This window comes from Saimiri boliviensis, chromosome 2, assembly GCF_048565385.1.
Source record: "Saimiri boliviensis isolate mSaiBol1 chromosome 2, mSaiBol1.pri, whole genome shotgun sequence".
Lineage (NCBI taxonomy): Eukaryota > Metazoa > Chordata > Mammalia > Primates > Cebidae > Saimiri > Saimiri boliviensis.
In genome coordinates this window covers 16497375-16569463 of record NC_133450.1, presented here as the reverse complement: position 1 = coordinate 16569463, position 72089 = coordinate 16497375, and the positions used below count along the sequence as shown (strand labels likewise).

Here is a 72089-nt window from a genome sequence, read left to right as displayed (position 1 = left end):
GATTCTTATTCTGGAAAGTGAATATCCTGCCTAAAGACATTCAGAGGCATCTGTAAGATAGAAGTGCTCTGTTGGAAGACATGTGCTTCAGTATATTTCAGCTTCATGGAAATTTCCCAGTTTCATATTCAAGTTTCTATCCTGCTTCATAGACAACACCTTAAATGTTTACATTGATGAAAATAGTGGAAATAGAGAAATAAGATTAGGCAGTATAGATTTTAGGCACCTAGACTGCCAACAGAGCTTCACAATACTTTGCTCTTTTAATCATAATAAAAAGTAAATCTTAGAAAGGGAAACAGCATTTATTTTGTCAAGAGCAGAGCATGAGAGAGAGAGAAAGAGAGAGAGAGAGAGAGAGACAGACAGACAGACAGACTGACTGACTGACTTGGTCTGTGTCCCAAAGTCCAAGAATTGGGAACACCAATGTTTGAAGGCATGAGGAGACAGGTGTCCCAGCTCAAGCAGAGAGAGCAAATGTACCTTAATCTACAGTTTTATTCTATTTGGTCCTCAAGGGATTGCATGGTGCCCAGCCACATTGTCAAGTGCAGATCTTATTTATTCAGTCTACTGATTCAAATTTGAATCTCCTCTGGAAATGTCCTCCCAGACTCCCAGAAATAATGTTTTACCAGCTATCAGGGTTTCCCTTAGCCCAATCAAGTTCATATATGAAATTCACCATCAAAGGAACCTTCTCGGAAAATGTATTTTATGTAATGACCTGCCATCCTCTTTGATATGTATCATTTCTAAAAGGCCATTTACTACATGGGATATTAATAAGAACCATTAGAAGTTCTGACACATATTTTTATACTTGGAAAAAAGAAAGATTTTGTTAACATTTTTTCTCATAACACAGTTAGTTAACCTCACACAAGATACTAGTGTTCACAGAACACCATTAGAAATTTGGTGGATTGGACAAAGGTTTTGTCTCTCTGGAAGCTGTGAGCATCATTAATCTCTTATTAATTAAATAATTCTTCTTCTTTATAAAGCTTAGTTGGGAAGGAGAGCATTGCAGCCCAAGGTCCATATCTTACTCTCTACAAAGACCCAGGAACACTGTCCCCTCCTGGGACCAGGCCTAGACTACACTCTTCATGTACACGATGGTCATCTGGGGAAAAATTTCTCCTATGTCACCCACTTAATCTTCCAAATTCTTTCCATTAAACTCTCTCACATAATCATGTAATGTAAAAATGTCTTATTGTCATTTATTATTAATAATTAAAATCAATATTTGTGTAGTACCATATAATTTACACAGCATTTTAAGAGAATGCTTTTAGATTTCTTTAACTTTGACAACCTGTGAGAGTAAAGTGGATACAGAAATATTCCCTGACTTTCAGATGTCTGTGTTCCTTGAACCCAACACAGAGCCAAGTACATCATAGGGTACTTTATTTAGCACCTATTTGTAGAAGTCTAACGTGTTTATCTCCCATCTAGAACTTTCCTCTGAGATCTACTTAATAATCTCAGATAGTCCCAACAGGTTTGATGGGGACCGTATTGTCCCAAACACAGTTTTAGTCCCCACCAAACCTGTTGCCCCACAAGTTTTCCTTAGTTGGGGAATGACATGAACAGGAATCATTATTGCTGCCTTTCTTTTCTTCAATCTCATATCCAATCTATCGTTGAGTTCTGTTGATTTTGCCTCCTAAATATTTTTTAATTCTATTTACTTCTTTTCTTTCCAACTCCCACCATATGCTCTAAGATATGATCATCTATTTTCTGGACCACCAAAATTGTCTCCATATTGCTCTACCCATATCAACATAGACTCCAAAGTACTGAAATTACTTGTAGTTGCATGACTTGTTATCACCCCAGTTCGTGTAGAAATAGTGAAACCTGGCAGTTACTAAGGGTGGTACCTCCCGTGAGAGCTTTGTAGGACTGAAATGCAAGACATGGGGCTTACATATTGTCTTTTTGGAGGTGCAGGTATGAACTTCTTATCCTTCACTCCCCATCATATTCTACCCCAAATCCATTTATTTTTAGGATGTTGATGTCTGCAATTAACCACGAGTAGTCCATTTCTTTGGCTTCAGAATAAATAAGCCAAAGAAATGGACTACTGGTTGTTAATTGTAGACATCAGCATCCTAAAAACAAGTCTTTTAAAGAATGAATACATTCAGGAAAAAAAGGAGTAATTCAGCTTTTGTTAGTAACTGATTCTTCAGAATCTACTTGTTAATAACATTGTATATTTTTTAATTACTTTGATTTCAATCTAGATCCCCCACTTGTCTTTGTGACTGTGATTACATCTTGCAATCATGCTAAGCCTCGGTTTTCTCAACTGAAAAACAGAGGCAATATTAGAACCTGCATTTTAGCTTGTTGAAAACTTTACAACGTTAAGAAAATATATTTAAAGCACTAAACAGAGTGCCTGGTACATAGTAACATGCCCAGTTAATTCCATATTGGGCAAAACGTGTTTTCTATTTGACTCACTTTTGTTTGTCACCCTTGAATACTGCCTGATACAAAAAAGGCACTCCAAAATAATATGAGAATGGCTACATGACTAAATTATATTATTATAAAGTCTCCCGACGCTAGTTTTACATAGAAAAAAAATGATAATAAAGAAAACAGTGAAGTTGATTGCAACTGGAGAGTGTGCAAAGGAAACAAGGAGCAGAACCAAAAGCGTGAGCCCGTGCACACCTGGGTAAGAAATGTCACTGGGAATGCAGTGTCCTGTGTTGACTCTGGACATGATCTGTTCCTGTCATTTTCTCCTGTGCTGGATTTTTCTCTCATTGTTTATTTGTTTTGACACAAACAGGAGCAATATTGCAAGACAAATATTGTGCCATACAGACAGAAGGCTGTCAAATTTTAAAAACGGCCCTAAAGAATCCGGAGCCACCAACTCCGCGGCTCTGCAGAACAGGCAGCTTGATCATCACGCTACTCTCTGCACTCTCTGCATGCCTTTCTAATTTTGTAGTCGTTTACCTTAAGGGGAGAGAAAAGGAAGGCCATATCGTGTGTTGCAGCACCATGATTAATATTGAGTGTCAATTTGACTGGATCAAAGGATGCAAAGTATTGATCCTGGGTGTGTCTGTGAGAGTGCCGCCCAAGGAGATAAACATTTGAATCAGTGGACTGGGAAAGGCAGACCCACCCCCAATCTGGGTGGGTACCATCTAATCAGCTGCCAGCACAGCTGAAATAAAAACAGACAGAGGAACATAGAAGACTTGACTGGTTTAGTCTTCTGGCCTCCATCTTTCTCCTGTGCTGCATGCTTCCAGCCTCAAACATCAGACTCCAAGTTCTTTGGCTTTGAGACTCAGACTGACTTCCTTGCTCCTCAACTTCCTGACGGTCTATTGTGAGACCTCACCTTGTGATTGTGTGAATCAGTACTCATTAATAAACTCCCCTTTATATATACATCTATCCTATTAGTTCTGTTCTTCTAGAGAACCCTAATAAATGCAGGAAGTGACTAATATGCTGAGCATACAGTGATAACCCTCTTGTAATCTGCTAGCCATGTTGTCTCAGTCAGGGCTTATGGGTCAATAGCAGGGTTCAGGGTTTATATATTGTACAATCAAAACAATACAAGTGATTTTTTTTTTCATTACCATGGCTTACAAGCATGACACATTGGAAAACTTTTATGCAGTGTGTTGGAATCAACAAGGTTAGGTGTTTCTCACATTAAATGGGAAATAGAAAACAAAATAGGGTAGGAGAAAGTACATCTAAAATACAGAGCTGCTTTTAAACAGTTTTAAAATTCTAAAACAAACCCATTCCTCAGTGTGGCCCATGGACCACCAGAATCCGTGGGATGGTTGACTTTAGGTATCATCTTAACTGAGCCACATGGTGCCCACATATGTAGTTAAACATTACTCGTGAGTAAGACATAAGTTGTGATTCATCCTGAGTAAAATTCCTCTCTAGCTGTGAAACCAGAAGAGATTTTTGCTTCCAAAATACAAGGCTGGAACAGGCATAGGAGACAGATGCCCACTCCAAAACAGAGAAATGAGAAAGGAGGGAGAGATGATGTGTGTCAGGTCAAGAACCCAGCAAACATTTTCTTCAGCTCCCTTCTTTTCTTCCTGCACCCTCACCAGAATCACCACTTACATTCATGTTTCTAGCATGTAATTTAACACTCTTCAGGGCTCTACCCATTGCCCAGTTTCAGAGCTGTCTCCACATTTTTATATACTTTGCAGCATCCCATTTCTCTGTATCAGAATCTGTATGAGTCTGCTCTGGCTTCTATAACAAAATACCACCAGACGTGCCATTTAGTTATAGAAAATAGCACTGATAACAGAAAATAGCACCAATAACAGTCTGAAGTCTGGCTGCTTTAGACTTTCGGTGTTATTGGGATAGAAAAAATATATTTTTATATCAGAAAAACATGACTTTTGGGGGGGGGGGGCAGGTGTGGAGTGCTATGAAATGAATTGTGTCTTCTCCAGATTCATACATTGAAGCCCTAACCCCCCAATACGACTATATTTGAAGTGAAGCCTGTAGGAGATAATTAGGTTTGAATAGACTCTTGATGGCAGGGCCCTAATTCAATAGGTCTGGTGTCCTTACATGAACCAGAGATTTTTTTTTTCTACTTGCACGTAGACAAAAAGCCACGTGAGGACACAGCAAAAAGGCAGTCATCAGCAAGTCACGAAGAAAACCCTCACAGGGAAACCAAATAGAGGTGTAGTTGAACTTGAACTTCCCAGCCTCCAGAACTGTGAGAAATAAATGCCCATTGTTTAAGCCACTCAGTTTTGAGTATTCTGTTATGACAGCCTGACAAACAGACTGACAATCAAGTTACTTTATTTTGTTGTTAACATACAAATTCCTGGGTTCCATTCCAGAAATATTATATCTTTACCTATGGAAATTGAATTCAGAACTCTATATTCTAACACTATCCCCAGGGGATTCTTTTATATTCTAAAATTTAAAAATTTATTAACACAGAATACCTGTGACTTTAAAAAATGGAATAAGAAGAGAAACACTGTAAGGCAGAGGTTGCCTGAAAATTTCTTCAGTTTAGTGTCCCAGAAAATTTTTCATGATCAAAAGAAACACCTCAGGGTCTTATTTAGATACAAACAACCTAATAGGAATTTAATATCCTAAGAGCTTAGTAGCAGTTTGATAAAGTAGTTTAAAAAAATCTGTTTCCTTCTTATTCACAATTACTGCCTAATGGTATATGTGTACCTGGGGACACTAGACAATCTTTCAACCTTGGAATCAGATTGGATGCCACCACTCTCTCATTTCCTGTTACATGCTAATTTTCACGTGGCACTTGCTTTATAATCGCTGCCACCACCAAAAGCACAGCTTCAGAGAAATGATGTCACTGAAAGAATTTAATGTATGCTAACATTGAAAGTATGTACTACCTTGAGCCGGTGTTTTACATAGTGTCTGACCAATGTCACGTATCACTATTTTCCTTAAATATTTAAACTATGCCAGCAACAACCCTGTGAGTTCACTGGCACATCAGCGTGCCTTGATACACAGCTTGGGAACCCACACTACAAGCATTAAGTTGAGTTTTAGTCAATGAGAAGCCTTGTATGGCCTTTACAAAGTATAGTAAAGATATATGCTCAGAGGGCAATTCTTTAATTCTATGAAACCAACAGTGAACATTAACTGTCACAGCTCTCAACTTTTCTGTCACAGTTTTATAGGAATAGCCTCAATTCACTGGGCAGTACTTCAGAGGTCGGTGCTAGAGGACTCTGAAACTAGAGTCATAGCTGATTGACATGGACTTAAGGCAATTCGATTTCTATTCTTCTCAATTTACAGATGAAAATCATTACAGATTGAAGTGTTAAGGGAATTGGGGCAGTCATTTTTCTCATAGTCATAATATATAGATGAAGGTGAAGGAGCTGAATGGATGAAAGTAAGAGAGTAAGAGAGGAACCTCTCCTGGTTATACCTAACAAACTGCTTTTTTTTTTTTTTTTTTTTTTTTTTTTTTTTTTTTTTTTTGAGATAGAGTCTCGATCTGTCACCCAGGGCTGGAGTGCAGTTGCATGATCTCAGCTCACTGCAACCTCCGCCTCCCAGGTTTATGCAATCATCCTGCCTCAGCCACCCTAATACCTGGGATTACAGGTATATGCTACCATACCTGGCTAGTTTTTGTATTTTTGGTAGAGATGGGGTTTCGCCACGTTGGCCAGGCTGGTCTCGAACTCCTGACCTCAGGTGATTCACCCACCTCGGCCTCCCAGTACTGGGATTCATGCCTCCCAAAGGTATGAACAAACTGCTTTCTGAAGTTTCACTTTCCATTGTGATAATGTGATCTCATTTAGAAGTGCTAGTATATACCAGAAGAATGCTTTTACCTTTTTAGCACGATAAAGATTCCACTAAGTTAGAAACTGGTTATTCAGGCCACTGTGAAATGTTGACTGTCAACTCCCTACAAAGGTTTACCAAAGAAACCTGTGAATCACGGAAAGCAAAGTTTTAAACTCACAGCAGCAAAGGATAAAGTCACCTTGACAAATTCTCTATAGAGATACAGAAGGAAGAATTTAGAGAATAATGTATATAGGGTTTTTGGTTTGGGCCAAAGTGGTTTAAGGCAGATCTTTCAAAGAGGAAGACTGGTTGGAATTGGGCAAAATTCATGACCTAATAGTTTAAAATTCCTAAGCACAATGAGGTAAAGAATTGGAGACAATTCTTGATAAGCAAACTGTTGTCTGATAAGGAAGTTGTTTGACCAGATGAGTAAGCTGTTTGCCCAGATAATTTGGTTTGCAAGAATTTCCTGAAGCAGTGTGGTTATTTGTTAGTATGCAGCTTTATCTTTTTATTTGTTAGTATACAGCTTTATCTTTCTTGGCAAGAATTTCCTAGTAAAACAGTTAAGACATGTTGACACAAGTGTCCCCAATCCTCAAAACTAGGCTTAAGAAAACAGTATTTCACAAAATGGGCTGAGGTGATAGATCTTGTGTTAGGGACTGAATTGTGTCCCCCTGTCAGATTCACATGCTGAAGCTGTAACCCCCCAATGCAACTGTGTTTGGAGATAGGGCCTTCAAGAGAATAATTAAGGTTGATTAAAGTCCAAAAGATGGGGTCCTAATCTGCTAGGACCGGTGTCCTTATAAAAAAGAAAAGATACCAGAGAACTCTCTTTCTCAGGGGTATACAGAGAAAAAGCCATTTGAGAACACAGGGAGAGGGTGGCTGTCTACAAGCCAGGAATAGAGAAGCCAGAATCCAATGGAGGGAGCATTGAGCTTGGACTTACAGCCACCAGAAATAATATTTGTTATTTAAACCACCCATGACTTGGTATTCTGTTATGGCAGCCTAAGCAGACTAATGCACTCTGAGGATCAAAGGCAGATAATGTTACTACTATGAAATAGAGAGGAAGGAGTATGAATAGAACTCAGCATGAAGTCTTGTTATAATAAGCACTTAGGCAAAGCCTAGCAAAAATTGTCATCATTCTGACAGACAGATCTACCAGGAACCACTTAAAAAGAAATGTTAAGGGCTTTCTTACTAAGCAAGACTCACAAACCAGTGCATTACCCATCAAAATAAGAGAAGAAAAAAATAGGTGGGAGATAAAGAACACCATTAATTGGCTGCAAGAATAAGAATGATACCCTATGTTCTATTCTTGCTTGTTATATTACTTGGTCAAGTAAGTCTTCTCAAAAACTCATCTTGTTTTAATGTGATCTCATTACGTAATGTTATTTAACTGTAGATTCTACTTCATTATATCGAGGGTTGAGATGTATACTTCCATTGCAGTATAAATCCTTGAGAAATGCTTAGAAGTTTTCAGCTGAAAGAAAACTTTATGCATAGACAGCCAAACATTCCAGAGTATTCTTGGGTTTCCGAGAATGTCGTGACATCTTATGTGGAACCTGCTGTGATTTTGCATATTGCCTTATAATAATCCTCACCAAATGACCGGAGACTCTGAATGGCTCCCTGTCTCAGGCTCTTCAGAATACTGCACCCAGAATAGTCAACTCATAACAACAGGAATAAAAATAAACTGACTACTCCCCTGGGCACGTATTTGTAGCAGATTCCAGTAATACAATGACAAGAACATTCTTTAAACTCTAATGTCCTGCCTTTGTATGCTTTTATAGGTTCTGCTATTGATTTGTTTATATTCTATTTGCTTGTTAATGGTTTAGAAATACACTGTACAGTATCTAAAACACCATCATCATACTTAACTCCTCTCCTTTTTCTCTTTTATTTGTAGCAATATCTGGTATTTCTCATGAAGAATAAAATGGGAATACAAGTAGTTTATCTTCAGTAGTGATGAAGACAGATATTTACTAGAATATATAAATGGACAAACAGGGAAACTAGAATGTTGAAATAAACTAAGATTTAATCCATTGCCTCAGAGAGACTATAAAAATGTTATTAAGGATTTGATAAAGAAACAAAAGAAAACTGCTGTTTTTAATTCTTTCTTGGCTTAATCATCCAAAAGTCTAATAAGCTGTGTACCTAAATGGGAGACGGATTGTACAATTTTGGAATAACAGTATGTTTATAAATTTCTTTTGTACCTCCTCTGCCGCTGAAACTAGAGATCTGTCATTTTAATTGGGGCTTCAGATAGACAGCATTCTTACTTTCCTTACAAATCGACATTTTTAAAGAACCAAGTGAAACAGTCACTATGATTCATAGATGCATTTTTATTTACTCAAGGATTTATAATATTAAGGAGTGAAACCATGTCTTATTTATCTTTTTATTCTTCACTGGTCCAACCATGATGCCTTCACCAAAGTTGGGGAATAGTAACTGAACGCTCAGAAATGTGTTCCCCTCTTTGCTCAGTGCTAAGCTATATGTATTTTCATATTTTAACATTGTTTAAACTGAATATCTACCTGTAATTATCATAAGGTTTTTTCTCCCCGAAATACGTTAATGTATCAATTATTTCTTCTGACTGATAATGTCTTAAATTGGGGAAGGAAGGATAAGTATAAAAATTCTTTCAGATATCACTCTACAATCTCAGGACCAATACAATCCAATAAAAGTTATATTTATTGAGGCTTTTCCACCTACTGGGCACTGTCCCAGATTTGTTCTTGATCGAGAATTTTATTTCATTCAATTAAAATAGAAGGCTTGGGTTATTTCGTTGCTATTGTTTATTTTGTTTAAGCAAAGTGAAAAACCACTTCTCAGGGACTAGTTTCTTCTCTAAAAAGGAACATTCTTTAGAATAAAGCAGAGCAAACCCATTCAGTGATGGTGTTCCTTGACCCTTGATTTGTGCCAGTCCAACCTAAAAGCACTCACTGGGAAGCTGCAGTGGCATGGCAGGGAAAATCACAGGACACAGAGCTAGTCATTAGTGAAGCATGACAAATGAAGGCGGAAGGTCTCTGCCTTGCAAGGACAAGGAGACTGCTTACCCGTATCTCTGAGCTCTGGATTTCCTGGCGTCTTATACTGCCTCAAATAGGAAGCAACCAGCAAGCAGCTCTGAAATTTGCAAGCAATAGTCTGAAATATCTGCATTTATCATTAAGTGTTTTGAGTATTTACCTCCCTTTGCCCCTTTCTCTCCTCCACCCCTGCCTTGTGGTTGTCTATATTCTCTTAGCCTTGCTGCCTTCTTGTTGTCTATATTCTCTTGCCTTCAAATGTGATGAGAAAAATGGGCTAGAAAGTAGAAATAGAGACATCTCAAAGGCATGTGTCTGTATGCCCTGATATCCTAGCAAAGATACGAAACTACCATGATATTGCACTTCTAAGTTATTACTCCAGAATCAGGGTACTAAAGTCTGCACCCCAGCTATACTGCTTATGAACTGTGACCATGGGCAAGTTTCTCCGTTACTCAAACTCCCTGTATCTCAGGTTTTAGTATTTAAGGAATTGCACAGCAATTCCTTTTTGATACCGTCGTTGGGAGGATTAGGTAAGATGATGCAATGTGAAGTGTTTTAACACGATGCCTGACACGTAGCACAGGATCAATAATGTGATCGCTATTCTTAATGTTGAGCTTTAATTAATCTAATGAATCTCTTTCTACTAAATCTCCATGTCAGAAAGTTACTAGCCAAAAGTAGCCTAAACTAAGGACAGCTCAACCGATAGAAGAGTGATTTTCTTTAGCTGATAGCAGGATTAAGTTGTCTCAAAAATGTCCTGATAGATAAAGAAATAGATTATAACAGCACCTAAATTAAAATTTCAATTGGTAATTAAATACAATTCATCAAAATTATATTCAAAACTATTAGTCTACTGCATTATAATTAGACATTTTATAAGTAGTTCACGTGCCTTTGAATTTTGGCACTGCCTGAAATTCCCCTGCTTCCATATCTATTCCTCTGCCCGTTATTTCATCTAACCCACTAATTCCTACATAAATTATTTATGCATTCACTTATTCATTCAAATATTGTCATAGTATGTGGTTTTTTTCCTCCCATGCAATTTTTAAGTTTACACTGATTTTTTAAAATTCTATATAATTTTTCCTTGCTGATTGTAGTCTAATACTTAGTTTTTATCATTATCATATTTTTAGGCAAGGTTTGCATTGCAATTTTTTTGCATACAAAGAAATCATAATGTCCTATACATTCATGCAATACTAGTCTAATTGATATTCCTGAACTTCAATGTGATTAAAGACAATAATTTTTCAGGATTCTTTCTTCTGCCAATTCTTATTATTCATTAAGTGCTTCTTATTGCCTCTCTGCATTAAGGATACTTCTGAAGAATTCTAAGTGCCAGGTAACTTGAATTATCTGAAAGTCCTGTTCAGATGTGGATGGACTGTCCTTAGATTTATAATATGATCTTCTAGAGAATATCTTACAAACATATTAGAAAGTAATATATTTTGGCTTAGTATTAGAATGTCATAGAGTGCTGAATTGCACTAGAATGAATTTTTTAAGATGACAAAGTCCCTCCTAATGAACAGAATAAGAACAGCCTGTGATATTATTAATCAGAGGCACTGCAGGTGAATTTGACAGAATAATTAAACTAGGCAACAGCTCTAGCTAAGGTACTGTCTTACTCAAATATTTTGTTGTTTAAATTATTTCAAGATATAGAAACATGGTAGGTGGGGAATCTGGTTAGAACAAGATCTGGATCTCAGACGAGTATTAATTTGTGGTCAGAGAGAAGAAAAAAGCATTTTTGGTTGGAAGCAGGGACTTGACATTCATTTAAGCTAGGGAGCAAGTGGCAGGTAAGGACAATGACAATCCCAGGCCAAGGTCAGAATGGCTCAAGATAGAGGAAGCTAATATTATGCTTCCTCTCTACTGCATTTCACTGCAGTAAGCAACCAACAGGTATGCCAAGCTAAGAACTTTAAACAGAGCTGCTTTAGGGTATATCATGTCCTGAAGCATAAACCTCAGTGAAACAACAGAAGTGAAATATTTTGACATGGAAATTAATGAATTTTTTTAAAAGAGAGAGAGAGAGAAATATTTTGAGTTTCCTCATGTTCACCAAATAATCAGCTTCATTTTTCTTTTCCTGAATAAAATGTATTCTGAGGTTGTCTTGTATCCTATCGTCACTCTTTCAGGTGAAATTTGATCATTCATTTGGACAACATTCATAGATCCCCAACAATGTGCCAAGCACATCTCTAGATGCTTGGGATAAAAAGATCAATTAGATTTGGTCTCTGATTTCCAGAAGCAACCTCTCAGACTTATGAAAGAGTTAGTCATGTAAAATAAAAGATGAATAGCCATACAGCATGATGAGTGCTGTACCTAAACTATAGAGAAAAATGGAACTTCTAAGGAATCAATTATTCCCCAAATTGCAATTTCCCAAGAAAACGTTACTCTAAATAGATATTTAAATTGTCTGACTTCCTGAAGAAGTTCTGGGGGCCAGGGAATATAAAATCATCTAACGTTGTTGGAATAACCCAAATTGTTTACTGTTAAAATGCTTTTATGTATTTTTAAAATAGAATCACCTTATCATTAATGACTTTTTAAAGATAAAGCATCATACCTAATTGAAGCTAAATTGAGTTTGTTCTCTGAACAGTACAGAGATTCCTAAAAGAACTAAAAGTAGAACTACCATTCAATCTAGCAATCCTACTACTGGGTATCTACCCAAAGGAAAATAAGTCATTTATGAAAAAGACTCACACCCACATGTTTATAGCAGCACAATTAGCACAAGCAAATATACAGAACCTACCAAAATGTCTGTTAACCAGTGAGTGGATAAAGAAAATGTGGTGTATATACACCATGGAATACTACTCAGCCATAAAAAGGAACAAAATATTGGCATTCTCAACAACCTGGATGAATGGGAGACCATTATTCTGAGTGAAGTAACTCAGGCATGGAAAACCAAACATCGTTATGCTCTCACTTTTAAGTGGCAGCTAAGCTGTGAGGACACAAAGGCCTAAGAATGGTATAGTGGACTCTGGGGACTCATAGGGAAAAGGTGGGAGGCAGGTGAGGGATAAAAGACTGCATACTGGGTACAGTGAACACTGCTCGGGTGATGGGTGCACCAAAATCTCAGAAATCACCACTAGAGAACTTATCCATGTAACCAAAAATCACCTGTTCCCCCAAAAACTATTGAAATAATTTTTAGATTGAGTTTCTTTTCTCAGATAAATTCATAATTATCATTTATTATTAGTTTAGCCATATAAAATGAAACTAATGACTTTTAAGCATTCTCTATTGGATATATTTCCTCTAATAACTTATAAATAATATAGAAGTATTTTACTGTGGAAGTTAGTTCTCCAAATTCCAGGGTTCATGTTTTCTAAATTCCTAAAAATGATAGTGAGAAGTACAAAGGTAGTTTAAATGTAAAGGTCAAACTCAGTTAAAGATATTTTTTAAAAACCCATATATTCAGTAATTTCAAAGGAGAAGCAAGCATATATTAACACTAGTAAAGCAAATTAGGAATATACTTCTCAAATATTCCACCTTAGAATACATATGGTTAGATTTCACACACACAAAAAATATTACTTGGTTGTTTAAGGAAAGTAAATCTGAAATTTTGAAAATTTAGACAATCTCTAGCAGTTACCATCTGATCAGAGTTCTAACATTGATGATTTGAAGACTCATTTATGATGGATTTGAGGACAAAACTTTCTGAGTGATGTGAATGCTTCTGCAACTTCTTTGAGTCCTTGCAACTGGAGGTCAATACCAGGATGCTTTTTGCAAATGCAAACAACAACAACAAAAAAACTGTTTTTTAAATGATATACCCCAAAATCTTATCTGGTGGAATTTTTGTTTAAGTTTAAGTAATGGATGCTTTATTTAGATTAATTAGCAAGAAGATCACAGTAGTCAATAGATAACTGAAAGACACCATCTGTTCCCTTTCCCAATTGTGTCTATGAGCTTTGCATGGGTGTACCAGGGAACATGGGAGAATTAATTAGGCAGCAAATGAAATCTTCTAACAGATGGCACCCACTTACATCTTGCAAATGCATACCAGCAAATTTGTGTGCTTTCCCTTTCATCGTGTTTACCTCCTAGAAAGTTTTGAAGAATCACTGGGGTCTGACCATCGATTGCCCGTTTGAAAAAAAAAGGACAAAAATGTAGAAAAATTGTGTGGGACTTAGCTTCAAGAGAAAGTGGCTGGTAGGAAATAACATCATGAGAACTTTATAAAGACTTGAAATCTTAATTTGATAGCAGTTTAAATCAAGTTGGTTTTAATTCCAAGGTGGTTGTTGCTTCCCTTTTCTATTGTGTGGCTTTTAGCGTACACTAGGAATTCTTGTTTTAATGTCTTTGCATATCAATGCAGAGCTCTCCTTTGTTTTACAAAAGCTGTCTTCCAAAGTTTGTATTGATATAGTTTACATAATACAGTTCTAAATGTGGCTCTAGATATTTCTGAATTGTTGAAGGAAATAATATAGCAAGACCTCTAGGCCGTTTCATTTTATGAGCTGCATCTTCAGAGGAGCAAGTTTCTGGTTTGAAGAAAAACGTATTGTTCCAAAAATTATCCCCACCAAAGAGCATTGCCACTTAACCATTTTTCTTTTATTTTCTTATCAGTCTGCTGAAGTAGTACTCTAAATATTCCTGCTCAATTTCATAATATGCAAATCATCCTTAACCTACTAAAATCAGGCTTTTAACCATACCATTCTTTTGAAATTGCTTTTTCAAAAGTCATGACTGACATCTTAATTTTCAAATCCCGTAATTTCCTCTCTGTAGCATTTTGACAAGATCCACTCGCTCTTTCTCTAACTGTAAGACAGTATTATCTTCTATTGTGTCTCTTACCAAACCTAATGACATTTTTACATTTCTATTGGTCCTACATTGTTCTGCAGTTCCTTTATTTTTCCTATCATAAAACTTAGAAGAGAAACAGTTGCTTAAATGCCTATACTTCTAAGAAATTTTAACCTTCCCTGTGACAGGCAGAATTTTGAATATGTCTCCCAAAAATTCCTGTCTGCTCGTTACTCAATCAAACCCTGTAATTTGGGTCATTAATCAGCTGACCTTAAAATGGAGAGATTATTCTAGATTATCTGAGTGGCCCAGTGTAATCTCATGGGCCCTTAAAAAGTAATCTTAGATTTCCAAGATTTCTCTTTCCAAGGAGGAGAGAAGATTCCGTTAAAGAGATGTGGTACAAGAGTAGGCAAGGGAGATGCTGCCATGGAAGGAAAGTCAGAGAGAGAGTCCAAGAAAGAGAAAGGAATCAATGTACCATTGCTTACTTGGAGACACAGGGGTCCAGGTGCCAAGACTTCTTCCTTTTTCCTTTCTTTCCTTGTTTTTTGTCAACCAGATAACCTAAAGAGAGGTCTTTAGGAGCTAGACAGCATCTCTTGGTTGGCAGATAACAGGGAAAGGAAGAACTGTTGGCCAGGCACGGTGGCTTATGCCTGTAATCCCAGCGCTTCGGGAGGCTGAGGCAGGTGGATCACTTGAGGTGAGGAGCTCGAGACCAGCCTGGCCAACATGGTGAAACCTTTCTCTACTAGCAATACAAAAGTTAGCCGGGTGTGGTGACAGTGGTGATGGAGTGAGATTTCATCTAAAACAAAACAAAACAAAACAAAACTGCGAAGAAATGGATTCTGCCAACAATTTGAATGAGTTGCAAAATGGATTCTTTCAGTCTCTCTCTCTCTCTCAAGAAGAGTCCAGAGAACAAATGCCTTGATTTTTGTCTTGTACAACCCCAAACCAATCAAAATAGTTCAGATTTGTGACTTCCAGAGTTGTAAGTTTAAAAAGTTTAGGCCGCTAAGTCTGTGGTAACTTGTTATTGAAAATAAACACAGTCTCCATTAGCTGAGCCATGTACTTCATGACTTTGTTGATGTATGCCAACAATTCTAAATCCACATCTCTATCGTCTCTGCTCTAATGAGCTCCAGGAATACATGTGCAGTCTGTACCAAAAGTCCTCAGAAACTCCAGACTCATGAAGCCTAAAATAACAAGTCATTTTCTCTCTACAATCGCCTCATTTGATATTTCTTATCTGGATCAATGTATCACCAGACACCCGTTTTGTGAACTATTCTCTATTCCAGAATCTTCCCCACAACTCTCCTCTCATCCAATTGGTCACAGTTCATTAATCACCAAGGTGCTGGAGTTAGAGACAGACAAATTTGTTTTAACGAAGCTTTTGCTTCATTAAAATACTTGTTTTACAAAGTTAAAATACTGGTAAAAATACTTGTAAATACTTGTTTTAACGAAGCTTTTGCTCTAATAAAGTCATGAAAATTGATAAAATAATTTCAGATGTTGTTTCCCAGCAATAATTATAATTGTTAGAGATACGTTATTTTAAAATTACATAATATAAAATAACTGGAGAAAAGAACTTTTGAGGAGGTTAAAGAAGGTCTTTTTGCAGAAATGACATTGGGATTATGACTTCAAAAATAAGACTAAACCAACACTCAAAAAATAAGAAAAAATCTATTTCAGGCAGAGGAAGCTGAACATATAAAAACATTGAAGGAAGAAGAGCTAGGTATGCTTAAGGACGAAAAGAAAACTGTGTATTTGTAGAGTAGAAAGCAAGAATTCTAAGGCATGAAACAAGATCATGGAGAGGTAAACAAGAATTAGAGCATGCTGAGCTTGTAGGTCACAGTAATGAGCAAAATAGATTTCCAAGAGGTATATAAATAGGAAGCTATTAAATATTTGTAGCAGAGAAGTAACATTAACTGATTTGTCTCTTCAGAAGTTTGGAGTATAGACAAGAAAAATGAGGGGTAGGGGCAAATCCAAATACCATAACATTTATTTATTCAACATACATTTTCTGGAAGACCTATTATATTCCAGCCACTTTTTCCAAACTGGCTTGGACTACAGTGGTGGCAGAGGAGCTAGAGGGAACTGGAAAGATACAAACTACATTTTGAAGCTTGAGCAGTCAGAAAAGCAAAATGAGTTATAATGAAAGGAAAGAAAAGAAAAGAGAAAGAATGAAGGAATGAAAGAGAAAGAAAAAAGAAGAAAATAGAGAAAGGAAAGAAGAAAGAGAAGAGAGAAGGAAGGAAAGAGAAAGAAAATAAAAAGAAAGCAGGAAAAAAGGAAGAAGGAAGGAAAGAAAAAGAGAAAGAAAAAGAGAGAAAGAAAAAGAAGAAGAAAGAGAGAAGAAAAAAGATAAAGGAAAAGCAAGCAGAAAGAAAAGGAAGGAAGGAGAAAAGAAGGAGAAAGAAAAGAAGAGAGAGAGAGAGAGAAGAAAGCAAAAGAAAAGGAAAAAGAAAGGAGAAACGCTTCTGGGTTCTTGCCGTGAGTAACAAGGCGTAGCTTTTCCACATGGAGAGGATAAGGTAAGAGTCTGGAGCAAAGAATCAAAAACTCTGTTTTGGATATCACAGCTGGAAGAAGCATATGCATCGCCTAAGTTCAGATTTAGTGTCTAGCTTTTCCAGGATGGGACCTGAGGATGGTCTTGGAGCTGGAAAACTAGGAGCAAGCCATTGATACCGAGCGAATATGTCCATCCTATCTCAGCTTCCTGCTCCCATTTCCCCAGAGCATTCAAGGACACTTCAATGTTGATTTTGGTCAGACTTAGGTTTTCTTCCTAGAAATCCTGGGCCTTCTTGAGTCAAGTCCTGCCTAGTCATTGCCAAAACTCTCTCTCCCTAGAGCCATGAACTGTGTCCCCTTCCAACTGAGTCAGCTACTATGCTCTAAACTCTTTTAATGAAGTCTCTTTTTTCCAGGCTTACCTTGAGCGACATGAAAAGCTGAAGCAGACTGGAAAAGTGATACCACTAAAATCATATTCCTGAAAGGGTTTTAAACATTTTAATAAGCTCATCAACCTATGTCATTTCCTTCTCCTCCTCCTCCTCCTCCTCTTCCACTTCTTGTGAGGTTGTAATTAATTATTATGAACAGGATATAATGGTTTATAAATAATGTTCAAGTTTCTTGATTTAGGACTTTTTATAGCACCAAAACCAAAATAGTCTTTAATGTCTCCATTAAAGAAGAAAGCATATATTTTATAATTTCTTAACACTACATACTTCTCAACATCATTGTCACCTCAAATGAAAGATAAACTAAATTGTGTTTTCAATATTTTGTAATATCATTACTAAAATACAGTACACTAAAAAAGAAAAAAAATAAAATTCCTAAAGGCATGCTTTATAATATAGTGATGTGTACTATTTAATTAAGGCCATTGACCAGTTCATTATCAAAGATATTTTTTTCCTTTTGATTTGAGGATTGTTCAACATTTTTTCTAATCCCATTACTAACTTGTCTCATCCATTAACCTATGTAAATGGAGTATGAAAAATGCATTCATAAATTTAAGTTAGTTTTTGTAAATTACATCATGTGAAATCTACTTACTAAATTCACACTAATTCCACAAGGCATTGGGGCAATTAATAAAGAATACATATGATAAAAAATTTATAATCAATGAGAATTTAATAAGTTGCAGAAATATTTTTCAGGGAAAGTAAAGATTTTCTAAGCTTTATGTTTTAAAATAACTGCTTTATGTGGAATTATATACATAAGACTGAGTGATGTAATACTCAAAAACTACATCGTTGTATTTTTTGCATATAATAAATAACATAAAAAAGTCTAAGCTAGATATGTATTACAACATAATACCACCAAACATGCTTATTAAGCTGTCCTTTTGACATCTGGTATTAATTTGTAGACACTTTAACTTCTATGGGAAAGAAAAAAAATTACACTAAGAATAATGTATTTTGAATTATTACCAAAACAATGTCTCACTTTGTGAGCACATTCTTTTCATATATTTATATCTGTCTCTCCTCTAAGCTGGAAATTTTAATGTGTAGCCCAATTGTGTTATATATTTTAAAGAACTTATAAGCAATTATATAATTTCAATACATTTGTTTTTCTTTACAATCTTACACTTAGAAAAAGAATATTAATTTGCTCTTTGCCACCAAACTAAGCAAAAGTAGAAATGACCCTGCTAACTCTACTTCTGCAATTTTATTTATAATAGCATTTAAAAACTCATTTATTTATATGCATTTCCATATTCGAATTTGAAATAGTCACATAACAAAGCATACATTGAGTGCCCATATTTAAAAACAAATAAATAGTTTAAAATGTATTCCCTGAACTCACTGAGAATTCTTTCAAACCCACATTATTCAAGAGAATGCATGGAGCTGTTTAAATTGATATTCTTATCTCTTTCTCCAGGATGGCAGATCTGTGGTCTTCTTATTTACTATTGCATTAAGCACAGAGCCTAGTACCTAATAGAGTTCAATAAATACATGTTGCATGGATAATAATTAAATCAGCGTTTTAAATTATCATGTGCTGATAACTTTCTATATTAATGCATTAATTGTCTTGAGAGTCATAGGAGTTTTTGACGATTGTCTCCTTCACTAGGCTGGAATGAGGGTCCTTGAGGACAGGTACTCCCATTTCATTTTCCTTTAGATTCTCAGTGCTTTGTTAATGGAAATTAGTCAATACCTATTTGTTAAGTGGATAGCGATTTTAAACAAACATAGCTTACAGAATAATGACAGACATAATCAACAGATTTGACAGAAGAAAAATGAGAAAAAATCATGGTTGTGGCATCTCTAGATTTTATATGAGACCTACACACACATATGTATTGTATATATATATATGTCAATGTGCTTAACATATTACTGTTTTAATAAGTGGATCAGTATCTTTACTGGTTTGTTCACTCACACTCTTGTCAAACAAGCAAGTTGGAATCAGGAATTTAACCTGTTCAAATAGGTACCATTGTGATTCTGAAAAACATAAGACAACTTTACCACATTATGCCATTGTATATTTAAAAAAAAATGAACCTTATTGAATATCTGTATGCCCATTATAGTGTAACCTTTTTGAGAAGAGATGTTATCTTACTCATTTGTGAAACTCCAGCTCCAAATTTAGAGTACACCATATATTTTACAAATAAACTTAGAGAATTTGCATTACTGTGGAGGAATAACTCTCTTGGGGGCTGAATTGATGACTTGTTAACTATTGAAAATACAATAATGTATGTTACTTCATTACACAAATAAGACCTGCTTACTAAAAAAGCAAAATGGCACGTGTCAATTGCCTTAAACTGCCTGATTCAATCTACCAATATCAATCAAAGGTCTCTACATTGTACGCATTCTTTGAGTACCAACTTTACTTAGAGAATTTTCTCTTTGAAAATGCTTAATGATTTGTGATTGGATTTAGCTACAGATGTTTTCTCGTAGCATTATTATACTAAATACCTGTAAGTAACTGAAGTAGCCAACATTACATCATGGCTACAAAAAAAAAAAAAAAACTAAGATAATATGCATAACGAAATAAAACTTCAATGCATATTATGTTATAAATGAATGTATTTACATGGGTATATGCTCATGAAACAGTGACACGTAAAAGGTCAGACACACACACACGCACATACACACATGCACAGTATGTAGCATAATCTTACCTCTACCAAATATAAAGTAATAAAAATATCTATAATAACATATGTAAAACTATTAAATAGTAATTGCCACTAGCTGATTTTCTTTATTTTAAAAATATTTCTACAATAAGTATATCTTGTGTGATAAAATATGATTATTTTAATGGTAAAATATGGCACATTTTTAGAGAATATTGGGAGTATTTTGAAAAACATATATAAGAAAATAAAAAGCCATCATGTAATTACCCAGAGATAAACACCATAACATTTCATATACATCCCTCTGGCTATTATTAAACATATTTTAAACATAATTGAAATCATACTGTATGCTAGATGATATCTAGTTTGTAAACATTATAATTTGAACAATGCCCCAGAGTGTTTTGTGCACATGATTTTTACTGAATGCATAGTATTTCATCATATCATTTCATAAATCTTTAAGTAATATTAATACTTTAGGGTTGGACATTTTTATTACTTCCAGGTTTCTACCATCATAAATAACATTAAAATGGGCTGATAGTATATCACAGTCAGTGTACAGAAGATGTTTTGCTGGGTTAAAGAATCAACACATTTTAAGGTCTCCGATATATATTACCAAATAATTTAACAGAGCTTTCAGTGTGCAACATGGGAATAGGAGAATAACTGATCCTCTGCATTAAAAAATAGAAAACCACCATTTCCTAAAAATTATTTCAATGAACACAATGATTAGCTTGATTTAAAAGATAACAATGTAATGAGGCTTCCACCCAATTCATGTCTGGAATCACTGTCAACAATTTTAAGCATTTCTTTAGTAATTTGCCATGCAAATGTATGCATATATTTATGCATACACACAATAGCATATACTTTTGTGTATGTGTGCCTGTGTTCTTTTAAGTAAGAAATAAGCATGATATTTCCTATTCTGAATTTTTTTCACTTAATAGTACATGTGGCCTACCTTTGTATGTCAATGTCAGCATATATGTTTATTTCATTCTCTTTAATGGCTTTTTAATGTTGCATAGTATATTAATTTTTTATGCTACAAAGAATTTTATAATGAGATCTGCTTACTAAAAATAGCAAATCTGGCACAGATTTAACATTTTTTTATTTAACAGTTTCTTATTTTTAAGCATTCAAGATGATGGACATAATTTAACAATTTCTTATTTTTGAGCATTGAAGATGCTTCTAGAAGTCACTATTTTTTAAAGTTTTAGAATATGATACTCAAAACAGGAGGGACACAATTAATTTACTTGACTTGACAGTGGAAAGTGTTCATCTCAGTTGGTCATCTGCCTTCTTTTGTGAGTATTAATTACATGTCTTTCATGTAACTATTTTTATTGTTTTTTTCCCTGATTTTTATGAATTCACCCAATATTTAGAATAACATTTTGCCACACAACTAAAATATATTTTGTCATTCATCTTTTTATTTTTATTTTAATGTAGATTTTGAATTTTTATTTCGCTAGATATCAGTCTCTTTCAGTCAAATGTTACCATTTGCATTGTATTCACCAAGATCCATAAGCTTATATAATCATCTACATTTTCTTCAAGTTCTATTATAAATTATTTAAACAATTAAATTTTATTGTTATGTCACTTTTCTGGACTTCTCATATCATCACATAGCATTAGCTTGAATATTACAGTGGCACATCAATGAAAATAAATGGTAGATTTCACCCTATAATAGAGGCCAAAAGGATGGTACCATATTTTTGTATGCATAGAGACTTCCCCTCATCTGCTCTTCACTGCTGACGTTAAAAAATAAAAATATAAAAGTGGCCATAGTCATTGAAAGGGTCATGTAATTTTTAATGGGGTAGCCTAGAGTCATGTCCAAATGCCAGCTGAAGTAATTACACTCTGCTTATAAGGAGTAGCAGTATAATTTCAATCAGAATAGTACCAAATGGACTCCTATAAACCTAGGGGCTTGAAATCCAGTCAGGTCACCAGAAGATAAATGAGACATGCGACTGGAGATATGCCCAGAGATAAAATTAATTTTTAGGCTATTTCTGATGGCTTAGAATCAATGGCCTATTTCCAAGACAGACAGGTGTGGACAGAAAGGGAAGTGAGAGGAGAAAGTGTGGTAAGAAATGGGGGAGAGGAAGGAGTGGCAGACCATCAAAAATATTATAGAAGTGCTTAGGTCTACTCTGTGTCAAATCATTGAGTACTCATAACAACCCTTGAGGTCCTTACATTGCAGATTTTAAAAAAGGAGACAATTGAGTGATCAGAAAAATCAAGTGATCACCCAAATAACATAGTTATTAAGTGGGGGGAGTGGCATGTGAACTCAGGCATTCTGGCTTCTGGGACTGTCGCTCTCCTCCGATCTGTATTATCCTGGAAGTCCCACTTGTCCTCATCCTCCTGAAAAGCATCGTCAAAAGGAAGTGTTGGGAGTTGATCTGTAATTTTCCAACCGACTCCTTGTTTACTGTATTTTACACTCAAAAAGTAAGCGAGCTATTTATAAAGGGTTTAAAACAATCCTTGACACATACTAAGCAACACCTAAATTTTAGTAATGAATAAAATAAATAAGCTCAATTATATTTGTTCAGTGTTTATTATGTTGCAGGCACTCCGCCAAGTATTGGAAACACAACACTGAGCACAAGAGAGGAAGTCACTATTCCTTTTAACCCACAGTTGAGTAGGGAGAAAAACATACATGTGAAGTAAAATTTCACAATTATTATTTCATAACTCTTGCAAAAAATTGTGATATAAATAAATGCAATGTATCTTGAGGGCAAAAGGCAGAGAGACCCAGACCAGGTTATGAGCCCACACAAGATCTGAAGGTGCTGAGAATTCATTTAAGCACCAAGAGATGAGACAGAGGTAGGCAAAAAGAAAGTTTGGTGAGAGCCTTCTAGGTAGAGTGGAAACTCAGACACAGAGGCCCCGAGGTAGAAGGGCGAATGGCCAGCTGAAATGTCCAGGAATAGGACTATTGTGTTTAGTCTTTATAAACAAAAGCAAAAGAGGCATCCAAGCAAGTTTCAGGTGAGACCTCTACTCTCTCCAAGGCCTGTCTCTGCACGTACCTCAGCTTTTGTTTCGGCTCACTTCTTCACCATACCGAATGTTGTGGACAACTCGCTATCTTTTTTATCAGTCTTCCTTGACAATGATCTTTCCCGGTGCTGTAGGTAGAGTTCTGACTACGCCTTCTCCTCACTTGTTAAAAGTTGCACAACTCAAACTTCCATTCCCAACCTCTTTCTCTTACGCGATGTACGTTACCTGGGTGAGCTCATCTGCTGTTGTACCTTTACTGCATCTGCTCCCTGGTGACACCCAAATCTGCTCAGGCAGTTCGATTTCTGCACTGAATTCATAAGCTCCCTACTGAATAGCATCATCTGAGTGTGTGTGCAGCCTCTCACCTTCAACATGTTCACACCTGAACTCCTTTATTCTGTGCCGGACTTTCTTCTGTTTCAATTTTTAGTTGACGGCATATCTTTTCATCCAGTTTTCCCAGACAGAATCCCAGGAACCATCCCTTACTCCTCTTCTGAATGTTCAATCGGTAACTAAATGCCATTGCATCTACCTTCTCATTATCTCCTGAATCTCTTTGCTTCCGTCTGTGTCCCTTTAGGTCCTCTCTTTGTCACCAGTATTTGTGTAGCAGTCACCTAAATGCTTCCCTGGTCACCAGCCTTGGTTCCCTCCATACGTCTCCTGCAACACTTACCAGAGTGATCTTCTATGTCTAAAATATGTTCACCTCCCTCTCTTTGCTTCAGGTTGTTTTATGATTCCATTGCCTGCAAAATCAAATCAAAACACAAGGCCTTCATGGTGGGAGTCCTGTGTTTGTTTAACTCTCCATCCACATTCCTTGTTACTCTTCCCCTTTATGTCAACTGTCTTTTCATTCAGAACTAGATGTTGCTGCTGGACCCAAGCATGATCTTCCTCTTCAAGTCTTCTGGAAATGCTCTCTTCCCTTCCTCTCAATATTTATCAGTCCAATCTCTGCCATCTCAATAAACCTACTGTGAGCCAGTCTTGGAGCAGAACTTCATACTTCACTTAAGTAACATGCGTCCAGCTTCACTCTGCTAGTGGTGCCATGATGATGCCTTGGGTCCTCAAGTATGAAAGTCAACTAAGACCCATACTTAACAGTAATAGAGTGATGGGGGTGGGGGGGTGTTCCCTTTTCCCCGGTATACCAATCTAGGTATTCATACTTATCCTTAGGACAGAAACATTGTGGAAATCATAACTATTACACTTGACATTATGTTGCAGGATTTTTTCCTCATGGATACTGACTTCTCCTGTCAATGGGTTCTAAGCCAGAAAGCTGTCTTAGAAATATATGTATATAGTTTCTCTACATGCATTGCCTTTTCTTTTCTTTTTTTTTTTTTTTTTGAGAAGGAGTCTCACTCTTTCACGTAGCCTGGAGTGCAACGGTGCGATCTCGGCTCACTGCAAACTTCATCTTAATGTTTTCTTAGCCTTCTTTCTATATTACTCCACAGTTCATGCAATTCTCTCTCCCTCAACCTTTCAAGAAGCTTGGATTATAGGTGCCAGCTACCACGCCTGGTTTCGTATATTTAGCAGAGACAGGGTTTCGCCAGGTTGGCCAGCCTGGTCTCAAACTACTGACCTCAGGTGATCCCTAAGGTCAGTACAGATTACTCCTGTAATCCCAGCACTTTGGGATGCCTAGGCCACCCACCTAGGTCACCCACCTAGGCCTCCCAAAGTGCTAAGATTATATGAGTGAGCCACTGCACCTGGCCCATGCATTACCTTTAATATTTCAAAATATAGAAGTATTATAAACATATGCATTATGAATTAGAAAATCAAGACTCAACAAAGTTAAGTAATTAGCCCATGCAAAGCTTAAGTGTAGTGGCGTGATCTGGGCTCATCACAGCCCCCTGCCTCCTGAGTTCAAGTGATTCTCCTGCCTCAGCCTCCTGAGTAGCTGAGACTACAAATGCATGCCACCATGACTGGCTAGTTTTTGTGTTTGTTTGTTTTTTTTTTGGTAGAGACAGGGTTTCACTATGTTGGCCAGGCTAGTTTTGAACTCCTGACCTCGTGATTCACCCCCTTTGGCCTCCCAAAGTGCTGGGATTACAAGCATGAGCCACCGCACCCAGCTAAATATTTTAGTTTTTATATTTTCAAATGTTTTAGTTCATTTTTCACTATACTGCCTCAACTAATAATTACAAAATAACTTACTACTATATTTTTGAATCTAAAATAGTGTTGATTATAATAAGTAGCAACACTTTACACATTTCTGAAAAGAAAAATGTGGCCAATTAACTATGGCACATCATTGGTCAAATGCCACATTCCAATTTCAGCAATAAGTGTGTCTCTTAGGATATAAAAAAAAATTTCTAGAATTGCTAAAGTACACAGCTAGGCATGGTGGCTCACACTTAACACAGCACTTTGAAAGGCCAAGTTGAGAGAACTGCTTGTGTTCAGGAGTTTGAAACCAGCCTGGACAACAAAGCAAGATCCTAGCTCAACAACAACAAGAAAAATAAAAAATCAGCTGGTTATGGCAGCGCGTGCCTATGGTCCCAGCTTCCCAGCTCCTCAGAAGGCTCAGGAGGTAGGATCACATGAGCCCTTGAGGTTGAGGCTGCAGTGAACTGTGATCACGCCGCTGCACTCCAGCCTAGGCGACAGAACAAGAACCTGTCTCAAAAAAAAAAAAAAAAAAAAAAAAAAGGAATTGATAAAATATGGTTAATGCCACTTAAAAATATAAGTTAAATCTATAATTAGGTAACTCAAGTATTTTTGGATTTTTCATCATGAACACAAGCTTGCAACTGATTTCAACTCAAAATAAGTCTAAATCAATCCTGCGATTTAACTTGGAGATAACAGATGAAGCCAAATTCAGTCAAAATTTAAAATTCAAGTGTACAGTGTTGTTTTTGACACACATTTTTAAAAATTACACTTCAGTTTTGTGTTGCTTACAATAGGTGTCTTAAATTTGGTAAAATATAGTGTTGTCTCAAGTATCTGCAATGTACCCTGCCCCTTGCTCCCTAATACGCTTTCACTACTCCAAGGTTTGGATACTCATGAATCCATTACGTTTGTTTTGTGTTTTTAAAATCATGTTGATAAACTTATATGCCTGTCTTCTCATTATATGAACTCCCTTAGGACAAAGACCAACCTTTATATTTGAGTTATCATGTTAAAGCTATATAATCGATGTTTAATACATATTCCTTCTTTCATTTTTAAAATGTTTTGGCACCTGCTATGTGTCAGGCCCTATGGTAAATACTGAGGATAAAATGCCAGATTTGCCCTGACTTCCAGGGGCTTACAGTTTAGTAAGAAAGCAGTGGGTGCTGTGTGTGAACATACCTGAGATGCCAAATTAGAGGGAAGTGCTGATGTGAAGGAGTGACATAGGGGTGAGGAAAATATTCTGAATATAGCATTTAAAGTTTCCATGTGTGTTAATTTCATGAAGGTATCAGTGGAATGCTTATCAAGGACATCCTCCTATGTTAGCAAAAATTAAATCAGATACTTTTAAATAAATCTATAGTCCTAAATTTATGAACAAACATAAGATATAATCTAATTTAGAGTCTTTATCATTAAAAGTATAATTGAGGAAAAAGGCAGCACTTGTGGAGGATGAAGTTGCAGAAAATGAGGCATAGACTTCAGTTTAGATGATTCGTGGAGGTAATTAGCTTTGAAAAAAAGATCCTCAAGAGAATCAGAGTTACCCCTCACAGTGTTGGTTTGTTTTGGTAGGAGTGAAGAAGACAATAGCACAAGAAATTGAGAAAATGATGGCAACGGAAAAAAAAAAAAATACAGTTTAGAGAACAATTCAGAACTTCATCCTAAAAGAAAATGCTTTCACTTTCTATTTGGCTAAAATATCTGTTAGAGCTAGAGTCTGCAAAGCCGCCATGTCCTTTCCTCTGACTCTCAATGTGTGGTTTCAGTTGGAGAGGGAAGGCTCCCAGAAGCCCGGTGCATTTGCGGAATTTGTACAGCAGGGATACATTCCCACCTCAACCGAAGGTAGAGGAGTGGGTACTTGAAATGTTGGGTATGCCACTCAACAGTTTTAGGGTCTTTCATGCCAATCAGCAGCTGAAGTTGTATTAGGCCATTCGGGGACAGATAAGATGCTCCAGAATAAACATCTGTGCTATCTGGGCTGCTGCTTTTTTTTTTTTTTTTCATTTATCTATTCATGTGTTAATTCAAAAATATTTATGAAGATCTTACCGTGTGCCAAGTGCTTTTGCAGGTCCTGTCGATGTAATGTTGAGAAAGACATTATCCCCAATGCACAGTCTAATGAGATGCAGACATGCAACCAATTGAAATAAAATTATATCATCAACCGAAGAGAGATAGATATAGCTAGAGTGAGGTGGACAAATATAGGAATATTCCACTGGGTCCATAGCCATTTAATATCAGTTTAAATGTTAAATGGGAGAGAAAACTTGGAAAAATAGAGTTTATTAACAAGCCCCTATTTCTTGTGGTTTCTTCAATTATTTTTGGCTTTAAAAATGTTCTGTTTCCCATCATGCTTTTAAAGGGCATTGCTCTTCAAAGTGTGATTTGAGGAGTTCCAGTGGTTTCCTAAAAGCCTCTCAGCAATCCCAACTCAGGGATAGGCGCAAGTGGCAAATATATCAGAAGAGACTCATTTTAAAGCTATTATTTCCTTAGGTTTTATTGTAATGTTTTATTTGGACAAATAGTTCCATGACAAAAAATATAAGAATAAAAATTTTAACATAAATTATTATACATATTGATCCTTACTACTACTAATAAGCTATGTCTTTAATCTAGGAAATAATGAGAAATAGCACGAGGTTTCTATTTACTTACATTTGGTCTATGGTAACTACTGAATTCATTTCCAAATAATTTCATAAATCATAATGAAGATCAAGGAATTTTTATATTCAGAAAAACTGATGTGAAGAGATCTTACAATGCTAGAAAAATAATTTTATTGATAGCAGAAGGAAAAATAAATTTCATAGACATAGAAAAACAAAACAATTTTGAAGGATTTTTCTGTTTTCATAACTTTTACAAGAGAAGAGAAGGAATAAGATAAGGTTGGCAACTGTTGCATCCAGAGCCCTATTCATTAATACAACTAGCTAAATATGAACATCAAACAGATAAGGCAGGGGAAGTCACACTAGATTTGTAGAGAGGAAAAAACAATAAATAAGTGACAACATGTCTGCACGTTAAAATTTAAAGAGCAAATAGAGTTAAGAAAGTGCTTTAAAAATAGCCACCGATAAATAGTTAAACTTAACAGTGACCTATACTACCTTGCTCTTTCTCAGAACTGATAGCCAGTTTCTTTATTTTGCAGCTCTGATTAATGCAACATTCATAATACATGGAGAAATAGTGGAAGTACAGCACTATAATGAGCTGAGGTGCCTAAATCTTGTAAAGATTCTGTAACCAGCAGCTAGAAACTAAAATTAGGATGAAATCATTTTAAGTCCAAAGAATGTAACTTCCCCTAACATCTGTCAAAAGCTTGGCTCTTAATCTTATGATTAGAAATGGTTATTGCTGCTTAAACAGAATCTTCCTGGTTAATTCAGTCTTTGTCAGTATTTAAATACATTTTATGGTGATTTTATGGTAGAATTTCAGTCCATTCTCTGAGTATTCCACCACCCAGGGACAGAGGAGAACCCTGAAAAACATGATTTTTTGCTTTGTTTTATTTTTGTGCTACTTGCTATCATCTTTGATGAGTTTTCTGAAGGTGGAGAAGTTATTTCTGCATTTGCATGGTGCTATTGAGATCTCTGTGCTAAAGAAGTCAGAGAGTTTCTCTGAGATCCAGCGTGTCATCATGAAGATCCTTACCTTAATTCTTGAATGCTACTAACCTTATTCTTTTCTAAGTATTCTACATCTCCTAAAAATCTTCTGGAAGATTGGTGTGGACCAGTTAGATGGAGGCACATTAAACATGTATTTCTAAATTTGTGAGATTAAATACAGAATGTATAGCTCTACATATAGATTGCAATAAACAACAAATAACTTTTTTGCGTAAGTATGTTACATCCAGTGTTAGAAATATGCTACACTAAACAGTGAATTGTTATTTTTCTGAAATCCAAAGTTAACTGAGTGTCCTATAATTTTGCTTGCTAAATATGGCAACCCTACTGGCCACATAAAGTGTGTTTACGCATTTGGTGAAATGATATTCAGAGGCAGGTGCCGTACCTGATTGCATCACTATGATAAATAGAAATAGAGTGAATTCAGACAAGCTATAAATAATTTTTTTTGAGACTAAATCTCATTCCGTTGCCCGGGCTGGAGTGCAGTGGTGCAACCTCGGCTCACTGCAGCCTCTGCCTTCTGGGTTCAAGTGATTTTCTTGCCTCAGCCTTCCGAGTAGCTGGGATTACAGGCGTGCACCACCACAGCTGGCCATTTTTTTTTTTTATTTTTAGTTGAGATGGGGTTTTGCCATGTTGGCCAGGCTGGTCATGAACTCCTGATCTCAGGTGACCACCTGCCTCAGCCTCCCAAAGTGCTCGGATTACAACCGTGAGCCACTGTACCTGAACTGATTTTTATTGTTCATTTTTATATTATTCATATAATTTCTCCCTCTATTCAGAAAATAAGTAGTTTAGTTCTATCTTATTGCTTTGGATGACATGACTTGATAAGACTGGAAATAAAACACTGACAATTAATGATTCACTGAAATTATAGCTGATATTTGTGAATAACTTCAAGATTCATAGATAAGAAACATTCCAAAAACTGCCAGTATTTTTATTATAACTTTTCTATTGCCTTACAAATGTCATCATCATCTTAGCTCAGAGAGAAAGATGATATTCTCTAGCTTGGGGGCCGTAAAACTTTCATTTTTCAATACAATGTGCAGCTATAAATCATTTATTAAACTTTAATAAATCTCTGTTTCACAGGTACACACCACTCCGCAGGGTATCAAAATCTTGTAACAGTTAATTATGGAATGTGAAGGTTGCATATTTTTCAGCCCAATAACTTTAAGATGCAAAACAAAAGATCAAAAGATTAGTCTTAATAAAACTCAGTAAACCAAAGAGTGTAAATGATAAGGGCGAAGAATCTTTGAAATGTCAATTTGGTTTTTATATGAGATTTTGCTTCTGTTGTAAGTAAACAAGGAAAAGAATTTAGGCAAAACCAATTTGTACTAGTATTCACTGAAAACTTTTCTTCAATTGAAATGATGGCATATATTATATGCTACTAAGACAGTTCAAAAAACTAGAACCTATTCAAGATAATGTTGCATAACTTTGGAGGTTCCTAGATGGTTGTCCTTATTGAAAAAGAAAGTGTTTCAAATATATAATTTAAAATACATAAAATTTTGATTTCCCCATTTTAGCTGATAAGCAAAAGATAAATAAATTAGAAAAATGTTATAATAAATGAATGCAGGTAAGGTGATTTATAAAAATCTAGCTGAATTTTGCTTTCTAATTACAGAACCAGAACGTAAGGAGAAAATATTTTCTGTTAGAACTTAAATAGACTGGCCACAAATAACCCGTAATTCTCTATAAATGGACTGTCATGCTGAGAGCAGCATTATGCCATGCTGATCCTAGCTCCACAAGAGCCGGCTAAGCTACCCTTATCCAGTAGCAGGTCACACTTCAGAGCCCGCTGGATTCTTGCTGACATAATAAGTACACTTCCAGCTGGGGCCAAGAACAATCTGGACTCAGGCAGAGAGTGTGAATTCCAGTGAAGAGCTACCACCCTCCTAACTACAGCCAATCCATAGAAAATAAACACAGGTAGCAGAAGGAATGCACTCAATTCTACAACATGAATACATTGCTTTGTCTCCTACAATTTTGTGGAGGAAATCATCCCCTTGGGATCTTCAGCACTGTCTCATCTACCTCCATTCTCTCTAGAACTGGGTAGTACAAAAATGCCTATGCCTTCTTGGGGAAAAAAAAAAAAACTGAGTGCCACATGCATCGGAGGTATGGCTGTAGGTCAGCTGGTGTACCTCTGAGGCAGGTACCTCACATGCTTAAAATGGTTCTTCCTCCTATCCCTCCTTTCAGTAAACTGCACCCTCTGTTTCACCCAAATCCAAAATGGCAAAATCACTGAGAAAACACAGGAGCTATTGAAATCAAAGTGTTAACAATTCCTTTTAAATGTATATTGTGTTTTAAATAGAGTGGTATTTTAATATCATATTGTAATTATATTTTTAATTTTTTCAAAGCCACAATATGACTTAACAGAGGTCAATATTCTTTTCCTCATTTAATAAAATTATATAGACAAGTTTTAGTAAAAGCTTTGCTTGTTTTTATATACAAAATTAAATGTGGATTATAAACAAAATTAAATACAGAATGATTTTATGTTCAGTTAACAGCTTTTAATTTTTCTTCTAATTGAAATGTAAGAGTGTACATATTAATATGTAAGACTTTGTAAAATTTAGCCCTTTTAAAGCTAAAAGAATAGGACCAAAATAATTCAACATAAACGTGTATTAATAATGTGTCAATTACCATTTTAAATCCGAATTATTATTTTATTATAGATAACTTACTAAATACCTCCTTACAAATAAATCACCATGATTTGAGATTAACTACAGATACTTATGGAGGTATAATTTATTACAAGATAAACAGGAGTCCTAAACCATTCTAAATGTATTAAGACAAGAAGGGGAATCTCGGGATGTAATAACACCAGTCTGCCAACGGGAATATATATTTTGTGGTATGATTGCCTGAGAATACATTGCCTCATGGCAGCACAGGTGGATGGATGAAGCAGGCAGTTTTAATAGATTCTGAGAGGGCTTCTGGAGGCACTGTGGGTTCAGAAAGAGAGGAGGGAGTTGCTGAGTTGACTCAGAAGGAGAGGGTTTGGACTAAAACTTGCTCAAGAGTCTGAAAGGCATGCAAACCTGTTATTTTGTTTTCTTGGCTATTCTATATTGGATGAGTTTGTAGACCCCACTTCTATGCTTGATGGCCCTATGGAAATTATTTTTATTTTTTCCTTCATAAGAATTTTTTTCCTTGATAAGACTTCGTACATCTTCCACTGCATTGCTACCTGGAGTAGCAATTTTGGTAGAGCATTCTACTCATACTATTTGTTATACTATTGGCATTAAGGGGAAATTATATTTTACTCCTCTCTATACACCTGTGATCCCATCTCATAACACCTAGGGACAGACTAAAATGGCAAAAATCTTTGGCATCCACGTATTTAAAATTTGTTGTTTCATCTATTTACTAATTATCCCAAATGACTATGGCTCATAATAATGTGCTTATTTTGATGAGGTCCAATTTGAGGTTGATGTAAGAACAGTTCACTTAATCAGTGAAGGTCTTTAGATAACTCAATAGAGGTCATGCCTCCACATTACTGTGTATACCATTTGTTTCTACTTCAGAGGAAAACATAAGGATAAAAGCGCAAGGGCTTAGCACACAAAGAGCTCTTTAAAAAGAGAAGGATAAAGACAAACTGACAGCATGTGTGGAAATAAATTATAGGAACCACTTTCACTCTTGTTTGATTCCCCTTGAGAAGAAAAGCCTCCACATGGTACATTGCCAAGGAGAAGATCAGTAGAGCTCCCTCTTCTGAGACGCCTCAGGGACTATGTCCCAACTGAACATTTCAGGGGCTCACCTGATTTTGTGGACTGGTGGGATCTATAACCCAGCTGTCAGTTCTGACCACTCATTGACAGTACATAATGACTCTGTCCAATATGGTTTGGCTATGACCCACCCAAATCTCACACTATAGCTCCCATAATTCCCATGTGTCCTGGGAGGAAACCAGTGGGAGGTAATTGAATCATGAGGGTGGGTCTTTCCCATGCTGTTCTCATCATAGAGAATAAGTCTCATGAGATCTGATGGTTTCATAAAGGGGAGAGCCCCTGCACAGAGTTCCCCCTCTCTCTCCTGCCTGCTGCCATGTAATACCTGACTTTGCTCCTCTTTTGCCTTCTGCCGTGATTGTGAAGTTTCCCCAACCACGTGGAACTGCAGGTCCATTAAACCTCTTTTTCTTGTAAATTACCCAGTCTCTGTTATGTCTTTATTAGCAGCAGGAGAACAGACTAATACATTCTACTACCAGCAAAGCTGTAGGCATTCGCCAGGCAACCATTTCTGTGAAATGAAAATAACATATATAATGGAAGTCAAAGAAGTTTCACCTCTTAGAGAACATGATGTTATTAAGTAACACTTAAACTCTTTTTTTTAATTAATTTATTTACTTTAGGTGCATACTATATCTGGCATTTCTCCCCATGTTATCCCTCCCCATCCTCCCCTCCTTCCCCATCCCCTGCTGTCTCTCCCTACCCCCCTCAACTGCCCCCAGTGTGTGATGCTCCTCTCCCTGAGTCCACATGTTCTCGTTGTTCAACACCCACCTATGAGTGAGAACATATGGTGTTTGGCTTTCTGTTCTTATATTAGTTCACTGAGAATGATGGTTTCCAGATTCATCCAAGTCCCTACAAAGGACACAAACTTGTTTTTTATGGCTGCGTAGTATTCCATGGTGTACATGTACCACATTTTCTTTGTCCAATCTATCATTTATGGGCATTTGGGTTGATTCTATGGAAGTCTAGTATTTTTTTTTTTTTTGAGACAGTTTCCAGTCGACACTCAGAAACAGGTTATTCAGTTTCCAAGTGGTTGTGCGGGTTTGTGTGTGTTTCTTGATCCTGAGTCCTATTCTGACTGCGCTGTGGTCTGATAGACTGTTTGTTATGATTTCTGTTCTTTTGCGTTTGCTGAGGGGTGATTTGCTTCCAATTATATGGTCAATTTTAGAGTATGTGCAATTCGGTGCTGAGAAAAATGTATATTCTGTGGATTTGGGGTGGAGTGTTCTATATATGTGTTTTAGGTCCACTTGGTCCAGCTCTGCATTCAAGTCCTGGATATCCTTGTTAATTTTCTGCTCATTTATCTAATATTGACAGTGGAGTGTTGAAGTCTCCCTCTATTATTGTGTGGGAGTCTAAATCTTGTTTTAGGTCATTAAGAACTTGCTTCATGTATCTGGGTGCTCCTGTGTTGGGGACGTATGTATTTAGGGTACTTAACTCTTCCTGTTGGATTGATTCTTTTACCATAATGTAGTGTCCTTCTTTGTCTCTTTTGATCTTTGTTGAAGTCCATTTTATCAGAGACTAGGATTACAACCCTTGCTTTTTTTTGGTCTCCATTTGCTTCGTAAATCTTCTTCTAAGATCATTTTAAAGTCCCTGAAATGTCTCAGCTAACCCATGCAGCATCTGGTAATAATTATTTTTCAAAATGTGCACGTCAAATTGCAATATCATCTTTAAACTTGTTAAGACGAGGCATTGGCATAAAACATGGCTTTAAAGATACAAAGACGTGAATCCCTCAACTCGATATGTGACTTTGGGTACATCTGATAGCTTCACGAACTTCAGTTTCGTCATCTGCAGATTGGGGAAAATAATACCTATGTAATAGGTTCATAGTTACCACTAAATTATGTAACTTAAATATTAAAATGTAATGATTAATTATTAAGTAGACATTTAAAATATATTCTACCTGTTAAAGAAACAATCTTAATTACTTCATTAAAAAGTAAAAATATGAACATGCTCAGAAAGAACAAATTATGCTGCTGTTACAGATAACTGTTGCAATATATTACAAATATTCAAACAAATGTCTTCAATGCCCTAAACTTCAGTTTGTGGTCCAGCTCTGGAGAGCCCACCCTTCATACACTACTGAAGTTGAAAGGAGATTTCAGATGAAAAAGGTTTTATACTGGCTCAGAGAAATGGATGGCTGGCTTTTCAAAAACAAACCAAAAATGGATTTTCTGTATGTCAGCCTCTGAGTCCTAGGTTTAACTGTTAAGCTGACCAGTTCAAAGATAATTAAAAGTTATCTCCTTTTTACTGATTTCCAAATTGGAAAACATACGTAGCAATACTTAGTAACACAGTCTATGTCAAAGTTTTTTTTTTTAAAAGTGGAGTACAAAAGCCAGCTGGATTTTGTCAGTCAGAATAAAGTTTTGATGTCATAAAGTGCTCTGATATTAGCCTTTAATTCAGAAGGATGGAGAAACTTCTTTTGATAGAGAGGGCATGAAAAGGGAAAAGAAATAAGAGAGGCAGATACAATAATAAATTAGGATCAGAAAAAATAGGTGCAAAACAGACAGTGAAAATAATTTACCATATTAGCAATTTTGGGATTCTTTTTTCAAAGGCAATAATTAATATAATTCCTAGGAATAATGGGTATTGTCATTCATCCATTTACTCATGCCACCAACAAATGACCAATTCCATATTTGTGACAGCTACCCTACTGTCCCTGAAGCTATAGAAAGGTTAAGAGACAATTTCAGGACTGGGTGAGAGCACAGGAAACCACATAGCCAAGGGCTCCAGCAGAGGAATACACATTAGGCCTAGGAGTTCATGGTAGACAGACATCTGCCTGGAAGAGTTAGAAGTTTTATGTTGGTTTACAGAAAAGATTAAGGTTAACTTAGGATGCTAATTCCCTTCTATATCATACAACTATTTACTTAACACAAATATTCAACACTGATTAAAGTTTTTCCACTGGCTACACTTTTTAATTCTGCTCTCTTGCAAAAATTGAGAAGATAGATGACTAATTATATCATCAAATCCATGACCATCTCCCCACCTAATCCATAAGGATGGGTCCCTAGAGTAATCTGTTGTTCATGGAGTCTTAATAGCTCAGAGGATGAGGCTTTCAACACTAACCTTGTGTGATAAACCCAAGGAATAATACAGTTTAAAGTCAGAAAGTAGATCCCGATGTAAACCTTCATTAGGCTTTCTTTGCTTTACAACAACTTGTGAACATATGAATAATATATTCATTTGTCTAGGGATACGTAAGTCACAAGTCACTCTTTTTTGAATGGAGCAATCCTAGTCTATTTTCTTCTAGGGATTAAGGGGAACAAAATAGCAGACACTATAGATACTGTTAGTTTGGCCTATTGATGTTTCACAGGTAAGTCCCATTTCTCCTGGAGGCCCTATGTATAAAAACATTCTAACCCCATAGGACTATATCTGGACATTAGAATAGTACTTGCAAAGTGTAGACTCCAACAACCATAAGCATTCAGATGAAAGGAAATGTGCTGTTTTGAAGCATTTCTATGATTATGTTACACTAAACATCTTTTTATTAGTGAATCTAATAATGTAGCATTCATGAATTCAACGGGTATATATTGAACATAAATAGTCTCCAACTCTCATAGGCCTTATGGTCTAGAAAGAGAGAGGCATTAATCAATGGTCTACAAAAATGCGTGTAAAATTAGTTATGGTTAGTGTTTCAAAAGCAGGGTAAATGATGTTGAGAGAGGGTATGGGAAAATAGACAGGAATTCATTCAGTGCAGGATGTCCAGGGAAGGTGTCCAAGGGAAGTGAGGCAAGAAGGATAAATGAGAGTGAATTAGGTGAACAGAGGAAGGGGATAAGCAGACCAATCAGAAAGACCAGCACACACAAAGGCCCTGTGAGTCAAGAGCAGAAGGATCCATAGTGACACCTAAAGTCAGTGTGTCTGTGTTGCAAAGAATATGGTATGAGAAGAACTTGCAGCTGACATCTCATGCGGTACTTAAAATGATCAGACTTGCTTTTTAAAGAGGTCATCTAGCTGTAGTACCAAAAAAAAAAAAAAAAAAAAAAAAAAGTGGGGGCGGGGCTATGGGTGAGTTTGGACATAAAATACAAACTAGGAGGTTATTACAGTAGTTCAAGCAAATGATGATAGTAACTTGCTCTAATTTGGTGACCATGAAAAATAGCAATGGCAATAATAATGAGCAAACGTTTATTGAATACTCACCTTGTAGTAGGGAGAGAAGGGAGATGTCTTAAGAAATTATTTTTAATTGAATATTTCAACAGACTTAATGATAGATTGAAAATGGCTAGTTAAAGACAGGAAGGTGTTCAAAATATAGCTAGGCATCTGATGTGTGGGCTTGGAATATGATGGAAGTATTTCTCGAACCAGGAACTAGTATAATAAGAGTTCTGTCCACCTGCACAATAATATTCCTACCATCAAACAGAATTATTTTGAAAAATTTCACTGAAGGATCTGGTGACTTGTTAATCCATCAACTTCAAAGCCTTACTCTGGTGAACTCTAATAATAAGCATCAGTGATCATGTAAAATTTATAGTCAGCTGTCAGTCAAGACTTTACAAATTTTCATTAGTATTCCTTATAATTTTAATCCTTCTCTTATGGTAATCTGTTCTATGAGACACATATTTTATAAACATCTTATCATATACTATCAACAGGTAATTCTTTTTGTAGATTCTACACAAGTGTTTTTTCTTTTTTCGAGATGAAATCTTGCTCGTTGCCCAGGCTGGAGTGCAGTGATGTGGTCTCAGCTCACTGCAACCTCTGTCTCCCGGATTGAAGCGATTCTCCTGCCTCAACCTCCCGAGTAGCTGGGATTACAGGCATGTGCCACCACGTCCAGCTAAAATTTTGCATTTTTTTTTAGTAAAGATGGGGTTTCACCATGTTAATTAGGATGGTCTTGATCTCCTGACCTTGTGATCCACCCACCTCGGCCTCCCAAAGTGCTGGGATTACAGGCGTGAGCCTGCACCTGGCCACACAAGTGGTTTTTCTAGAGTTTATAAATCATAAAGAAAATCATGATATCTTCCATTTGCTTTAGTGTAAAGTGCCTCTATTATTTCCAAGTGTGAGGCTTATTCCGGGAAAATAAGACACTGATAAACCAAACTGGTATACCCATCTTTTCCTGATGGTAGACAGTCTACATGGAGATGAAGAAGCAATAGACAATGAAATCAGATGCTCCTTCATAGAAATCAGTGTGTCCACAGGGTAATTTATTTACAGTACATTCATGTTACGTTTTCTTCATCTGTGAAATAGGGATGGTAGGTCTCACAAGGAGAAAGTAGGTTCTGCTTCTAGTGTCTTGAGGAATGCCAGCAATAATAATGCGAAATGTCTACAGAAAAATATAAGTTGATGTCATTTTGATTATAAGCACCAGAGAGTATACATTTAAGGAGTAATGAAGAAATATGTCAAAGGAAAGAATGGCTGAGGGGATGTATCTCTCAGAGAAAATTTTGAACAGAGAAAACATGTCTTACTCTTAACTATATAGAATATAGAGTGGTATCTTTTGCAGAGAAGATATAGAATAATTGCTTGTTAAATTGAAACTACCTAGCTTAATATGTTGCCTGCCTTTCTTTCTTTTTTTTTCTTTCTTTTTCTTTCTTCTTTTCTTTCTTCTTCTCTTTCTTTTCTTTCTTTCTTTGTCTCTCTGTCTCTTTCTTTCTTTCTTTTCTATTCTTTTCTTTTCTTTTCTTTTGAGATGGAGTTTCTTGTTGCCCAGGCTGTAGTGCAATGGCCTGATCTCCGCTCACCACAACCTCTGCCTCCCAGGTTGAAGTGATTCTCCTGCCTCAGCCTCCTGAGTAGCTGGGATAACAGGCATATGCCACCACACCCGGCTAATTGTTTGTTTTTGTTTGTTTGGTTTTGTTTTTGTTTTATATTTTTAGTAGAAATGGAGTTTTTCCATGTTGCTCAGGTTGATCTCGAACTCTCAACCTCAGCCTCCCAAAGTGCTGGGATTACAGGCGTGAGCCACTGGACCTGGCCACATATTTTCATAATAAAAAGATGCAAAATGAAAATTGCTTTCTTTTTTTTTTTTTTTTTTTTTTTGAGAAAGGGGTTTGCTCTTGTTTCCTGGGCTGGAGTGCAATAGCATGATCTCAGTTCACCGCAACCTCCGCCTCCCAGGTTCAAGTGATTCTCCTGCCTCAGCTTCCCAAGTAGCTGGGATTACATGCATGCACCACCACACCCAACTGATTTTGTATTTTTAGTCAGGATGGGGTTTCTCCACATTGGTCAGGCCTGGTCTCAAACTGCTGACCTCAGGTGATCTGCCTGCTTCGGCCTCCCAAAGTGCTGGGATTACAAGCATGAGCCACCTCACCTGGCCAAAAATGGCTTATTTTTAAAGACTGTTGGAAAGTCTGGAAAATAGAACCTATACAAAAGCAGCAAAGCAAGAAAAAATATTTTATTGGCCTGTCAGTCAGGCCAGTAAATAGAAGATGTTGTGCTTTTATTTTCATTCACATTTCTGGGTCACCAAAGCGTCGGTGAAAGCTTACCATCATCAGATTCATCTGGCACAAACCTTCTGCCTGGAGTCAGTCTGTGTGGAGGAACTGATTACTATTTTACGATAAACTGTACCTTTCAGGGTATAAATACCAAGATCAAAATCTGAAAATCAGTGGCCTAAAGATATATTATGTTTATCCCACATAGAGTTTTCAAAAACATTTAATCAGTTGTGAACTTCAATATAGAAACTGCACATTAAAAATCTGGATTTCCTGTAATCCCAGCACTTTGGGAGGCCGAGGCGGATGGAACACGAGGTCAAGAGATCGAGACCATCCTGGTCAACATGGTTAAACCATGTATTTTAGTCTCTACTAAAAATACAAAAAATTAGCTGGGCACAGTGGCGCGTGCCTGTAATCCCAGTTACTCAGGAGGCTGAGACAGGAGAATTGCCTGAACCCAGGAGGCGGAGGTTGTGGTAAGCCGAGATCGCGCCATTGCACTCCAGCCTGGGTAACAAGAGCGAAACTCCGTATCAAAAAAAAAAAAAAAAAAAATCTGGATTTCTGTTTTCTCTGGAGTAGGAAGATCTAACAATATGGGACTGGATCTGGTGTTCCCTCCATCGACTGTTGATGAACGCCAGCTACCCCTCTCTGTAAAAAGGCTCACGTTCTCCAGCACTCCTCAGACACCAACAGGCAGTTTCTCTCATGCACTCTCCTGGCTGACTGATGTAGATATTTGAGATTGAGATCCCTGGTTCAAAGATCACTGATACGGATGTCACATATTATGAGAACAAAGATAGGTAACATAGGACTAACGGTTTCTTAAAAACGCTACAGAGACAATCAGCTTGAGATACAAGATACCAGGTTAGATGATAAAATACAACATGCGCTTGATGATCTAAGATTCCTGCTAGCTTTAAAATTCTACAATATTGTGTAAGGTGAAAAGGGAGTTTGTATGTAATGGGATAAGTCTTAAAAATTATTAAAACATGTTTTCTTAAATATGTACCTTCTTCCTTTTACTTCATCATAAACCATTTATATTGCCTTAGTCAATGTTAAGAGATTAACTTATGGGTCTAAAACGCAGAAAATATGCACAAGAATTTTGTGAGATTTTATGCTTAAGTGATAAAATAGATTAATATGTGTATCTCTATTTTACTTACCTAATAGAAGCTTCCTTACAACCATTTCTTTATTACAGAAAGAAACATGCCGCCAATACATTTGCAAATGACACTATTGGCTTCTGCTAGAGAGAGGTGTTACAATCTAACAGGGTGCATTCAGAAAATATTATTCAAAATCTGATATTTTTCTTACTGAAATGACAATGTTGGAAAATTCTCATGCAAACAACACTCTTGGACTGTACCTACCTCAGGTACAAACTTGGCCTTTAAAACTGTTGTCCAGCCAATATCATTTTTTAAAGAAATTTTACTTCTTCTATTTTAAAAGAAGTTTGAATCTTGAACTTTTAACGTGTTACCTTTTTGCTCCCACAGGTTCTCACTCTGTACCCAGGCTGGAGTGCAGCAGAGTGATCACAGCTCACTGTAGCCTCAACCTCCAGGATTCAAGCAATTCTCCTATCTCAGCCTCCTGAGTAGCTAGGAATGCAGGTATGTGCTGCCACACCTGACTAATTTTTTAAAATTTTTTGTAGAGATTGGGAGGGTCTCACTCCATTGCCCAGGTGATCTCAAACTCTTAGACTCAAGCAATCCTCCCACTTCAGCCTTACAAAGTGCTTGCGTTATGGGCATGCACCTCTGCACCTGGAACATGTTACTTTTTAAAATTTAGCTATAAGAATAAATTTTGGTGGAAAAAACTTCAGTGTCAGAAAATAAGCAAAAGATGTCTAAATCATTTGAGCTAGAGTGCTAATAGCTAATACTATAACATCAGACCTGAGACACTATTCGCTGTAAGATAAATGGCTGCATGTACTACAAAAGTAAGCCTGATGCTAATTAAACTGTGAATGCATTCATTATTTGAAGTTTCCATTTCATACATAATGTGACAGCTCTCTAAAGGCTTAAGATAAACTCTGATTATGCAGCATACTGTGCATAATCATGAGACACAAGGTACCAGGTTAGATGATAAAATACAACATGGACTTGATGACCGTGTACTAAAGACGAAAATGCAAGTAAAATAAATTCTTACAAGTTCTCCTAAATGTTCTCATATTCAAGATTCACATCTTCAAATTGCTTATAGACTTAGAGTCATGGTGCTTTGCATTTTGACGTACAAGGTGGTCCTCACCGTCCTCTAGAAATGGTGGGTTGGATAAAGGAAATGTGGTACATACATCACGGAATACTATGCAGCCATTTAAAAGAACCAAATCATGTCTTTTGCAGCAACATAGATGCAGCTGGAGGCTATTATCTTAAGCAAATTAATACAGAAACAGAAAAGTATCACATGTTCTCACTTAAAAGTAGGAGATAACCTTGAGTACACAAGGACATAAAGATGGAAATAACCTATACCAGGGACTCAGAAAGAAGGAAAGATGGGAGGAGGAATAAAAGGGCTGAAAAACTGCCCATCTGGTGCTATGTTCATGATCTGGGTGACGGGATCAATAGATGCCCAAACGTTAGCATCTCTCAATATATCCTTGTAACAAATCTGTACATGTACCCCTAAATCTAAGATTAAAATTTAGAAGAAGATTGGTAACAGAATTTCTCTTTTTAGCAATTTTTGTCTGAAAAGATCTTTGGTGTTGAGCTTCCAAGGGAGCATTTAATTATGTTGACAACTAATTTTGTCTCCAGTTTGGGAGTTGAGAATGATTTGGACTTGTCAAACTTACCTCTTCTCTTCCCTTCCCCCAACATTTTTCCTTGGAATTAAAGAAACTGGTCCATATGTGTCTTGTCAACACTGCTAACACATTCTGTAAGGTTTAGCACAGGCACTTCTGGGAGTTGTCAGTTTGCCTAGCTGATCACCATTGTAAAATATTACCCACTTTAGACATTTCTTGATTTCTGAGATGTTTTTGTTTTAATGTGTAATAAAAGTACATGTAGGCATTACCTAGGACTGCCATAACAAAGTACCACAGTCTGGAGGATAGAAGGCTACCATAAAAGTATCAGCAGATCCATGCTCCCTCTGAAGGCTTTTGGGAAGAACGCTCCCTTTTCCTCTCTCCTAGCTTCTATTCTTTCTCTTTTCTTTCCTTTTTTGTTTTGTTTTGTTTCTCTATTGCTCAGGCTGGAGTCAGTGGCAGCTCACTACAACCTCTGCCTCCTGGGTTCAAGCAATTCTCATACCTTAGCCTCCCAAGTAGCTAGAATTACAGGCATATGCCACCATGCCAGACTAATTTTTGTATTTTTAGATGGGGTTTCACCACGTTTCCCAGGCTGGCCTTGAACTCGTGTCTCCAAGCTGCTAGTGGTTGCTTTCAATCCTTGGCATCCCTTGGGTGGTGGACACACACCTTAGTCTCTGTCTCCGTTAACACCTGGAGTTCTCCCTAATGTCTCACTGTGTCTTATATGGCCTTCTTATAAGAACACCACTTTTTGGAATTAGGTTCCATACTAATCCAGTATGAGCTCATCTTAACTAATTACATCTATAAGAACCTATTTCCACATAAGGTCACCTTCTGAAGTTCTGGGAATATCTAACCTTTGTGGGGAGAGTGGAAGGACAATGGCCCTATTCAACCCTATACAGTACATCTTAGCCAGGCGTCCCCAAACTATGGCCCTCAGGCCACATGCGGCCCTCTGGGGCCATTTATCTGGCCCCCCGCCGCACTTCAGGAAGGGGCACCTCTTTCATTGGTGGTCAGTGAGAGGAGCACAGTATGTTGTGGCCCTCCAACGGTCTGAGGGACAGTGAACTGGCCCGCTGTGTAAAAAGTATGGGGACGCCTGATCTTAGCCTTCATGAAAAACAGTCATTGCTATTAATGCTAATGTGGACTGATCTCATTTTATAACTACAGTATCCATACAAAGTATGCAATTCAATGGGAATTTATACACCAGAAAGTAAGGAAGTTCAGAGACGTTAAATAGCTTGTCAATGTCACATTGTCTATTGCTGAGGAACCCTAGGCTTGAACATACATTTGTTTGATGCAATGGTTGGTGCACTGTCATTTCTTTTCCACTATGGCTTACTAAGCGTGAGAATGGTGGCTTATTTTCTATTTGCCCTGCCAGCTTCACAATTTCATGTACCACCCTGTGCTTCTGGAGCTGAGCTCTACAAGGTGTATCATCTGGGAGGCCTTACACTGGCTTCCAGTTTGGTTTGGTCGGCAGGAGGCATCTGCAGTAAATAGGAGGGCATGAGCACATGCTGGGGGCAGGGTAGGAATTCCCTGGGCTCTCTCTCTACTGGGCCATGGGTTGGCAGGGGCTTCCTATGTCTGCTGCAGGCTGCCACAGATGGCCCATTGTGAAGTGTTACAGTTTCAGTTAGGTGGTCATGACTTCCCCTTGCTCTTCTAGGTATAGGATGATTCCTGGGTACTTTACTATCCACATTGCTTATTCTACCCTGCTACGTAACTTTATAAAGAGTTCTTTGATTAAGCTTTCCTCAGTCACTTCTCAAGAGTGCCATCTGTTTCCTAACAGAAACCAGGCAGATCCTGGTTTCACAAATTGGTAAGATGCACCATGAATTCTTTCAACTTTGTGCCGCCTGTCACAACTTTATTGGCCAGGAAAGACCAGAAATCAAAGAATTTTCTGGGGAAATTAGAAAACAGAAATGAGAGGTCAGAAGTGGACCGCCCCAGGTCTAGTGGTCAGAGATATCTGTGAGGAACTGAGCTCAAGTTTCAAAAATAGGATATGTAACAATATCTTATTTTAGAATAGGAATTCCCCACTGTTTCACCTTTTACTATGCATAACTCTTATATCACAAAGCTCGGGATCTTGAAGATTTTATTTTAAGAATGATAACATAATTAATTGGCTTTTCTATTAGCCAATCAATAATGCTGAAGTCAGTCTTTCTAATTTGAGGAAAAGAAAAAAAATAATAAAAAGTATTTTAAAAGACTTCATAGTGTAGCGGAAAGAAAAAAGTTAACATCAGATTCCCAACTTCCCGCTCTTCCCACCCCTGTCCTAAATCAATCTTAAGTGACCATAGGGCGTCTGCAGGTCTCTGACTGGGAACCACTTCTTTAGATAACTACAGACGTTTTAGATGTGGAGGCAGATACGCTTCAGCACAGGCAGGAATTAGTTTTTAAATTATATGTTGTATATTGGAGTCATCTTTCTGTGGTGACTGAAAACTGACTTCACAGTGATAGTCTCTAAGAAAAAGAAATAGGGCCTAAATGTTTTCAGTACTCTTTTTGTGAAGCCATTGCCTCATTCTGCATCACTAGATAGCAAAGACAAACACGAACGAATGCAGGTTACATGTTCATGCACATGCTCTTTTTGGGGTAGAGGATATGATGCCATGAATAGGGAAATGAGATGTCAATTTCCAAAAGAAAATAATATTATTGTTACATTTTAAGGGAATAACATAGGAAGGCCCCCCAAAATAACTTTTATTTCCTAAGTTATCACCCAGTTTAATGTTCTCAGGATTCACTGCCTTATCTGTGAATTTCCTTAACAGCACTGCTAAACCAGATTTGAATTTTAGAGAAAATATTCAAGGGAAATTCAATTTTCTATTGTTTATATTTGGGTAAAATTCTATTTTGATATTCAGCTTGCAGGAAGTTTAGATGGCCTTTGCAACTAATATATGAGTTTCACACTTCTGTTGGAAAAATTCAACATGGGAAACAATTATAACAAACAGGTTATATAAAAACAAACACTCTTTACCAGTGTTAGACAAGTATCTAAATTCACACATAGATAATTTCTCAGGAGAGATATAAATTAAATTTCTAAAATTTTTATGTTTTCTGAAATTATTTGAATGCTGTGAAACAAGCAGGGAAATTTTCCAGAACGCTTCACCATTTGGACGAGTGTGTAGTGCTAATTTTCAAATGCAGTAGCCCCGTGCAGACCATGAGGTGTAAAACTTATTGTAATGTGACATAATCCGGTCATATTTTTGCATGGCTTTCTGCACTAGGGTTCCTTATAGTCCAGTAATAATATTGGCCTTTCCCGAGGACCTTCCTGTGATTGTCATCCACTAATTCTGCTTGGCTTTTGCGATGACCTACACACATCAACTTCCCCATAAAAAATAAGAACTTGGCTCCTACACCTGATTCTACATTGAGCCTCTCATCAAGCCCTGGGTCTTCTCACCCTAAGCAGCCTATATCTTCCCTGAAATTCGGTTTTAAAAGATAACCTAAGCAACAGGGCATACTCCAATTCATTTATAACTAACCAAGGAGCTATAACCATTAATTCAGTCATTGCTTCTATTACTAAATAAGAGTCTGTAAGCGATAAATATGAAAGAAGACTTTCTTGTCACTTAAAAACTGGGGCCCTGGACCAGGAGTGGTGGCTCATGCCTGTAATCCCAGCACTTTGGGAGGCCAAGATGGGTGGATGACCTGAGGTCAACAGTTCGAGACCAGCCTGGCCAACATGGTGAAACCCCGTCTCTACAAAAAAATAAAAAATCAGCTGGGTATGGTGGCACATGCCTGTAGTCCCAGCCACTCAGGAGGCTGAGGCAGGAGAATTGCTTGACCCAGGAGGCTGAGGTTGCAGTGAGCCGAAATTTTGCCACTGCACTCCAGCCTGGGTGACAGAGTAAGAATCCATTAAAAAAAAAAAAAAAAAAAAAAACTGTGGTTCTGGGGCCCTGGTTTATGTTTTTTATGACTCTCACCTGTGACTCATGGAAGCTATAGCCATTTCTAGATAAGGTAGGCTGACACTACCTACTATAGGTAGTTTTATTCTTTCCTCCAGGGCAGAAACGAGATAACCTGAAGCTACCAAAACTGAGCCACCATGTATTTCTCCTATTTCAGCCTAAATATGAACTTCAGAAACATTCATCTTTGAAATGTTTCTCTTTGTGCCCTTCTTGGCTTGCTTCAGCACCTCTCTCTGCTGTTTCTGCTGGTGTTAGCGTACTGACTACAAAGGAAGCGGCAGTCTATCTCCCAAACACTTTGGAACATGAAAAATGTGTCACAGTAAACAAAACATGAGCAGAATATAACAACTTGCTAAGGTTCCTTATTTTTTCATGTTTACTCAGCAACCATAGCATGCAAAATTGCAGATGAAATCTATGCAGAATGAGCTTTTACTCAAGACATACACTTCTGGAGAGATCATTACTCTCCATTGCATAGACAACTGAGCACATCTGTTTATAAGAAACGTTACCTTCGGTGAGGGATAACACATCCTAGTTGGAGAGTTTAACACTAAGTGACAGAAGAAACAGGCAGCAGCCTTTGTATAACATCAAGTGATACTAGACCTTCATTCACGTTCAAGAACCCTTGGGAACAGTTGTGTTTCAGAATTCAGTGTTTAGATTTATTGTTGTTGTTATTTGGGAACTTAAAAACCTAGATGTTACCTATGTAACATACTATGTAACACAACAGAGACTGGGGCAAAATCTCCTCAGTAAATACTGTTTCTCCAAGTTTTGTATGTGAATATTTACACTAAGTAGGACAAATAAGTCTGTAAACAGCTTCACATCCATTGTCAATTTTGCCCCAATATTGCCCCAAAGTTAAGAAAATGCTATTACAGATGTGGTGGATTTGGGAATTGTGAATGAGAAGAGATTTTGGATTTGTGATATTAGCACCACCAGATGTTGTAGGAGCAAGACATTAACTGTCGTTTTTATTTTTGAGCATCTACTTCATGCCAATTATAATCAACACTGTGTATGCAGAGATTAATTCTTAGAAAATCTTGCAAGATTTTCTATGTCAATTTTACAAATGAGAAAACCAGAATCAGGTCAAATTTTTACGCAAAGTCAACTAGATGCTTCAAATTAAATCTATCCTCAATACAGGGTCTTCCATGAGTCTCTAGTAATTTACGTATCTCACAGTTACTACCATATCCTCCCAGATATAACAATTGCATGTATTGAATGTGTAATAGCGGAACAGAGAATAAGCTAGTACTTTTCAAAAAATACCCAAGCACATCATGGTCACTTATACTAAGGAATAAATTAATTAATCAGTTGACATTATTTTATCATTTAATATTAAATCATGATGTGATTATTGTTTTTCATTCATTAGTGCACTTATCATAAATATTACTCATCTGGGCAAAGGCCCTGCCCCTGATCTCACGCCTCAGAGGACCCCATGCTTCAAAGAGCCTTCCTGAAAGCTCGCTACATCCCACTGATGTGCCTGGGATTATCTTAGCCAACCAGCTGGGAAGGTGGCTCTAACTCTTACAAAATTTTAAATTATTTTCATTCAAAGTCATTCTGTTTGTTTCAGTTATGGACACTTGGTGAAACATGTAAAGTATGAGGAACATCAATGTGGAAAAACAGGTTAACGAAAACTATTACAGAAAAAATCATTTAGCAAATGTGCTTGAAGATTATCTTTAGCGTGCCTGTCTTCAAATGGCTGTAATTCTTATCTAGCAAAGCAAAGTGTTTCTAGTATTTCTTTAATTTTTTTAAAGAAAAAAAATGGTGACAATTTAGTGCTTCAATTCTTAGTACAAAACTAGCCACATCTGAAATAAATTGGTTAGAGGCCTTACAAAACTGAGGCCCCTCTCTCTATTTTCATGACTTAAAAACACAAACACAAACACAAAGTGACACTAACCTGGCTGGCGATTAAAAAAAATGGAAGAATTTCAAATGGAACATAATAAAGCAGATGTTTAATTTAAAAGCTGTAATAAATAACTTTCCAATGTATATATTAGTAAATCTTTAGTCAGGATACTCAAACCTAATGTGATATCATTTTTAAAAAAAATTTGTTGACAAATCATGCTTTTACACATTTAAGATAAAGCAAATAGAGTATGCCAGAACTAAATGGAAAAAACAAAGAATGATGTCTCCATAAGTATTATTAAATATAGCATTAAAGTGAATTTTATAAAATTGTTATAGAATTATGCTAATAGTCAAGACATTTTTAAGATAATTAATTTTTTAAAAACCATATAAAATGTAAGACTTTTCCTGAAGGTGTTCATGAGATTATGTTTTATTTAAAACATATTCTAAAGTTTATGAAAGCTTGGTTTAAACTAATTATAGTTTAAAAAAAAAAAAAGGAAGCCGGGCAAGGTGGCTCATACCTGTAATCTCAGCACTTTGGGAGGCAGAGACTTGAGATCAGGGGTTCAAGACCAGCCTGGCCAACATGATGAAATCCCATCTCTACTAAAAATACAAAAATTACCTGGGTATGGTGGCATATACCTGTAAATCCCAGCTACTCGGGAGGCTGAGGGAGGAGAATTGCTTGAGCCTAGGAGGTGGAGGTTGCAGTGAGCCAAGATCATACCACTGCATTCTAGCCTGGCCAACAGAGCGAGACTCTGTCTCAAAAAAAAAAAAAAAAAAAAAAGAAATCACTCATTCTTCACAATGTCTTATACTTCATGACTCATTAGAGAGAAAAGACTGAACTTTGCATATTACTAGTTTTAAATATTTCAGAACCGGAAGCAAATAAGACCTGTGTAACATTTCTTCACAATGTTTTTAAATGGAAAGGCTTATTGTTTGAATATATTCCACTTATTTATTATAATTTCTATCACCTCCAAATGAAGATCCATATATTTGCATTAGTCTATTCTTGCACTCCTATAAAGAAACACCTGAGACTGTGTGATTTATAAAGAAAAGAGGTTTAATTGGCTCATGGTTCTGCAGGCTGTACAGGAAGCATAGCGGCTTCTGGGGAGGTTTCAGGAAACTTTCGGTCACGGCAGAAGACAAAAGAGAAGCAGGTATGTCTTACATCAGTGGTCTCCAGCCTTTCTGGCACCAGGGTATGGTTTCATGGAAGGCAATTTTTCCACAGACCAGAGTTGGGGATGGATTTGGGATGATTCAAGAGCATTACATTTATTGTGCCCTTTATTTCTGTTATTACTGCATTGTAATGTATAATGACATAATTATACAATTCACCATAATATAGAATCAGTGAGAGCCCTGAGCTGGTTTTCCTGCAACTCACCCATCTAGGGGTGACAGAAAACAGTGACATATCATCAGGCGTTAGATTCTCACAAAGCGTGCACAACCTGGACCGCTCATATGCGCAGTTCACAATAATGTTTGCATTTCTCTGAGAATCTAATGCCGTCGCTGATTTAACAGAAGGCAGAGCTTAGGTGGTCATGTGAGCAATAGGAAGCTGCTGTAAATATAGATAAAACTTCACGTACTTGCTGGCCACTCAACTCGATACTGGTCTTTGGCCTGAGGGTTGGAGATCCCTGTCTTACATGGCAGGAGCAGGAGGCAGAGAGAGCGGGGGGGAAGTGCTACACACTTAAATGACCAGATCTTGTGAGAACTCCCTCACTGTCACAAGAACCGCACCAAAGGGATAGTACTAAACCATTCATTTAAAACCTGCCCCCATGAGCCAGTCACCTCCCACACCAGGCCCCTCCTCCATCACTGGGGATTGCAATTTGGCTTGAGATTTTGGTGTGTACCCAGATATAAACTATATCAATATTCAAGTCCAGGGGTTTATACGGGAGACGTGAATGCCATTTTTGATGGATGCTATTTAAGAGGATGCCAGAACATGGCACGAATATATTCCTCCATGCAACCAACCAACACTTAAACCTCTTTAAAATTATGTCAGAGAGGCCTAACCATTCTAGGAAGAGACCAAAGCTCAGGAGCTGACTATACCAGGCGCGTTCTAGAACCTCCAAGGCTGAGTGCTGCCTCGGAGGTGGGATACAGGACACCATCTTCTGTATGTGCTGCTTGAGAGCTGATTATGCCCTCTGGTTAGTCTTCTTATCTAAGGATAATGCTACAAACCTTGAAAAATTGTTACATGCATTAAATGAGATAATGTATATTAGGCATCTAGCACAGTTTCTGGCATGGGTTAAAAGATGAAAAAAAGTAAATAAACAAATTAATAAGCATGAATTATTATAAGAGAAACTCGAAAGCGAATTTTTCAACAAAGGCCATTTGACAAAGCAGTAAGGAAATCAGAGTTGGAATAAACATATTTTCCCATCTGAGTCGTGTGTGTGTGTGTGTGTGTGTCTGTGTGTCTGTGTGTCTGTGTGTCTGTGTGTCTGTGTGTGTGTGTATAATTGCCTTTTAGGTTTGGGGGTACAGGTGAAGAACATGCAGGATTGTTGCATAGGTACATCCATGGCAAAGTGGTTTGCTGCCTTCCTCCCCATCACCTATATCTGGCATTTCTCCCCATGTTATCACTCCACAACTCACCACCCACTGCTGTCCCCCCCCCCAGATCCCCCCACAGACTTCAGCGTGTGATGCTCCCCTCCGTGTCCATGTGTTCTCATTGTTCAACACCAGCCTATGAATGAGAACATGCAGCGTTTGATTTTCTGTTCTTGTGTCAGTTTGCTGAGAATGATGGATTCCAGGTTCATCCATGTCCCTACAAAGGACACAAACTCATTGTTTTTTATGGCTGCGTTGTATTCCATGGTGTATATGTGCCACATTTTCCCTGTCCAGTCTATCATCAATGGGTATTTGGGTTGGTTCCAAGTCTTTGCCATTGTAAACAATGCTGCAATGAACATTCGTCTGCATGTTTCCTTATAATAGAATACTTTATAATCCTTTGGATATATACTCAGTCATGGGATTGCTGGGTCAAATGGAATTTCTGTTTCTAGGTTCTTGAGGAATTGCCACACTGTCTTCCACAATGGTTGAACTAATTTACACTCCCACCAACAGTGTAAAAGTGTTCCTATTTCTCCACATTCTCTCCAGCATCTGTTTCCAGATTTTTTAATGATCACCATTCTAACTGGCGTGAGATGGTATCTCAATGTGGTTTTGATTTGCATTTCTCTAATGACCAGTGATGATGAGCATTTTTTCCTATGTTTGTTGGCCTCGTATATGTCATCTTTTGTAAAGTGTCTGTTGATATTCTTCGCCCACTTTTGAATGGGCTTGTTTGTTTTTTTCTTGTAAATCTATTTTAGTTCTTTGTAGATTTTGGATATTAGCCCTTTGTCAGATAGGTAGATTGCCAAAACTTCTCTTGGTTGTCAATTCACTCTAATGATTGTTTCTTTTGCTGTGTAGAAGCTCTGGAGTTTAATTAGGTCCCATTTGTCTATTTTGGCTTTTGTTGCCAATGCTTTTAGTGTTTTAGTCATGAAGTCCTTGCCTATGCCTATGTCCTGAATGGTTTTGCCTAGATTTTCTTCTAGGGTTTTTATGGTGTTAGGTCTGATGTTTAAGTCTTTAATCCATCTGGAGTTAATTTTAGTGTAAGGTGTCAGGAAGGGGTCCAGTTTCTGCTTTCTGCACATGGCTAGCCAGTTTTCCCAACACCATTTATTAAACAGAGAATCCTTTCCCCATTGCTTGTTTTCATGAGGTTTGTTAAAGATCAGATGGTTGTAGATGTGTGACATTGCCTCCAAGGCCTCTGTTCTGTTCCATTGGTCTATATCTGTTTTGGCACCAGTACCAAGCTGTTTTCATTCCTGTAGCCTTGTAGCATAGTTTGAAGTCAAGTAGCATGATGCCTCCAGCTTTGTTTCTGCTTAGAATTGACTTGACTATGTGGGCTCTCTTTTGGTTCCATATGAAGTTTAAGGTGTTTTTCCCAGTTCTTACAGTAGCATTTGTTTAATTACATAGTGTAAACACTATCATAGGATAGGCCAGAATCAGAGCAAGGATGTCGGGTTGATCTTGATCAAACTAGAAGCTTCACTAAAGTGGAAACTAAGGCTTAGAGAGCTAGTATAGTTGTTAAGGACACATTGATGGGTTGCAAAATGCAGAACACTTAAAAGAATGTACAACCAAGAGAATTTAATTTTTTCAACTGACACATACTTTTCTTTTTTGCTCCAACCATTCCTCAAATCCTCACTCATGAAAAATTGAGGAATCAACTTTTAGAACATCTAAATTATCAGAAACATTTTATTTGGCAAACTATAAAGTTAGTTTGACTTTTGGTTATTCTGAATTATAAATTATCTCAAACAAAACTAGAGAATAATGTGGACACCAGAGAATTCATAACCCTGTAAACATAGATCTTAATGTTTTGCCATATTTGCTTCATATTTCTTTTTTTATGAGTAAAACATCATAGCTAGAATTGGCGTTGCTGTGTGAATCATCTCCAATAGTGTCTCTCTCTTCTTTCCCATTCCCCAGAAGAAAAGGAAAACACAACCTCCGATCCCAAATGGACATTCATGTGTTTCCATACATCTCCCAGAAAGTACAGCATTTTTAACACCACTTTCTTTCCTCAGCCTGGGTCTCCTATAAGACATCAGCTGAATCTTCTGCTTCTTTTTTGAAACCAACATGATGGTTATTTTCTTTTAATTTATAAGTGTATTAGTCTGTTTTCGCACTTCTGATAAAGACATACCCGAGACTGGGCAATTTACAAAAGAAAGAGGTTTAATTGGACTTACAGTTCCATGTGGCTTGGGAAGCCTCACAATCATGGCAAAAGGCAAGGAAGAGCTAGTCCTGTTTTAAAGATGCTTAGCAGCAGACAAAGAGAGAGAGCTTGTGCAAAGGAACTCTTCTTTCTAAAACCATCACGTCTCATGAGACTTATTCACTATCACGAGAACAGCATGGGAAAGACCTGCCCTCATGATTCAGTTACCTCCCGCTGGGTCCCTCCCACTACACATGAGAATTCAAGATGAGATTTGGTTGGGGACACAGCCAAACCATATTAATAAGTAAATGTGTTTCTATTGATGTCCTTTGGGATATCTTTTACATAAATCTACTACCTTCTTTGTTTGCTTACCCTTTTCTTCTAGTTTTTTTTAAGATAACTTATTTTAATACAGTTTTCTATTCCTCCAATCTTTGTTTTTTTTTTTAATTTCCTGTTTGGGAAAGTATAAAATATATTTCCTTTATTTGGTGCTGTCAATAATATTCTTTAAAACATATTTATATATTAAATATTCACCAAAACATCCCAATGTAATCACTATTTTTATCTTCCTCCCATATATGACATGGACATCAGGATGATTTAATTAATCATACAGTCCCCCTTCTCCTCTTGCTCTGGTTCTATTTTTGTTAGGTTTTTAGTGTTTTAGCTCTGTCTTTTGGTTTGTTAGGCGGTTGGGTTTTTTTGTTTGTTTGTTTTTGTTTTTGGTAAAAGTATTTATTGCAATTTTTGGAATTATTAAATACATTTGCCAACTTTAAAAAAAAACGGTACTTATCTTAAATTTTTGATATCCTAAGGCTTTCCTCTGGGCTGAGTTTTGCTGATGGAATTTTTTTTTTTTTTTTTTTTTTTTTTTTGAGATGGAGTTTTGTTCTTGTTACCCAGGCTGGAGTGCAATGGCATGATCTCGGCTCACTGCAACCTCCGCCTCCTGGGTTCAAGCAATTCTCCTGCCTCAGCCTCCCGAGTAGCTAGGACTACAGGTGCACACCACCATGCCCAGCTAAATTTTTTGTATTTTTAGTAGAGACAGGGTTTCACTACGTTGACCAGGATGGTCTCGATCTCTTGACCTTGTGATCCACCTGCCTCGGCCTCCCAAAGGGCTGGGATTATAGGCATGAGCCACCACACCTGGCCGCTGATGGACATTTTAAATTAGCTTTTAGTAAGGTAAGTAAGTGAGTGATATCCCCTCTTAGTTTTGAATCTCTAAAATTGTCTGTATTTCACACTCTCTTGAATCAGCACTTGACAGTGTATAAAGTTATTTCTAGTTTACTATATTGTCAGCATTTTGAAGATTTTACCTCATTGTCTTTTTTCATGTATAATTACTCAATATTATGTAATTTTACTATTTATTTATTTATTCAACAAATATTTACTGAGTACCTTCCATATGTCTTCCACTTTCTAGGTTTTAAGGCTATAGCAGTGAGCAACACACATTAAAACCCTGCTCTTATGGTGCTTGGATTCTAGTATAGGGAAATAAACTATAAGCAAATAAATAAGGAGATAAAATTTGAAATAATTTAATGCCCAGAGAAAGCAACAAAACAAGGGATAAAGATTGATGGAATACTCTTTTCTAACCTGTGGTTAGGAAAGGCCTAAAAGATAAGATCCGGTAGAGACCTAAGGAAGCTGAGGTGTGAGCTTCACAGAAGTCTAAAGAAAGAGTGTTCAGAGCAAAGAGAACAGCAAGTGCAAAGGTTCTGGGGTAGAAATTTCTTTTCACATTGTATTAGTCTAGTTTCACACGCTGTACAAAACTGCCAAAGACTGGGTAATTTATAAAGAAAAGAAGTTTAATTGACTCATAGTTCCACATAGCTGAGGCGGCCTCAAGAAACTTACAATCATGATGGAAGGTGAATGGGAAACAAGGGCCTTCCTCATATGGCAGAAGGATAGAGAAGAAGAAAAGAGGAACTTCCAAACACTTATAAAAGCATTAGCTCTCATGACAACTCTCTCACTTTCACAATAAGAGCATGGGGGAAACCCCCACCCCAAAATGATTTAATCACTTCCCTCCCTTGACATATGAGAATTGCAGTTCAAGATGAGATTTGAGTGGGGACAAAAAGCCAAACCATATCAGACATTGTATGTCTTTTATCTATTTTTATGAATATGTAGTAGTATCTCATTGTATGTTTAATTTGGTTTTAGTGGAGGATATATTTTAAGAATGAAATAGTGAAGCATGTTGAATTCTGATTGGAATAGTTCAGTAGAAGAGGAAAATTTGATGATACAGAGAAGGCCCCTGCCAGAGAGGTGTCCTGGGAAAGAGGAGATGGAATCTGATGTACAAATGGAAAGGTTAACTCTAAAGTACTGATGGTTCCTTCTCTGTAAAACAAAAGAAAGCAGAATATTTAAGTACAGATCAAGATAAAGTGATAGATTGTGTGATGGAGATATGTGAATTTATTTTCTGATGAATTAAATTTTCTTAGCAAATAAGAAGCAAACCGATCAATTAATTGTAGGTGAGGAAAGGGGTCTCAGGTTGTAGACTTAGGTGATGAATGGTATGAAATTGTTGTCTTAGAGAATGCATGTGCCAAGGTCGATGTTAGATACCCAAGACTTGAATCCAGAGAGGTCACTGTAATGTGTTAGTAGGTGACTTATTATTTATCCTGCCTAGAAATCAGAATATTTAAATTGCTCTTCAAATCTGAAAATACATAGTTTTTATATTGTGAAATATTGATTATTTTCTATTGAGTCCACCATTATTCTTCTAGAAATCCAATTAGCTGTAAGTTAGAGATTCCCAGTCTAAGAACTTTATTCCTTTCTACTCATAATGTATTTTATTTGTATCTTGCCTATACCGTGGGTGAGTTCTTTAGCAATGACTTCCAATAAACATAGTGATTTGAAACTTTGTGAAGATGAGAGTTTATGCTAGTATTAAGTCTTTAAAAAATTTAAATGACTGTATATTTCCAAGATTTTATTTGTTTTTCACAACTATTTTTCTCCTTTTATATTTACTGAAATTAATTTTATCATTTATTGCGTTATAAAAGTCATTCCTGCATTCAGCTTCTCGAACATCCTGAATAGTGTTTGTCATATTGCTATATATGTTAATATCATAAGCAGTGAGTTCAAATTCTAATTGTTAACTTATTATAATTTTCCTTCTGTTGTTGCTGTTCTTGGCTTTTGGGCTTTGCATTGGATTTTCATTATGCCTTTTATTTACTTTTTTTCTCTCCTTTCTCTGTTTTGAATATCTTTCATGTCTAGACCTAGATTTTATGAAGACATGGTAGAGCTGCTGCCTCTCAGAAATACACAGACAGCCAAGATGCAATAGGTAAGCCAGGATTAGGTTGATTCAGGACCTAACTGTGCTTGTGTCTTCACCTTCCCAATGTTTTACGCTAGAGCTCCCTAGAAAGCAGTATCTAGAAACCATAAGCCATCAACAGTTGTCTAGAAACCAAAAGCCATCAGCCTTTTTACAGGGTTCTTTAATAGCAGAGGGGGAAATCATCCCATACCATCTTTCAGGTTCAAGAGGTAAGTGGAAATCTGGTCCTATCTCAAGAGGAAAATTTTGAATTCCTTTAAAAACAGCGTGGCAGTTCATCTGTCACCATTACCTGCTTTCAACCCCAGAAACCAGCTTCCCCAGATTTTTACCATTTATATTCCTGCTTTGTGTCTGAGCCAGAGAATTGTTTGCCATGTTTTCAAGTCTCCCTATGAGTTTTTGAGACCTCTATAGTTTCCTGTTGGTTCTCTGTGTTTAGAGCAGAAGTGTACACCAAATTGTAAACCTTCCTTCACCAACTTGACCTGAAGTCAGTATTTTTAATATGCTCACAGTTACCAGAACAGAAAAATGATGCAAGAACAAGCCCCATCAGAATTTTTTCTTAAAAAAAAAAACAGCTCTAGGAAAATACATTTAGTCTGATTTCTAGACCTTTACCATCTAAGAGTCTGTGCTGATTTTGCCTGTCTGTGCAGTGTGTAAATGATGTTATTTCTTTATCCATTCATTTATTCGTGAAAAAAGTAATTACTGAGAAGATATTACTTGTGCTTGGCTAGTTGCTTGTGATGCCATGACAAACAAAGAAACACTAGCCCTACCCTCAAATAGAATAGACACACAGCTAAACAGGGGTCATGTCACAAACAAAACATATGATTATGATAATTATTTCGACAGTAGTATTAAAACAATAGCTAGCATATGTTTTGATTGTTACATTTTAGGCTCATTATGCATGCAAGCACACCTACTCAGTCATATTTATGCATATGTAATTTAATCTTTACAACAACTGCATAATTAAAGTACTATTATTTCTATCTCATGTGTTAACAAACTGAGGCAGAGAGGTTTAAGAAATTGTAAGGTGACATAGCTAATCAATGGCAAAGCAGGAATCCAATCCTAGGCAGACAGGTTCAGATTCTAACTCAGGCGTCCCCAAACTATGGCCCACAGGCCGCATGCGGCCCCCTGAGGCCATTTATCCGGCCCCCCGCTGCACTTCAGGAAGGGGCACCTCTTTCATTGGTGGTCAGTGAGAGGAGCACAGTATGTGGCGGCCCTCCAACTGTCTGAGGGACAGTGAACTGGCCCCCTGTGTAAAAAGTTTGGGGACGCCTGTTCTAACTCCTACTCTCTGTCTTTGGTACACAAGTATGTATTCTAGTCCTAAACGTCTGTGGATCTCCCGTGTGCTGAAAAGTGTGTCCTGTACAGGTCATCAGGGTTCATAGGGAATTGGGCTCCCCGCCACCCCCAGGAGGCTCTACTGCCTATCTCTCTGAATTCGTTTACTATTGTTGCTCTACCAATAACCTCCATTTAGCAGCTTAAAAAAACACAAATGTGTTACTTTACAGTTCTGTAGGTCAGAAGTTCAGTAGGCTTGGCTAGTTCCCATGCTCCAAGGTTCTCAAGGTGTCAGCAGGCTGGGCTCTTATCAAGAGGCTCTGGGAAGAATCTGCTTCCAAGCACATTCAGATTGGTGGCAGAATCCAATTCCATGCGACGTAAAAGTGACATCCCCATTTCCTTGCTGGTTGTAATTGGAGATTTTCTTCAGCTGCCAGAGGTATCTATCCTCTCTGACCCATGGCCTTTTCCTCCATCTTCAAAGTCAATCACAGTGGGGCAATCCCTTCTCTTGCTTCGAATCTCTTCTTTCTTCTTTCCTCAGCCTCCATCTTCAGCCACATTTCTTAGATTGTTGTCTTCTTCCTTGCTATTACACTGGACCAACTCAGATAATCCCAGGTAGTCCCCCTATTTTAAAGTCAATTTAGTAGTGATCAGAAGCACTAATTCTATCTTTAAAGCCTCTTTACAACAGTGCATTAGTATTTGCTTGAATAATCAGGTTACAGGCATTTTAGGACACCATTATTTGAGCACCACCACTGTATACCAGTATCTTCTCAGACAGTACTGCTGGCTCCCAGCAGAAAAGCATTCTGTAAAGACACACAAGGGGAGATGAATGGATTATACCACAAGAGCATAAACAACTGAATACCCAGGATATAGGTAACTAAATAACAAGGGAGGGCCAGAGATGCCCTGAGAGACTGGAAAGTAGTATAAGGTTTATTGCTGGGGTAAAATGAGGAAACTGAGGCAAGTATAAGAAAATGAGAAGCTAATTTATTTAGCTCCCAGGCAAGGTTCTGTGGTCCAAGAAGGGGCCAAAGAAGTCGCCCCCAGTTGTTTAGGGCATGGGGTTTTATGAGGAGAGGAGGCAACTGATTGGCTTTTGGGAAACAAAGCCAAAGCAGCTTTATTGGCTGTTGGGAAACAGGATGTGCAAAGAGTGAGCTGTCATTGGTAGGTTGGCGGTATCTGGGTAAGTGGGCCTTGATTGGCTGTTGGGGAAACAAAGCAAAGGCAGCTTTATTGGCTGTTGGGAAACAGGATGTGCATGGAGTGAGCTGTCATTGGTAGGCGAGTAGGACTCTGGGTAAGTGGGCCTTGATTGGCTGTTGGGGAAACAAAGCAAAGGCAGCTTTATTGGCTGTTGGGAAACAAGATGTGCATGGAGTGAGCTGTCATTGGTAGGCGGGCGGGGCTCTGGGTAAGTGGGCTAGCCGGGGGCCATTGGGCAGGGTTTGGTGGGGCTTCTTTAAAAATTTTTTGGCAGGCTTTTTCAATGGTGGGCTGGGGTTGAGCGCTTAATTTGGTACTGAACGTAGATCTGGGTGCGGTAGTAGAGGTGGGTGTGGGGAATTCACGTGGAGAAGCCAGATGCTGAGTAATGGGCTCAGAATGATGATGCAGTTATCAGGCACAAGCAGGGATGGGTGTGTCCGTTTAACTCCCTGGGAGGCAACCGGCCTTAAAGGTAGTATCAGTGTAACTGAAGTGGAATGTTCAGAGGTGAGAGGGTATAGAAACTTTTAAACCGGAGAGATCAAAGTCACTAGTGCTAAATGGAATCTACCATTTTTGTCCTTGGCAGATCATAATCAGGGCCATTCTGTCAACCACTATCAGAATTTCTGAGGAAATTGAGCATCAACACCTCTTTCTTCTTGCACCCCTTTTTACTCTCAAAATGAGTCTTTGCTTGGGCAATAAATGACATGGTCACCACAACCCATTCGCCAAGTCAGGGCAATGTCCCCATCGAGAATGTCAGAAGGTCAGCCTCCCGTCTCATGGTGATTGGCAATAGAACCTGCAAGAAAGGAAAAGAAACTATGCTTTTCTAGGTCTTGCCTCCCATTTACCACAGCTTATTTTTCATCTTCTTTACGAAACCCTCAAACATAGCTGCCTCACTCTTCACCTGCTCCTCACATGTGATTTGCGGCTCTGCAGTTTTTCCCATTGTATCTTGATGGCCTTTCCATTTTCAGCCTCTTACATTCACCTGCCACACACATATTGATATTTCATTATTTTCTCTACACTTTGGGATTATGGGTTTCTCTTTCATCTTGGTTGTGAATTAATATACCCTTCAAAGCTTCAAGGAAGCTGAACTCCAGTTAGCCCTCATTTCTGAGTTCATTAGAGCTGTTCACTGATCCCTTGTCTTGGTCTCATACCCTGTTTTTCATGGTAATTTTATGCTTTCAAGGCTGGTCCATCCCCTCTCCATTCTTAGGCTGTTAAACTCCATTATTTTGTGATCAATTGCACTTCAATTCCCTCTGCTTTCAGTGTCAGACTAAATGGTCATACTTCACGTTTCTCATCTCCTTCATACAAATTTTGCCTTTGACTGACTTTGTGGTTATCTCACCTGCTTCTAATTTTGTTTAGTGATAGCTACAAACTGCCTTAATTTTGGTAAAATTCCCATAAGATCCTAAACATTTGTGCTAGAGCAGGAGAGAATTATCAATAGATGTTCATGCCTTACGCAGAATTCTGTGATAGGGCAGGAGACAAGCAGGCACAATCCATCTTGGGCAAGCCCAAAGTGAAATCACTGTGATGGGCATGTATCTGTCCTCAAAAGGAACAACCCCACCACAGTTTCCTGAGCACATAGAACACGCCTCCATCATTTCCTCCATTTCCATAGTAAATAATCTGATGGCCAATTAGGGAAACCCATTTTTGAAACTGTTTATATGACATACCAGTGGTGTCTGGAATATCATTTATACCAACAAAATTATTTATCCCTGCCTAGTGTGGATCTGCTACGGTACAGACATGTAAGCTTCACTACATGGATCCCTCCTGGGGACTATGAACCATCAAAGGAGAGACAGCTACCTTTAATATACAGGTCTTCTATCAGCCCAATGCTCAGATATCCAGCTATGTCTTTATTCTTTCCTTATAACAGATTAAAATCCAACACTGTTCAAAACAATATGTCAATCTGTTTGAGAACCATTGTTCTATAGTACTCATTTTCAATTCTCTTTATTTTGCATTTGTTTAAACAACAAGCACTCACCCACATCCTATTTGGATCAGTCAGGCTTTAAATAGAAAAACAGAAATCACTACAGGTATTTCACACAGAGAGGACTAAGTACAGGAATTGACTATGGCTATAGGTATAGTACTTCTGGTAGAATTGGTTTAGGATAATCTGGAGTGACACCCACTCAATCTCCTGCTTCCTTCTCTGATAATCCCATAGGAAACTATTTGAGCCCCAGGGTGAGAAGAACCCAGTTTGAATATCTACCTCTAATGATTCTATTTTCCTCATGCCATGAGCAGAGGATTTAATAATTGATTATCTAAAGGCAAAGAAGAGATATGACCAGTTTTCCTTACCTAAATGAGGATTTATTATAAAGATATAGGAGATGTGGGTAAACTCTTTGGATTTTAGCATGGTTCCTGGTATATAGCAGACACTTAAAAAATATATCTGAATGAATAAAAGCCACTCTTGTAAAGTGTGTAGTATCTCTGTGTCTCAGATATTCTAATATTGGAAAACACAGTAGGCATCAAGGCAAATGGGAATAACAGCTCCATGATGTTTACTGTGCAGATTGGGCCCAATCTTACTTTTTAAAAGGGGGTATTTGAAGCATTTGGGTTGTTCTCACACTGTCAATCTCTTGGTGCACGGAATGTTCCAAACCTGAAGGAAATGGCTCTTTTTCTACTACAGGCCATTTTGATTTACACTGACTCAAGCAATAACCTTAGAGCAAATCAGCAAAGCTCAGGATTAAGCGACTCGGTTATCCTTGTGCTGTGCGGCAAAAGCCGTAGTAACCTCATGCAAAAAGACCCACTTGGGTCAGTTTTCATCAAAGAGCGGGAGCCTGGCATTTAGAACATTATGAATTCCTCTCTGTATTAGGATGGGTAGTGTTCAGGTGATTAACTTGGTGACACAGCAATAGTTTGTAATCATCACACCAAACCACAGCTTAAGTACATTTTTTTATGATTTTATGGAGTTGTAAACCTTGGCTAACTGTCCCTTCCCTATGTTCCTGTAGCATCTGTGCCAGACACTTAACAAGTCCCATATATTGAGTTGAAAGTATCTGTCACAGTGCCTGTCTGTAAGTAGGCCACCAGTTCACAGATGGCTGGAAGCAGCTTATTCAGTTTTGTATCCCTGGGACAAAGTCTGTGTCGGACTGCTCCTCTTCAACTAAAATCAGCCTCTGGCCTTACATTAATTATCCCCTAATAATAATTTTCTTCTTCCAGTATAGAAATAGAATGTCAGCAGGGCACATTACTGCCCAAAGAAAGAGTGAATTTCCCAGTTTTTCTTTCACTTAACGGCAGCCATGAGACTAAAGTAATGCCCATGCAATGTGAGCAGAAGTGATTATGCCATTCTGGTGTCTCGTTATTGAAGGAATTGGGGGTGAGCTCCCCTGTTTGTTTTTCTCATTATTGCTGCTGGGAGATGGGGAGAGCAGGAGTAGCCAAGCCCAGTTCCCCACTCAGTGGAAGCCAGGTGTGAACCGTCTACTCCTCTGATTGCAGTATGAAGAAGGAATACATTTCAATCCTTTATAGGCCACTGTTTATCAGGTTTTCTTTTTAGTTTATATGCTAGTTAATGTAACACTCCAGTTCCAAATTCCGAATAATTAGAGAAACAGTCAAGGAGATAATAGGAAACAAATGACACACACACACAAAGTAGAATAACTCAAGGAAGATGTGCTTAATGTGCTTACAAAGGGATTATTATTAGGGTGTGATTGCAGTTAACCAAAGGAATAGTGCAGCACCCCAGGACTCATAGTATCTGAGCTGTTACCACTCCCAGCTCTTAAACGCTGAATTAGGGGAGCAGTTCCTCAAACTTGAGAGTTAGAATGCTTGAGGGGATTAGTATCTTTCAGTCAAGAGGCCCCTCTGTCCAAGTGGAACTCACAGAGAAAAATCAACACCTCGACCTTACTCTTCTCCCTCACTCTCTCTGCCTCCAGTGCTCCCCCCTGGAGAATAGGAATCAAACAGGAAGCTGAGCACATGGGAACCCTATTGATGCAATACAGGTCAGCTCTCACGGGCAGAAAACAGCCTAGAAGAGAGTGGAGAATATTTCTCAAAGAGCACATAAAACACATCCAGCTTGAAGCATAGCTCTGCTCAACACATGAGAAAAACAAAGTTACAGAGAGAACAGTATTACGTTCTGCTTTTATGTCTTCATCTACGTAGATGAGGTGTGGTGTGGGTTTTTAAAATCAATTTCTAGGAAGCTGCCCAGTTAGGAGTTTGGTAGAGCTTATTCCCTCTGTTTATGATAATGCAATGACAAATTGAATACACAATTCCATAAGCGTCCCTTAGACATAGCTATGTATCAGGCATGGGATAAGCCATTGGAAGCTAGGGTCTCAGGACTAGTCCCTGAGGATGTTATAAACTAGGCATACTTTAGAGCTAACATTTTCCTGCAATTCAACTCAGAGTATCCTCAGTGGCTTCAGAGAGATGAAGCATGGTAATGACAGCTGTCCACATGTTTATTAAACTCATATTTAGTAAATTCAGGTCTTTTGAGAGAAAGTGAGTGTCTGGTAATGGTATATTGAACATAATCAGCAAAAAATATTGCATCTAAGACTTCAGGAGAAACTAAAACACTCTAAGTCCTAATATGATGGAAACCAGTCAGACTTCTCGGAAGAAAACAACAGAAATCAAAGTTGTCTATCTTAACTAAAAAGAGACTGACTAGAGAGACATCAAGAGTGAACAGCACAGATGAAGTCTGAAGGGTCAGGGATAAAAAACTGGAAGTATCTAAACGCACTAAGTAAGTAGAGTATACGCCAGTCTGCTATCATAAAGAGATGCTCAAAATTTGAAGGTTAGCCTTGACAGTATCTATTCATTTTCCCAGAAAAATCAGGCTAAACCATACAGTTGGGTCAGCTCTTTCACAAAGTCAATCAGAAATCCAGGTTTCTTTTCTCTTGTTGTTCTGTCACCCACTAAAATGTTATCCTTTTTCACAAGGTAAACACTTTATTGTTACAATGACTTCATATATACCTGTAGAAAAGGAAAAAGAAAGGTAAATTGAAGCAAGAAAAGGATTGTGTGTTTGCTCCATCTATTCTATGCCTATCCAGTTGTCTGAAATTTAGTCATCTGTCTGCACCTAGATGCAGAGAAAGATAAAAATTAATTCTGTTTATATTTAGCCATGTGCCCAGCTTAATCTTAACCAGAAATAGGTAAGACTCAGTCACAGCAATGGAACTCCTAAAGTTTGGCTGAGAAGAAACCAGAGCAAACATTACTCTGTAAAAATAATCTGGTCCCTGTTTCTCATTGGTCACTACAATGAGACTGACCTCTTAATGTCCCTATAGATATATATTATCCACTGTGTATGTGTATATATGTATATGTGTGTGTATATATACACACATATGTGTATATATACACATATATACACACATATATGTATATATACACACACACACATATATACACATATACATACACACACACAGTGGATGATGTATATCAATATAGATTTCTGGAGATTTTTTGGAATCTCAAGAAAGAGTAATGTATTCACCTGGCCAAAATCTATGAATGCATGTATTAATCTGTTTTCACACTGCTATAAAGAATACTTCCTGAGACTGGGTAATTATAAACAATAAAGGTTTAATTGACTCACAGTTCTGCATGGCTGGGGAAGCCTCAGGAAACTTAACAATCATGGCAGAAAATGAAGGGGAAGCAAGCAAGTCTTTCATGGCAGCAGGTGAGAGAGACAACACAGGGAAAATTGCCAATTATAAAACCATCAGATCCCATGAGAATTCACTCACTATCACAAGAACAGCATGGGGAAAGCCACTCCCATCATCCTGTCACCTCCCAGCAGGTCACTGCATGGACACTTGGAGATTTGGATGAGGACACAAAGCCAGACCATATCAGTGTCCAACCATAGATACACTGAGGCAGGAAGAAAGAGGAAGCATCCTCTTCAAAATTCACAGTGGGATGCACCACTAATACCTGCCAAAAACAAACATGATGAGAAATGTCCCAAACTGGAAGCCAAGGAAGAGGGCATTTGTTTTTGTTTGTATGTTTAATTGATTTTGAGAAAGAGAATATCTATCTACCAGGCTAGAGTTCAGAGCTATAGTCATAGTTCCTGTCCTCCAGGATCCTCTGGCTTCAGCCTCCCAAGAAACTGAGACTACACTCACCACCAAGCTCAGCTAAATTTTTTTTTTTTTTTTGGTAGAGAAGGGGTCTCACTGTATTGCCCAGGCTGGTCTCAAACTCCTGGCCTTACTTATAATCCTCCTCCTCCAGCCTCACACAGCTCTGGAATGACAGGCAAGAGCCATCACACCCAGCTGCAACAGAGTAACTGGTATTAGAAAGATGAAATCTACTGTAGGACATATTATTAAAAAGTTACCTTAAAATTATTGTATAAAATTTTTGTCCTTCATTTGTTCATTCATTCTAGCTATATGCACTATAAACTGAACTACCGGTGGCACAATGCTGGAAATATCATTATAAATTTTCCACCAAATTTTTGATCTTTAGCAAAAGAAAAAAAATTGATGATTTTGGTGTATTATGGAATATTCTTAATTCAGTAGCTTCTGGCTAACATCAGAGAAGTAATCTCCAGGGACCTTGCTACAGCAGTGGAAAGAACATGACTTTGGAGTCTGACAAATTTGGATTTAACCCATGTAATGCAGTTTCGCCAAATAAGTCTACCTCTTTGAGTTTTGTTTTCTCATCTTTCCAGTGGACATAATAACCTTACCATAGAGAGTTTAAAAGCTAAATTAGAACATGAATAAAAACTGCTTCGCATGTGGTAGGGATTTGTGATTATCAGGGTCCCCCAGCTATGCTTCATTTAGTTGACAAGAAAATACGATGGCTGCTTCAGGGGTACAACATACATTCCAGTTAAAAAGCGTTGTTTCTGGCCAAAAAACATATGGCCTATACACATGAATAACTTGAATTGCATAGGCAGTTTTTCTAATGAGTAATTCATCCTCACCCAAATTATGATTTAAGCATGTCTGGAATTGTAAACAGTTCATAGTATGAGATCTGATTGATGTACAGAAGTGGGTCAGCAAATTGGCAAAAATGATCTAACCAATTTTTATCCCAGTATAATTTTCAAAAATATAAAAGCATGATTCATACAGTCATAGAATAACTGTGTGCCTAATGATTGATTCAAATCAGTAATTAAAGAGGGAACCAGTAAGATAATAAAAGTAGTTTAAAGAATTTTAGGAATGATAATGTAGATAGTCAACAGAACACTGAAATTAATTTAGATATAAAATTGAGTAATGTCCTATAGAGCAATGAAACTATCACCTTTAATATTATCTCTTTTTCTGGAGAAATATCTGCAGGTTAATATGTAACATTTTAGTTAGTATCTGTACTCTAAACAAATAGTAAACTGGAAATACAAAGAAATGTCCGTTCTCCAAGATAATTAAACATGTGTGGCGCCCGTCTTAGTCTGTTTGTGTTGCTAGAAGTGAATACCGGAGGTTGGATAATTTACAAAGAAAAGAGGTTTATTTGGCTTATGGTTCTGCATGTTCTACAAGAAGTATGGTGCCAGCAGCTGCTTCTGGTGATGGCTTTAGGAAGCTTTTACTCGTGGTGGAAGGGGAGGAAGAGTCAGAGTGGGCAGATCGTTTGGTGAGAGAGGAAGCAAGAGTGAGAGAATAAGGTCCCAGGCTTTTTGGAACTGGAAATGAAGGGTGAGAACTGACTCACTCCCTTGAGAATGACACCAAGCCACTCATGTGGGATTTGCCCCTAAGATCCAAACACTTTCCATCAAGCTCTGCCTCAAACCTTTGGGGATAAAATTTCAACCGGAGACTTGAGGAGCCAAATAAACCATATCTAAATCACAGCCGAACCTGTAAAACACCATTCTGATCTGACATTGAAAGGACATGGACTCACCCTGTTTGCTTTATTTCCAAGGTTTTGATATATTTTTCCTAACAATAGTAAGCCCAGTGTCGTTTGACTGCACCACTTAAATACAGTTAACTGATTAGCAGCCTTATTTGGGTTATTAAAACAAATTAACTGCATACATCCCTGTTTTCAACTTTGAGATTAACAGAGGCAACCATAGTCAAAATATCACATTTATCATTTAAGTTATTTGTCTAAGGGATGCAACAGCTCCTTCTTTCTCTTCGCTTCCCTTTCTTGAGTATAATTTTATATTCCATTGTAAACAAAATGACATAAATGCAACAAGTTTTTGAACAGCAATAGAAATTATTAAATGTCCACAAAGTTATTAGTAATCATTTATCCTCAAACATTTATGTACAAGAAAACTCTCATCTGCTCCATCTGCCCATAGAAACCTTTGCAACTGAAGATAAAGAAGATAAGAATATTTTAAGGTTCACATCCTCTTAAATAAACTGGAAATTTAGGTTTTAGGTGACAAACTGTCTGGTAGCTCCAGGGCTGGCCTGAGGCAAAACTGTAAAATCTGTGAAGTGTGATTTCTGTGTTCTCAGAGCCCTCTTCCTGGATCCTCTACTTTCCTCGGCCCATCTGTCAATATTCACTGATCTTGGCTATTCAGTCTACTCTCCAGTGATACCCTGCTTCAGGCTGCTTTTTCCAGCAGATGCCTGAGACATGAGAACTTTCCCATCTGAGGGAAAAAGAAATTCCTATGCCTGTGTATATCTAATTCATTGCACATGCACAAATCCTTCTGTAAATAATTTCTTCTAAATATAAAAAAAATGGTTGGTGCTGATAAGTCAGTTCTCTCCTCATCTAATATAATAGTGTGGAGAGTGGGGGAAACAGTATTGCGGTATTGCGTGTGTGTGTGTACCCATGACACACAGTTAGTTACCCTGCTGGTAAAGAGTAATCAATAATGTGAATTTTTGGAGAAAGTTTGCTTTAGGATTTCTTTTCAATTAGCAGTCTTATTGGGGGCGGGGGCCTTTTTGACTTAGATACTGCCTCTTGATGTTCAGACTAACTCTGACCTGCACCTTCATTAATGAAGCCTTTATTATGCCATGAGTATGATATCAGATCAAATATCAATTTTTTCTCTTTCATCTTCTCAGACACTGAAGAGTCTCTATGGAAGGATCTTTTTATTAGAAGAAGTGACTTGAAAAGGTGATTTTAAAATGACCTATGTCTTAGTAACTATGTGAGGGGAAATTTTCAGTGCATAACACAACCAGGGTACTTCATATAGCCCCTGCATATGTGGGTGTTTCATGCTGATTATTCTCCCATTTAAAAATCTACCATATATATTATGCATTTCGAGGGAAAGCACAATTATGGTAAAGTAACCTCACTACTATACCATGGGCATAAGTTATTTCAAGTAAAAATGTATCAATTGAGTATCTACCATATAATTGCACTCCTCACATCACAAAGAATATAAACATCATGCAATATACAACAGGTTCTCGGACTTTCTTGGTTTACGGCACCCTTCATCTCTCATTAGTTGTTTATTTTCTTCAATGAAAAGAAAAAAAAAATACCAGTTTCATTTATTAAATAATTAGTTCCAACATGCTTATGAAGTACCATATTTCTATTATAACAGCTTATCCATTTGAAAAATAATTAATTGAAAGGAAAGATAACATTTTTATTTAATTCATATTTACTAATAAAATATATACGCTGGTTAAACACAGCATAAACTCTCAAATATTGAGATCAAATTGGACACTGCTATCCTCATTTTTTTGCCCCATATTACTTTTGTACAGTACTTGTTTATTACCAAGAACAGCACCAAAAAAGGAGTTTGGGAAAAAGGTGATGTTATGAAACGAAATATAGCATAAACTAATATTAAAGTTGTGAACTATCTGATACATAAAATTTGGCCCAAAACTTCCTGCATACATAGTGAATGGTAACCTAATTGAATACGTAAACAAATACTCAAATTAGGGTATGTTCTTGCACCAAGTAACTAGGTCTCAGCCAAGCAGTCAAGGTTTCAGCCAAGCACAGGCTGCAAACTGCTCTGACAAGAAGGCAAACGTCCACCTGTGACCAATCAGGCTATTTCTGTGTGTCACCTTCTTTTTCTATCTGTAAATACTGCCTGCCCATGTTGCTGAGTAGCGCACTCTGTAGTTTTCGTAGTTCAGGTACTGCTGGATTCATGAATTGCTTCTTTGTTGAAGTAAACTTTGCTAAATTAAATCTGCCTAAGAAAAGTTTTTAAACACACCTCAAGCAGCTTGTAGTTAGTACAGTGACTGACAGATGCCAACTGTCATTCTTTCCCTTGAAAATTTAAAGTAACCAGTAGCATCTATGTGCATTCACTGTGATGCCTGGGAGTGCAATAGTGTACAGTTTGGGGGCCATGCCAATGTATGCTACTATTTAAATTATCAAAGACTTTAAATTTCATTAAGTACTAATCACTTCAATAACTATCATGAAAATAAGAAATATATTTATTGAAACCAGCATTTGGATAGATCACCACTGGCTCTAAGAAAAAAAAAGGTGAATTTTAGAAGAATCCTGAAATTTGGGTAGCATTTTGACAGGTAAAGATGGAGATGCTGGGCGCATCTGTAATCCCAGCACTTTGGAGGCCAAGGCAGGTGGATCATGAGGCTAGGAGACCGAGATAATCCTGGCTAACACAGTGAAACCTCGTCTCTACTAAAAATTTAAAAAATTAGCTGGATGTGGTGGCACGTGCTTGTAATCCCAGCTACTCAGGAGGCTGAGGCAGGAGAATTGCTTGAATCTGGGAGGTGAAGGTTTCAGCGAGCCTAAATTGCACCACCGCATTCCAGCCTGGGCATCGGAGCAAGACTCCATCCCAAAAACATAATAAAGAAAAAGAAAAAAAAAAAAGTAAAGATGTAGAAATTATAATGTCAGAGTTAGAGATCATAGTAAATGTTCTGATGAAAACACTGTAGATGGAAAGACAAATAGCACACAGACACAACACTCAGAAATCTTATTCTACTAAAAGAAGCCTGGCAAGACTCCTAATCTGATGCAGAACACATAGATATGAGAGAGAGAGTAGGAGGGAGTGATCAAAACTAAGGCTAGAATATGGATTTTGCCATATTTAGAACACTTTCAATGCCAGTACAAGGAAATAATAGACAATAGAAAAGAATTTAGACCTCTCTTACTGTCATTACTAATAAATGATTGGGTAATATCAACTAATTATCTCACATATGTGACCATAAAAAATTATTGAGGTAGGCAGATTACTTGAGGTCAGGAGTTCAAGACCAGCCTGGCCAACATGGTGAAACCCCATCTCTACTAAAAATACAAAATTTAGCTGGGCGTGGTGGCAGGTGCCTGTAATCTCAGCTACTTGGGAGGATGAGGCAGGAGAATCGCTTGAACTGAGGAGGCGGAGGTTGCAGTGAGCCGAGATTGCACTACTGCACTCCAGCCTGGGTGACAGAGCAAGACTCTCTAAAATTTAAAACAAAAAAATCAGGAGCAGAATTTGCTTCCTATAGCATGGACCTATCAGATTAATAAGCAAAATTTCCAAACCAGATCAGCAAAATATCCTGAAATTAAAGGGAAAAAATTATTATTATTATTGGGCTCAAGCTATCCTCTCACCCACCTTAGCCTCCTGAATAGCTGGAACTACAGGCATACGTCACCATGCCTAGCTAATTTTTGTATTTTTTTCTAGCAAGAGGGTTTCTCTATTTTTGCCCAGAGTGGTCTCAAACTCATGAGCTCAAACCATCTACGAAACTCAGCCACCCAAAGTGCTGGGATTACAAGCATGAGCCACTGCACCTGGGCAGAAAAAATTATTCTTCTATTTCTATTCATTTCCCAAATGAATCATATTCTACCAAACTATTGCTCTTATGTCTTGCCAAACCAGAATAAATATATAAGTTCTGGCATAATAAAATATATTAATAATTTGATGTATCACTTTTAAAAGTGCTTGGGTAACACAAACACAATTTATAATTTAGGAGATACTGATATGATTTCAAGCTTAAGTGGAAATTATTATGTCTATATATTTAAACGTTTACTAAGATTTATCAGAAACCCACATGGCCTAGAAATATACACATACTGAACAAGAAATTAAAGTAGTTCACAAAATACTACAGTACTTCATTAAAAGTAATCTCCCTCAAGGTGTTATTATCCATTCATCAACTAAATTGTAACACATAATAAGCATAACAAATATTTTATTATGGCTGTCTTAAATCAGGATGATATTCTTGATGGGTTAAAGACTTCTGAAACCTTGTTCTGAATAGATATCCTGAGTAAAAACCACAAAATTGGCCTTGGGGATTATGGTTCTAAAAACTGGCTTGAGCCTCATTAGTAACAAGCACCAGTGTAACTAAGATATATAAGGATCATTTCAATTACAAATAGATCATCAGGTCTAATCTCTATAACTATCCATAAGGGTCTACTGATGATATTTCTTTTATTGATGAGAAAACTAAAGCTCAGAATTTAATTGATGGCTGAAAATTATAGTTCATAAAAGATACTATAATGTAGGGCATCTGACTCATATTTTGTATGCCTTCTAATAAATATCTTGCCACAGGTAAAATAATGATAGATCACCAGCTGTGACTTGAGGAGTTCTATCATGTTTTCCAGCCAATAAATACATCTTCTTTTCCCTGACAGGAGTGCAAAGATCTGCCATTTTGGCCATTTTCTTGAATTCAATCATTAGGTACCTTTCAAAATGAAAATGTTAACTTGGTTGGAGATAATATATGTGAACACTTTTAATACACTTCCTGACATATAAAAAGCATCCAATAAATGCTTGTTATTATTTTTTAATGAATGCATTAACACTCAATCTATTAGTAAGGAGTCATTTGTCAAATTAACCGTCACTTCACAGAGCACAGC

General features: G+C 37.3%; 1 long non-coding RNA gene across 1 annotated transcript; it reads left to right on the top strand.

Annotated features, from left to right (window-relative positions):
* Positions 1–49333: 49333 nt before the first annotated feature.
* Positions 49334–68343, top strand: LOC141583489 (uncharacterized). The gene is made up of 3 exons (XR_012516116.1): positions 49334–49460; positions 56441–56510; positions 68255–68343. It is a non-coding gene; the product is annotated as an uncharacterized LOC141583489 (long non-coding RNA).
* Positions 68344–72089: the final 3746 nt, after the last annotated feature.